The sequence below is a fragment of the Nicotiana tabacum genome, chromosome 5 (assembly GCF_000715075.1).
Source record: "Nicotiana tabacum cultivar K326 chromosome 5, ASM71507v2, whole genome shotgun sequence".
NCBI classification, from domain to species: Eukaryota; Viridiplantae; Streptophyta; class Magnoliopsida; order Solanales; family Solanaceae; genus Nicotiana; species Nicotiana tabacum.
Genome location: NC_134084.1, coordinates 140,340,526 through 140,412,614, shown reverse-complemented (window position 1 = coordinate 140,412,614; position 72,089 = coordinate 140,340,526). Strand labels below are relative to the sequence as shown.

Genomic DNA, 72,089 nt, shown 5'->3' with positions numbered 1-72,089 from the left:
AGTAGTAGTAGTAGTAGTAGTAGTAGTAGTAGTAGGTGTGTCAGGAGCCTGGACTCTGGCAGGAACTGCGGGTGGTACCCCGGCGGTAGCTCGCATAGGTGCGCTGGCTGCACCACATGCACGTCCTTGGCCTCTACCCCGTCCATGGCCTCTGATTGCTGCAGTAGGGGGTGCGGGTGCCTGATCATCTCGGGTAGCAAGTGTCCTCACCATCTGTGAGAGAATAGAAGATAGAAGTTTAGAATTGTGATGTCAAAATATCGCATGATAAGGAAATCAAATAAAGTGGAATTTTCCTAACAATTACATAGCCTATCGTAGATAAGTATAGGCGTCTCCGTACCGACCAACGAGACTCTAATAAACCGGCTTGTGATCCATGACTCTTATAAACCTAGAGCTCTGATACCAACTTATCACGACCCTGGTTTGCCCTACATGAACCATTATGATGGCACCTAGTCTCTACGACTAGGAAAGCCTAAATTGTGAAAGAAAAAACCAAAATTTGCGGAAGTAAAACGACTTTAAATAGTAATAAAGTAATAACAGTGTTTAAATGTGCCACTCGGCATACCCCATATTCAACTCTCAAAACCAAAACCTAAACCCAAGACCCCGAAACCCACGAATAACAAGCTAAGATCAATACTACATAGCTCTAACTCCGGAATGTCTAATAAGAACAGAAAAATACAAAAGGGCTAAATACTAAAGCAGGAATAGAAAGGGACTTCTCGGTCTGCGGACATGACAGATGTACCTCAAAGTCTCTAGAGCAGTCGCCTCCCTCAAGGATGGCAGGCCTGAGTAGCAGTACCTGGATCTGCACATGAAAAACATGCGTAGAAGGGGCATGAGTACACCGCAGCAGTACTCAGTAAGTGCCAAACCTAACCTCTGTTGGATAGTGACGAGGAAGTTCAGGGCCCTACTAAGGTTAAATAAAATATAAAGATCAACAGTATAGAACAGAACAGTATGAATAAATACAACAGTAAAATATCACATGATGTACAAGACAACAACAACTACATAGAAACAAGGTAAACACGGAAAGAAAATACAGCTCAAAACCAATAATAAAGATCGGGGATATCATAGGATACCGTCCTGTAGTCACATGTGTACATATCCATCCCGTCCCGTAGTCCAACTCATAGTGCGCGGGGATCTACCGGAATCCCGTTCTGTAGTCCCAAATATAAATACCCAGTACTGGGAGAATCTACCAGGTGCATTCCCGTAGTTCCATACAACTATGCAGGGGGATCTACCGGAATCCGACATCCGCAGTCCCAAAATAAACAGACAAGGGGGACCTACGGAAATCCCACATCCGTAGTCCCAAACTAAATACACAGCAACAACATGAAAATATACAGAAATGGCAAAAATTTCATATTAAGGCAACAAGTGATTCTAGCCTAGCATGCTGCACATAAGTCAAGCAAGACAGGTTGAGCAAATAAAGCAATTAAGTCACCTAGACATGTTTTCCTAAGTTAACAACAGGCTTAATAGTGCAAGTAGTAGAAACAGGAAAGAAAACATACTAGTAATTACTTTAAGAAAACCGAATTTCCAACAATTAGCACAAGTACGCACTTGTCACCTAACGTACAAGGCATCTCAATTACCAAATACACCAATCCTAAGAGGAAGGTCCCTCACACAAGCTTAGACAAGCCACTTACCTCGAACCGTCTCAAAAATCAATCTGAAACCACGCTCTTGCCACGAGTACTCGACTCCAAATGGCCCAAATCTATTCAATTCAATTTCATAATGAAAATAACACTTCAAGTAACTGATTCTACAAATAAAGTCTAAGCTAATACGCGAAATTATGTAAAATGACCAAAATGCCCCTCGGGCCCACGTCTCGGAATCGGGTAAAATTTATAGTTCCAGAATCCTCAAACTCTTACAAATCTAACCATACAAAAATTATCCAAATCCGATGTCCAATCCCCAATTAATACTCAATTTCTTGGTCTAAGAACTTTTCCCCAATTTTCGTACAAATTTCGAAATTAAAGGATGAATTCATGTTTAGATTAATGGGTTATAAGCAAAAAATAGTCTAGAGTCGTTACCCAATTGATATCTCTGAAAATCCCTCAAAATATCGCTCAAATTCGAGCTCCCAAGCTTAAGTTTTGATAAAAATGGCTAAACCCTCGATTTTGAAATCTTATATCTGCCCAGGTAATTCCTTCATCGCGAACGCGAGGCTACTATCGCAAACACGATGCAAAAAAGTCCTGCTGGCCAAATTCCTCTTTCGTGACCGCAAGGTCCACTCACGAACACGTAGCTTACACGGGCAAACTCTACGCGAATGCGAGGACCATGTTGCGAACGTGAAGACCAACGGGTCTTTACCTTCGCGAACGCGGGACATCATTGCGAACGCGAAGCAATTTCAGCTGCTTCACCCAGATGCTCTACGCGAACGCGAGACCCCCTCGCGAATGCGATGAAGGTTTTCTCTGCAACACAATAGCAGAAAATCTGCAATCTTTCCAAGTCCCAAAATGGTCTGTTGAGCCTCCAGAACACACTCGAGGCCCCTGGAACCTAAACCAAACCTGCCAACCAATCCTAAAACATCATTCAAACTTATTCTAACCTTCGGAACGCTCTAAACAACATCAAAACACCTATTTTTCATCAGATTCAAGCCTAAGAATTCAAAAACTCTTTAAACACACTTTTGATCAGAAAGTCTATCAAACCTCGTCCAAATGACCTGAAATTTTGCACACACGTCACATTAAACACTACGGAGCTACTCCAACTTCCGGAATTAATTTTTGACCCTCGGATCAAAATCTCACTATCGGACCGAAAACTTCAAAAATTCAACTTTCGGCATTTCAAGCCTAAATTAGCTACGAACCTCCAAAACACAATTCGAACACGCCCCTAAGCCCGAAATCACCCAACGGAGCTAATGGAACCATCACATTTCCATTCCGAGTCTGTCTTCATACTACTCCGGCTACGGTCAACTCTCCAAGACTTAAGCTCACATTTAGGGACTAAGTGTCCCAAAACTCTCCGAAACTCAAAACCGAACATCCTGGCAAATCAAAATATTAGAAACAAACTCGGGGAAAGCAGTTAATAGGGGATCGGAACATTAATTCTTAAGAGGACCGGTCGGGTCGTCACAAGAAATACTTGAAAGTCAAGAGAAAAACAAAGAAAGTGAGGGATTTAGCAATAGCAATAGATCAGGAGCTTCAGCACTAATTTTTAGCCCATTGTTAGATCATTTTAAGCAAGAATTATTTGAAGCATTCAAATTCTGCCTAATGATCAAGATTGAAAAGCAAATCCAAAGCTAGTTTTTACCAAAAGATGCAGGAAATTTTCTATGTATTTTCAGAGTCCAAAGCCCAGTCGTTTCCCAATTTTCAGTCTTCTAATCTCTGATCATTTCACTGAAAACCAACCTTATATAGAGGGATTTGGGATAATAGAAAATGGTTTCACCATTTATTAATTACCCCTTCCCCAATTTCAATTTGTTCAACTAACACCCTGATTTTTAACCTGTTTGTTTAAACTAACCCCAACCCCACCTTCTTGGAAGCTTCCCAGTCAGTTTTTAAAAGATTACCTCAAATTAAATTTCCCAAATACCCCTTAGTCCCCTGGTATTTACTCTCAAGAACCAAACATGGGTCAAGTTGATCCAAAAAAAAATCAAACCAAAACCCTAGGCTTACGACCCGAATGGACCCTCCCCTCTTTGGGCTTCTGACCTATGAAGCCGGTCAGAAGCCCAAAGCATTAACTCGAAAACAAAACCCACAAGAAGAACAGGCCAACGGAGTTACAAAAACTCCTGAAATCGATAATTCCAAAGAAGACAAAATAAAGGGAGACTTGAGCAAATCAGACCATAAAATCAAACGGACTAAGAACATGCTAACACGACTTAATCCTAAAATGCCAACAAAATAATTCAAAATAAAAAATAAGAAAGAGAAGGAAAGAATTAGAGGAAGACGAGGATGAGAATAAAATCAAAGATGAAAAACAAAGAATGGAAATACCTAAAATAGGCAGACGGACAAAGGGCTTGGACGGACCTCCGGTGTTCTCTGATTTAAACCAAAATGAGTGTTAATCGACTGTTCTTGTGAGAACAATTGACTAACACTCATTTCAGACCAGAATCGTCTTCAAAGATTGGGGAAAAATGAACCCAGGCTTTTACATGAGGAATTAGAGGCGAGAACGGATCTAGGATTCGTTTTAGATCTGAATTTAAGGGAAACTGGTGGGGATTTTGGGGAAATTGACATCGGCATGGTGTTTGAGGGATTATGGGGAATGTGTGGTCAAAATTTGGTGGGATTTGGAGCCTCAACACCACCGGTGGCGAAATCCGGCGGGTGGCAGGCAGTGGTGAAAGACGAAGGGTCTGAGAGGGATGAAAAACAAAATCCTAGGTTAGATCTGAACGTTTGGACAATTTTAATTAAAAGATGGGTAGTTTCAAAGCCGTTGGATGAAAGCAAATGAAGAGCCCGGATTTATTGAAAGCAAATGAAGGGCCCAGATTTGTTTAAACTAAATGAACTCAAAACGACGACATTTGAGTTGTCTTGAGACCTGAGGGGTTTGGGATCGGGTATGGCTCAAGTTTGGTCCTGAAATTCGAAGAGTTTTAGGGGAAATCTGTTTGGGCTGTGACGAATTGGCCCAAGAATCAACAGCCTTTTCTGATTTCTTTTTCTTTCCTTTCCTTTTCTTTTCAATTTCTAATTTTCCTTTTCCTTTTCAAATTAATTTAAAACCTAAATTAACTCTTAAACTAAATTAATTTACCAAATCAAGCTAATTACATCATAGTATTTACAAAAATTAATTAACTACTAAATTAAATGGACAACTACAAAATTTAAAATTAAAAGGTTAAAAATGCAAGGTGAGTCATTTTTGTGATTTTTCATTTTTAAAAAACAACTAATTTACTAATTAACCTAAAAATGTAAAAATAAATCCTAAATGCAAATGCAGAGTATTTTTGTAGTTTCATGATTTAAATAAAAATTAAACATGCACAGAAAAATGTAAATAATTAAGAAAATTTACAAAAATTCTTAAATTGGCAAATAATTAAAAGAAAAATATATTTCCTTGGGATTCTATAGGATTATTTCATATAGGGCAAAAATCACATGCTCACACTAGTGCTGAGGTTGCTTCTATTGATTTTGTACCTGTTGTTCGTGAGTTTCCTGAGGTATTTCCTTCAGACCTGTCGGGTATGCCACCCGACAGGGATATTGACTTTTGCATTGATTTGGATCTGGGCACTCAGCCCATTTTTATCCCACCGTATCGTATGGCCCCGCCTGAGTTGAAAGAATTGAAGGAGCTGTTGCAAGACTTTCTTGAGAAAGGCTTCAATAGACCTAGTGTCTCGTCTTGGGGTGCATCAGTGTTGTTTGTTAAGAAGAAGGATGGATCGATGCGAATGTATAGATTACCGATAGTTGAACAAGGTTACAATCAAGAATAAGTATCCATTGCCGAGGATTGATGATTTGTTTGACCAGCTTCAGGGTGCCAAGGTATTTTCGAAGATTGACTTGAGATCTGGCTACTATCAGTTGAGGATTAGGGCATCCGATGTCCCTAAGACAGCTTTCTGCACTCGGTACGGGCATTATGAGTTCTTGGTGATGTCATTCGGGTTGACAAATGCCCCAGCAGCTTTTATGGATTTGATGAACCGAGTGTTTAGGCCTTACTTGGATTCATTTGTGATAGTCTTCATTGATGATATTTTGATCTATTCTCGTAGCCTAGAGGAGCATGAGCAGCATCTGAGAGTAGTCCTCTAGACTTTGAGAGACAGTTAGTTGTATGCCAAGTTTTCGAAGTGTGAGTTCTGGTTAGGTTCAGTTGCATTCTTAGGTCACGTTGTATCAGCAGAGGGTATTCAGGTAGATCGGAAAAAGATAGAGGCAGTCAAGAACTGGCCTAGACCAGCATCAGCTACAGAGATCCGGAGTTTCTTGGGTTTGGCAGGCTATTATCATCGGTTTATGGAGGGGTTTTCGTACATTGCAGCCCCCGATGACCAGGTTAACCCAGAAGGGTGCCCAGTTCAGGTGGTCAGACGAGTGTGAGGCAAGCTTTCATAAGCTCAAAACATCTTTGACTATGGCGCTAGTGTTGGTTTTGCCTACAGATTCAGGGCCATATACAGTTTATTGTGATGCATCTCGTATTGGACTCGGTGCAGTGTTGATGCAGGATGGCAAGGTCATCACCTATGCTTCGTGGCAGTTGAAGATTCATAAGAAGAACTATCCAGTTCATGATTTGGAGTTAGCAGCCATTGTCCATGCGTTGAAGATTTGGAGGCAATATCTATATGGCGTGTCATGTGAGGTGTTCATGGATCACAAGAGTTTGCAATATTTGTTCAAGCAAAAAGAGTTAAATTTGAGGCAGGGAAGCTGGTTGGAGCTATTGAAGGACTATGATATCACCATCTTATATCATCCCGGGAAAGGCCAATGTGGTGGCTGATGCTTTGAGTAGAAAGTCAGCCATTATGGGCAGTCTTGCGTATATTCTGGTCGGTAAGAGACCGCTTGCTTTGGATGTTCAGGCTTTGGCCAATCAGTTCGTGAGGTTGGATATTTCTGATCCCAGCCGTATATTAGCTTGCACAGTCGCTTGTTCTTCTTTATTGGAGCGTATCCAAGCTCGACAGTATGATGATCCTCATTTGTGTGTCCTTAGAGACACAGTGTAGCACAGTAGTGCCAAGCAGGTTACATTAGGAGATAATGGAATTTTGAGGTTGCACGGTCGAGTTTGTGTCCTAATGTGGATGTGATCTGGGAGTTGATTTTAAAGGAGGCCCATAGTTCCCAGTACTCTATTCATCCGGGCGCCTCGAAGACGTATCAGGATTTGCGGCAGCATTATTGGTGGAGAAGAATGAAAAAGGACAGTGTTGCATATGTGGCTCGGTGTTTGAATTGTCAGCAAGTTAAGCACTGGCATCAGAGGCCTGGCGGTTTATTTTAGAGGATTGAGCTTCCCGAGTGGAAGTGGGAGTGTATCACTATGGACTTCATTGTTGGACTCCCACGGACTCAGAGAAAGTTCGATACAGTGTGGGTTATTGTTGATAGGCTGACGAAGTCAGCACATTTCATTCCGGTAGCAGTCACCTATTCTTCCGAAAGGTTAGCTGAGGTCTATATCTGGGAGATTGTTCATCTTCATGGTGTTCTCGTGTCTATCATTTTGGACCGAGGTACGCAGTTTACCTCACATTTCTGGAGAGCCGTTCAGCAAGAGTTGGGCACACGGGTTGAGTTGAGCACATCGTTTCATCCTAAGATGGACGGGCAGTCTGAGTGTACTATTCAAATTTTGGAGGATATGCTCTGAGCTTATGTCATTGACTTTGGAGGCTCATGGGATCAGTTTTTGCCTTTAGTAGAGTTTGCCTACAATAGCAACTACCAGTCGAGTATCCAGATGGCTCTTTATGAGGCTTTATATGGTAGGTGGTGTCGATTGCCGGTTGGATGGTTTGAGCCGGGAGAGGCTCGGTTGTTGGGTACGGATCTAGTACAGGATGCCTTGGACAAGGTCAGGATCATTCAGGATAGGCTTCATACAGCTCAGTCCAGGCAAAAGAGTTATGCCGACCGTAAGGTTCGAGATTTGGCATTCATGGTCGGTGAGCGGGTATTTCTTCGGGTGTCGCCTATGAAGGGCGTGATGAGATTCAGAAAGAAAGGCAAGCTTAGCCCTAGGTTCATTGGCCCGTGTGAGATTCTCGATCGAGTGGGAGAGGTGGCTTACAGACTTGCATTGTCGTCGAGCTTATCAGCCGTGTATCCAGTGTTTCATGTGTCCATGCTTCGGAAGTATCATGGCGATCCATCCCACGTTTTAGATTTCAGCACTGTCCAGTTGGACAAGGACTTGTCTTATAAAGAGGATCCGGTAGCTATTCTAGACCGGTAGGTTCGTCAGTTGAGATCGAAGAGTTTCCCTTCTGTCCGTGTTTAGTGGAAAGGTCAACCTACTGAGGCATCGACCTGGGGGTTTGAGTCCGATATGCGGAGCCGTTATCCCCAACTTTTCCCTGACTCGGGTACTTCCTTCTTATGTTTGTTTGAGGACGAACAATTGCTTTAGAGGTGGAGAATGTGATGACCCAAAAGGTCATCACTTATTTTAGAAATAAATTCTATGTTTCGAGGCCTTGAAAACCTCTTTCTATCTCACCTCGATTTGTGTCTGCAGTCCGGGCGCGTAGCCGGAAAGCCATTTTGTGAAAATTTATGAAAAATGATAAAAAGTTCCTTTAAAATGAATTCAAGTTGACTTCGGTCAATATTTTGAGTAAATGGATCCGGACCCGTAATTTGACGGTCCTGGAGGGCCCGTAAGAAAATATGGGACTTGGGCATATGCCCAGAATCAAATTTCGAGGTCCCAAGCCCGAGAAATGAATTTTTAAAGAAAATTATTTTTTGGATTATATATATCAGTTTTGGAAATGAAAATATTTGGAAGTTGATCGTATCGGGCCCGTATTTTAGTTTTGGAGCCCGGTATCGGTCTTATATGTGATTTAAGTCGAGCCTGTAAAATTTGGTAAGAAACGGACTTGAAATGACGTGATTCGGAACCTTAGTTGTAAAATTTGAAACTTTGAAAGTTCTTGAGATTTTTTTGGATTTAGATGTTAAATGCATAGTTTTTGATGTTATTTTGGTGATTTGATTGCACGAGCAAGTCCATATGGTGTTTTTGGATTAGTGTGCATGTTTGGTTTGGATCCCCGAAGGCTCGGGTGAGGTTTGGATAGGCCACAGGGTGTTTTGAACTTAGGAAGTTTTAGATTTTCAACTGTTGTGTGTTGCAGGTCTGTACTCTTCAAAATTGTGAAGCATGGCTAGCAATTGCGAGCTCGCATTTGCGAGCTCGCATTTGCGAGAGACCCATCGCAATTGCGATGATGGGCTGGGGCAGGAACCCTCGCATTTGCGAGGCTTATGTCGCAATTGCGACTTCAACAAGGACCGCAAATGCGAACAATTGTTCGCAATTATGAAGACGCCAGGATTGGCCTACCTTGCATTTGCGAAGCCTGGGCCGCATTTGTGAGTTCGCATTTGCGAACCTAACTTCGCAAATGCGATATCTGCACCTGTGCAAATTATAACTTAGCCGAAAATCTCTCATTTTTCAAACTCTTTCAAAACCAAATCATCTTTGGGCGATTTTTCAAAGGCAACTATTCTTCCAAAACGATTGTAAGTCAATTCTAACTCGTTTTATTCAATCTTTAACATCTTTTCACATGATTTCAACTCAAATCAAAGATTTTCATGGGGGAAATTGGGTGTTTTTTGTAGAACCTTGGTTTTTCAAATTTTGGGAATTTGGACTTCGATTTGAGGTCCGATTTCAAAATAAATTATATATTTGGGTTCGTGGGGGAATGGGTAATCAGGTTTTGGTTCGAACCTCGGGTTTTGATCATGTGGGCCCCGGGTCGATTTTTGACTTTTTGGGGAAAACATTGAAAAATTTATTTTCATGCATTAGAATGGATTCATTTAGCATTTATTAATATAATTAAGTAACTTGTGGCTAGATACGAGCGAATTGGTGGTGGAATCAAGAGATAAAGCGATAGTTGAGGCTTGAATTATGTTCGTGGCATCGAGGTAAGCGTTTGGTCTAACCTTAGCTTGAGGGATTAGGAGTTGTGTCTTATTTTCTATGTGCTAATTGTGGAGTTCAACGTATAGGCATGGTAACGAGTATCTATACATCTATGTCAAGCATGCCTATGAGCCTTGTATAGTAATTGTTGTGACTCTGTTTTGTTTTATTGTGCTTCATATGAGAATTATCATTATTGTACCCTTGCCTGGATGTTGTTGTCGTTATTGTTCACTTACCGGGATGTTATTGTGATATTATTGTTCCTTTGTCGGGATGTTATTGTCATATTATTGTTCCCTTGCCGGGATGATGTTGTGATGTTATTGTTCCCTTGCCGGGATGTTGTCATTACATTATTGTTCCCTTGCCGTGATTCTTTTATTATTGGTGTTGATAAATGAAAAGGGAGCGGGTTGCACGCCTACAACAGTAAGATGTGAAATGGGAGCGGGTTGCATGCCTGCAACGGTAATAAATAAAAAGGGAGCGGGTTTCATGCCTGCAATGGTAATATATGAAATGGGATCAGGTTGCACGCCAGCAACTGTAATATATGAAATGGGAGCGGGTTGCACGCCTACAACGGTACTATATGAAATGGGATCGGGTTGCACGCCTGCAACGGTATTACATGTGTACTTATTTCTTATTTCCTTATCTTTTGCTGGTATTTGATTTACGGCATTCTTTACATTTTTCTATTGTTATTCTATTGTTACCTATTACTCCCCGCAACATGTTTCCCCCGCCCATCTTTAGTTGCAATTATCTGCTTTTATTTCTGTTGTACTTGATTTAGCTACACAGGTTTATTTGGTAGTCCGGTTCTAACCTCGTCACTACTTCGCCGAGGTTAGGCTAGGTACTTACCAGCACATGGGGTCGATTGTGCTGATACTACACTTTGCACATGTGTGCAGATACTGGTACGGGAGCGTTTGGACCGCAGTGAAGGTGTTGTCTTCAGTCCACACGGGCGGCCCCAGGTAGTCCTGCAGGCGTCTGCGGGTCTTGGCGTCTCCTCCTATCTTTCCACTTTTAGTTTTTACTTTTTTAGAGACAGACTTATGTATTTCCATTTAGACCTTATTTGTAGTATTCTTAGATAGTCTGTGGCTTGTGACACCAAATTCTAGGTAGTATTGTACTTCAAATTATGTAGCAGTGTTTGGTTGAATATTAAGTTTCGGCTTTCGCATTTCCGATTATTTAACTTATTCTGTTGTTTAATCACTTATTACTTTAAATTGTTGAACATGTTTAATAGAAAGGATAATGATTTTATAATATTCAGCTTGCCTAGCTTCCACGAGTAGGAACCATCATGACTCCCGAGAGTGAAAAATTCGGGTCATGACAATTTCTACCCAGTTAAATACAACTACAATAACATACAACTTAAAAACAAATTTTATACAATATGTCTTTTGTATATTTTGTATCTGATTTATACATAGTAAAAATAAATTTCATACAACTAATTATATATTATACAACTTATCTACAATTTTTATACATTATTTCTACTCATTTATATACAACTACAATATCATACAACTTAAATATAATTTTTATACAATGTTGCTCAACTTTCATACAATAGTTAAATCAATAAAAAAAATATATATAAACAACAAAATACAATTTTTCTATAATTTTGCTACAATTTCTGCAGTATAATGTATGTCATGTCTTCTTCTTCTTCTTCGAGTTTCAATCTGAAATTCACCCAAAATCAAATCTAATCTTCACCAAAACCCCTCAAAATTGAGATATAAACTCCAAATCATATTCCCAATTATTTTCAATATCACCCAATCCAAACAAATAATATTTTTTGAAAACCCAAATTCGAATTCAAAGCTTCAAAGCTTTTTAATGGTTGTCAATGGTGAAATTACTGCTCTCTTTTTCTTTTCTTTACATTACTGAAATTTGGGATTGAGAGATAGAGAGAGAGTAGAGAGAATTCTCAATTCTTTGCAACAACATTCAATTCAAATAAAATAATATTTTTTGAAAATCCAAATTCGAATTCAAAGCTTCAAAACTTTTTAATGGTTGTCAATGGTAGAATTGCTACTCTCTTGTGCAAGATACGTGGGGAAGGGGGTGGGATGCGGAAAGAGAAACGTGGGGGGAGTGGAAGATATGTTAGAGTAATTTTAGGACACTAATTATTATCATTAATTCCCTTAAAAGATACATAAATGGTAATTGGGTATATAAAATGTAATTATAGTAAAACTGGAGTAGGGAGGGTAATATAATTTTATATAGTGTATAGGAATGTAAAAATTCCTTTGGCAAACAAAGGCTTCAAGCCTTAAGAAAAACAGAACCTTGGTTCTGTCATTCACACAAAAGGGCCGGAAAAGAAGGCAGTTTGTAAATATTCAAAACAACGACAAAATATAGATTTTCAAGTAGCAAGAACAAGGCAGCGTATAGGGCATTGTGAGAGCTATTCCGTAGGACCTCTTAAGGCCACGACTGAGGTAATTCTTTTTATGGAATTATAAGTTATAACATCATTATACACTAGAATGTAACACTCTAATGGGATGAATTCATAAGAAAGTTTTACAAAACCTCAAGAACACCCATCAAGTACGAGTTAAATTTTTGGTCTTACAAGATAAATTCTTCACTTCTACTGGTTGCTATAATGAGTTATGGTTGTTAGAGATAGTAAAGAATTGTTAGAACAATACCTCATCCCAAAACCTAGAAATTTAAAAGTTGAACCTAAAGTTCTTAGAGTTGAGAAAAGATTAATACTTTGGGAAAGTTGGATACTTATTGTGACTTATTGTTATAGTATTTAATCGTTGACTTGCTTACAAGAATTGGAACTTACATTGTTGCTTAAAGGAGAAATTGAGGTGAGTGGATATAACCCTTTACTAAGGTGGTTCTATTCACAAAAACATGCCCACAAAGTGTTTGATAAAATTCTTTAAAGAGTCAACATGTGCTTAATTGGAATGAATGAATACATGTTGACTAAGTATATTCTAGTTAAAGCTTATATATTTTACTTGAGAAGCATAGTCGTCTATTTTTCATATTGTTATGCTTTATTACATGATCATACATGTTAAAGTTTCAAGAGTTAGATAAAACTTTTAGAAATACTTTGAGTAATTTTATTTCATGCTTATGTTATGCATACACTCAAGAATATTATTATGAATACTGATGTATCACTTCCATACAAGAATTAGACTTGAAAAGACACAAGAAGAAGTTTTAGAAAGAAAAGATTGTTGGGAGTATCTTTTATTCTGAGAAGCGGTCATCGTCCAGGCCGAGGGTCCTGTCCCAGGGTGTTGACTTCCTGAAATTACTTGTGCCAAAGTAGGGAGCACACGAGTCGAAGGTCTCGTTGCTGAGAATTTACTTAGCCATGCTAAGGTATGATACATGAGCGCTGAGAACTATGAAGCGAGTGGCACCTCGTGGATTGGGCCTATTCGATCAGGTTGGGATCGAACCCGTGCCGATCATATGGTGACTAAGATAGAAACAGGTCAGTACATATTCGATCAGAAAAGAATTTCTTTAGAATATTCATAAACTGCTATTAAGCAATTATTTTAAAATTGTTCTTATAAGCTTTATGTTTTACATGCATTTAGAACCTTTGCGCATTATGTATATGTTATTAATGTTTCGTCCCCTGTCGTTGAGACTCACTGAGTACAATGGATGGTACTGACGTTCTCCTTTGGGAACCTATGTTGGTCTGCGATACAACGTAGGAATCGGTTTTGCAGGCGAGCAGGCTACGAGTTAGGACTTCCCTCACTTCCAGTACTATTGGTGAGCTCCGCTTTTGTTCATAGAGTATTCCTTAGAGTCATTTTCATTTAGCTATTTCTTTGTTTACTTAGAGAACTGGCCAGGAAATTTCATGTTCTGAGCAGTGCGTCACAATGTTCGGAATGAAAGTCATGAACGAATTACGAAGCTAGAGAATAGAAGTTCGACAACTTTTCAAGGAACTAAGCTTAACTACATTTCTGAGGCAATTAGCAATGTTATAGAAGAAATATAGTGTAGGGAGAATCATTAATATTTCCAAACATAAAGAGTTAGCCTCACATACCTTGACTCTGGCCTTTTTAAGTGTGTCACAATGGTCATCGCCTCTTTCAATGATAATCTATGGCAATATATATCAAGAGGAACCAATATTAGCACGAATGCCTATGTTTTAGTCACTTAAGCATTTTATCAAATACTTGGCGGACATAAAGCGTCACAACCCTTATTAATGGTGTTTCTACACCCAAAAACTCATTCTCTTGCTCCTAGATAATTCTAAAATCTTAAATTGTTATAATCAATATCATTCTTCATCGCCCACAAGATAAACAACACCCTTAATCAATAATCAACACTCGACAACCCAAACATATAATCGTTCATGCTTTTCTATCAAACCCATCAACTCATATCTCATGAACTTAGAGCCTATAATCACTAATCCAATGCTATAATCAATTAGAGGTTGAAGATATTACCTTTTTGACATTCAATCCTCTTGAATTCGAGTTCTATGATTTTTTTTCTCAACAATGATGTCTCAATCAAATATCTAGTGATTTGAAGAGTTAACCATGTTAATAAGGTGTTGTAGAATTGAAATTAACTTAGAGTCTTCATTAGAACTTACCTAGGATGGTAGAGCGATCTTGGAGGAAGTAGGTTCTTCGGAGCTTCCCTTTCTAGAGCAAATTTTTGTATTTTAGGGTGTAGGGAACAAGGTAGGGCTTTTAAAGCGACCATACAGGTGCGCGTCCATGAAGCTGAAGGCCTAGCTGCACAGCTGAATGCGCAATAATGGAAGTGGCACTGCCACAAGTGTGTTGTCGCGTACCTGAGCGCGTAGATTGCGCATTGTCCAGTAATATGTGCATAACCTTTTGTACAGAGATCCGTTCGAGCTCCACAATATATCATTGGAAAAGTATTTCAAAGGTCTACAACTTTTACGTTTTAAGTTTTCTAAAATTACTAACAAATTTTATGAAATTAGGCTGGAAGTCAGACCTTCTATAAACTTAGTCGATTTTATCGAATCTTATGTACCTCACTCTCTATCTTGATTTCAAAACAACTATTCCCACCCATACTCATCCCGATAGGACTTCACATGTCTAAAATATCTTTAGGAAATATTGGGTCTACCCATAAGGGGTGCCCTAAGGCCCAATAGGGTTATTAGTTAACCCTAATATTCCCCGTATAAGTACACTTAGGGTGTACACTAAAAACATGACTTTGAGCAGTATTTTTCCTACGCTATCTATCTCACAATCAAACTAGGGTTTAGACTGTGGAATTGGGGGTTGCTCCAACACACTGTGACAACCATCGTCGACCAGTAATTTCAGCCACGGTTCATCCGTTTTCACTTCCGCTTCACGAAGAACAAGTAAGTTCTCGTTTTACGATTTACATGTTATCTAATGTGTTTAGATTATCGCGTGTTTCTTCATTGGTCTCAGAGCCATATGCAGGATTTCTGGTCCGAAAAAAATTATAAAACTATTCTGATTTTATGTGCTAGAACTGTAATTTTTTTATCTATGTGCAATTAGGATAGCTTAATATGTTTAACTGTTGCATGGTTTTTTTTTTGACCACTTTGAAATTCGTTTTCAGATTTCTTTTTATAAAGAAAAATATAAAAAGGACGATGTATAAAAAGAAAATCAGTTTCTTTTATATCTGTAATGCGATATAAAAAATAGATTTAAAATAAGTTTGAATCAGTTCCTAAGAAACTTGATTTTCGAAATTTTTTTCATATCGTTCTTTTTTAATATAAAATTTGACCAAAGAAACAATTTCAAAGAGATAATTTCTTTTGGAGTTTTCTCGATCAATCGTCGCACCATAGCCGCCTGAATTTTAATACCGCTGAAGGTGATTAACGTCTCAGTCATGGCAGAGTCACTGTTTGAATGATAATAATAATAATAATAAAATTAATGGAACTTTGTGCTCCATTGATGGTGCGGCAGATCAATGGCAGTGGAGAAGAAGAGAAACTAATACTTCTCTTTTAATGGAAAGGGAAGGCGGCAGAACCTAAGAATAAAGGAAGATGAGAAATTAGAGTTTTACTCTTTCAAGTTTCAAAATTATTTAATAACTAGTTAATTAGTATGCCCTTCGCGCGCGGCAAAATATTTCTTTTTATAAATCTAGTTGTTTAAATTTTTCACTAACTAATTTGGTACTATTTGTATTCGAAGCTAATGTTATTCCCACTCTTTTTTATTAAACGAAAAATTAACGGATTTCAGCTTAAATTTTAGTTTACATTAATAGACAGTTTTGTGGAAAAAGCAGACATATATACTATTACGGTGGAACACTGGCATTAGCCCCTATCACCAAATCTCTATTAGGGAAGCACGACTCATATACGAATTAAAATACAATAACAATTCAAATATAAAAAACTCAAAATAAAAAACTACAATAGATATGTATAATACTGGAGTAAAAGATAACACCCTCCTCCTCAGCATAAATTCCCAACTTCTCTGTAATATTTTGCAGCTTCACTTCAGCATCAAAACTACAAAGACAATCTATAGCAGTATTCTTATTACTTCTATGGGGAATGTAGGAGAAGAAGGAAAAGTGTCATTAAAATTCGGGAAATGCATAGTGATAAGGAGAAAGGAAGGTGAGAATGGTGCTACGAGCAAAAATAATATTTAAAACTAAAATTACTTAATTAAGGAGAAAGAAGCAAAAGAAAATTGAGAAATTGCTTGATCAGAACACAATATATAGCTTCTTCTACCCCAATGACACTTCTCTTCATAATACTTAGCTTCTTCCAATTCCTAGCAAATGGCACGAAGAGAAGTTATCATATAAACACAATAATATCGTCAAACAGACGCTGACAAGAAAAAAAAACCTGCATTATTGAAATTTTTTGTAGGTGTAGAAGGAATGCCATTAGCACAATATAAAGCAATTCTCTCATCAATTCAGCAATATAATTCTGCCCAGTCTTTGATTACTAAAGTTGGCGTGGCTTTTAGTAACTAAATAACCAAGATTAAGATGTATCGTGAAAGAATTTTTTTAGTGTTATCTAATAGGTGCCCTATTTCAATCTTTATGTCAAAAACTATTTTCATGTACTACAAATTATCTCTCCTTTACAACAAAAGGAATCATTAATTACATAGACAAAAGATAATAAACTTTGAATAGAAGCTTCATTCATCTGACAAGTTATACGATTTCCTAGCATTTTTTTGAGTCAAATAAAGAAAAAGAACTAATACATTATATTTCCAAGCCTCAATTTGACAGGTCTTAGCTGTTTCTTGAATTCAAGTAAAAGCTAGTGAAAACTATTTCAAGCTTTATATTCATATTATTCTTTATTTTAACATGTGACCTTTTACCTATAACAATTTCATCGAAATTGTCTCCATCCATGTAATTCATTAAATTTTACAAAGGTAAACTGAAATCTCTAGAGTTCTTGTTCAATTCTTGAAACAATAAAAAAATTTAAGAAAAAATGATTTGTTTATGTGGATATATCTTTGACAGATTTTATAACATAATTTTTCCTTTGTGCATTAATTATAAGTATATAAGTATATTTATTTCTATTATAAGAGACTCAAATTTAATACTTTGCAATTTTGTTCTTACTTAAAGAATGTAAAAAAAAATCATATACAAAGAGATATGAAGCCATAATTGCACCAACCAAAGGTCACTCTTTTATTGAACTCAGATAAAATCGCAAAACCTGGAAAGAGAATATCCCCAAAGCCAATCAAGCCATAGCCATAATAAGGATTAGAAGATTAGATAGTTGAGAACTCTTAGAAGCTACAAAAAATTTAAAAAAAGAACTGAGTCATATTTCATCCCATACAGTTTAAAGAAAAACATATATAGTAAAACTATTTAAGAAATAAAAGCTTATCGCAAAGAACAAACAGAAGGGAACATAAACAAAATCCCAGAATATTGGATACCAATACAAGGAATACCAACCAAAAAATCTCAAAAATAAGGAAGAGATAATCAAATCACAAAATCAGAGAGAGGCGATTTACCTCTGGCAGTAATAGAAATAAGAGAAACAGAAACTGAAGGGAAAAATTAAAATACTGAAGAGCAAAGGAAGAATTTTACCTTGGGCGAGGGGAGGAAGAAGAGGAGAAGAAGAAGACCCTGTAAGGGAAGAGAAGATTTGCGATAAGGATTAAGAGAAGAGCCATTTAAGAGCAGTAAAAGAAGCAATCGTTTCTTTTATAGGGAAAATAAGCGAATGTTAAGTTTTCTTTATTGAAAAACTTTTTTTCATCAGTTTTAAAAGGAAAAATGTCAAAAAAGAATTACAATAAAGATTAATGTCAATGCTGGGCTGAGAGAGGTGTCACATCATCCTCTCTTAGACCCAACTTCATATATATATATATAGGAAAGAATAATCAGAAGATCCATAGAGATTGTACACTCATATTATTTGAAATCAAATACTATGATTGTTGAAATATTTTTCGATCTTGATTTTATTTTCTTGACGAAATCTGTTATCTACACCTATATATGATAAATATATGTTGATTATGTATAAAATATGTATATTTTTTATATTAAGTAACTATTATTTATGAGCGATTATATTGTGTAGTATTCCCAAGTAATTAATAATTAATGGATCGACAATTATTACTAAGTGCCTGATGGGCTAGCTGGAAGATATAACCCACAAACAAATTTTAGGAGTAGACCTCCCTTGTACCCTGTTCAGATTGTGGATTAGTTTAACATTAAATATATTTGTTAATTTTTTTAACATTAAATTTATATTTTAATTTATTTAACATGCTTGAAATATTAATTATTTTAACATTACTTTGGTTAATTAGTTTAACACACGCTTTATGTTAATTTATTTAGCATGAAATCAATATTAATTAGCTTAATATTAACAATACTTATTAATTTGTTTAACATGTATAATATTTTAATTAGTTTAACATTAAAGTAAAATTTATGTGAATTTGTATAGCATGTAATAAATGTTAATTAGTTTGACATTAATTTTATTTGCATGCTAGTATAAGTTATTTGTTAACTTATGATCCAAATGGGATTGTAAAATCATGATTAGATAATTATGTTGTCTTAAACATGATTAAGACGCTTATCTAGATAATTGAATAGGTTAATTTTCATAATATTTTAATTTTTGGACGATGATTGGGAACATAGTGAACTTTCGACTCCATAATTAATATATGTGTTTATTAACTTAATCAATTGATGCTTAGTGTCATAATATGTATGTATGTAGAACATCGTGCCTTGCGTTATTTTTTTTACATGATCCTCATTTTATTTTTTATTTTGTTAAAGAAAGACTACTACTTCAAAAAACATTGTTGTTGAGCTCAACAAAGGGTTGAAACTCAATGGTGACAATTATGAAACCTGGAGCTTGAAAGTCCAGTATGTGCTAGAGGAGCAAGAGGCTCTGGAGGCCATCAACAATGTCATGAATGTGAGGAAGTCAACATTGCTCAGCATAGGCGTGAGTATGAAGCCTATGACAGTTGGAAGAAAAGGAACTCAATTGCTCGCATTACATTGTTGAGCACCTTAGATGATGACATTCTAAGGGAGTTTAAGGATCACCAAAGAGCTATGGATCTTTGGAATTCTTTGAGGAAAAGGTTTGGTACCTGTTCCACTGCAAGGCTGAGATCCTTAACGTTCAAATTTGACTCATATAAGAAACGCTCAGAACATTCAATGAAAATACATCTGAAGCATTTGACCCATAATGAGCGAATCACAACTCTGGAAGATGTCCTGAGACACCTTGAGTTAGAGGAGGAACGACTTGAGGCTGCAAAGCCAATAGCTGAGTTGCACATGGCAACAACCTCCAAAAACAAGAGTAATTCAAAGAAAAGAAACTGGGGAAAGAAGAGAGGGTCATCTCAAGTTCAGCTTGCTAAAAGAGAAAAGACTGAAAAAGGCAAGAACAGACGTCCCAAACGTGTGAAAGTTGCTAAAGTGAAATGCTATAATTGTGACAAGAAGGGTCACTATGCTAGAGATTGCTCTGAGCCTCCTAGAAAGGGATTTCACAATGCTCGAATTAGTGAAATTTGTGTTTTTAGTTCTGTTTTTCTAACTAAATCTAATCTTTTGTGGATTGTAGACTAATGAGCAACAGACCACATAGCCTGGGAACATAGTGCCTTTGTTGAATTTCGGCGAGTTACACGTAGAGCAAAGTATATATATAGAGCAAAGTGTATATATGTAGGCAACAACAATAAAGTTGTTGTTGAAGGGATCGGTACATGCAATTAGTCCTGCATGGTGGTCGAGACCTAATACTACACGATGTTCTCTTTGCACCAACAATTCGTCGGAATGTTATTTCAGTTTCAGTTTTGCTTAAGTTAGGATTTGACTTGTTTTGTCATGGCAATTCTACCAAGTTGACTTTTGGTTCAACTTTATTTGGTTTTGATCATGTGACCGGAGGTTTAATTATTATGGATTTGAATTATGATTCATTTAATAATAATGCTAGTTTTTCTATGTTTGTTTCTTCACATAAATATGATAGTGATGTAAACATATGGCATGCTAGACTTGGTCATATTGACCAACAAAGAATGCAAAGGTTAGCAAAACAAGGTTTGCTTTCCAGCATTAAACATGTGGAATTGTCCACTTATGAAAATTATCTAGCTGGAAAATCTGCAAAAAAAACTTTAGGTCTGGCAACTAGAGTCGAATATCCTTTGCAATTAGTCTATTCGGACATCTTTGGGCCTATGAATGTTAGGGCTAGGCATGGAGCAAGTTATTTCATCACATTTATTGATGACTTTACCCGTTTCAGTTATGTCTGTTTGATTTCCCATAAATCAGAAGCAATAAGTTGCTTCATAAGCTATATGAGCTTAGTGGAAAATCAATTAGACAAGAAGATAATAGCTCTTCGAACTGATCGTAGTCTTGAATATTTATCAACTCAGTTTAATAATTTATGTGATGAAAAGAGAATAGTTCATCAGTTGACTATCCCAAATACTCCACAACAAAATGGTATTGCGGAGAGAAGAAACAGAACGCTCCTAGAAATGGTTAGGTCAATGATGGAACAAGCTAACATCCCAATTAGTTACTAGGATGATGCATTGCTTACTACCACCTTTGTACTTAACCAAATGCCTACAAAATCAGTTACTACCACTCCATATGAGTTATGGACTGGAAGACAACCCGACCTAAGTATATTAAGACCTTGGGGTTGTGCTGCCTATACACATGATTTCTCTCACAAATATGATAAATTGGGCCCGAGGGGAAAGAAAAGTATCTTTATAAGATACTCTGAAACCTCAAAGGGTTATGTGTCTATAGGTCAGCAAGACAGTGGGAGTGTAACTGAGTTTGAATCACGGGATGTCACATTCTTAGAGGATGAGTTCCCTAAGAAGGGGTAGGTCAAGACCTACCTTATTTGAGATAATGGATCAAGAAGTACAAGGATCACTTCATTCGAGTGGGAGAATTTTAGCAGATGATGAATTAGTTTCTCATCAAAAAACCCCTTCATCATCAAATGCGAATGAAAGTAATCCTTTTACATTTAGTGGAAGTGACCAAATGGATCTTGTTCTAAGTGGGAGCGATATGGTCATAGATATTGTTCCAAGTGGGAGCGGGATGAATGATCTTGATCCGAGTGGGAGCAACATTGATCCAAATGGGAACAGTGATGAATCACAAATAAGGTGTGGTTCTCGTAAAAGATTCCCCGCCGACGATTTGATACTAAAGGCATCGAACTATTTATGATGCTCCTACAAGAAGAAAACTATCCTAAAAATGTAAAAGAGGCTCTCTCAGGTCTTTCTAAGGATAGATGGACAAAAGCAATGGAAGATGAATTGGAGTCTATGAGAGTTAACAAAGTTTGGGAACTAGTTGACCTCCTTGAAGGACGCAAAGCAATTGGGAGCAAATGGATTCTCAAAATTAAGCTCAAGGCTAATGGCACAGTTGAGAAATATAAGGCTCGACTGGTGGCGAAAGGGTATACACAGCAAAAAGGAATAGACTACGAAGAGACTTTCTCACCTGCTGTACGATTTACCTCGGTTCGCTTGGTTTTAGCTATTGTTGCAAGCTTGGATCTTAAATTACATCAGATGGATGTAAGGACTGCCTTTCTCAATGGAGAACTAGATGAAGAAATCTATATGGAACAACCTGAGTGTTTCATTGAAAAGGGCCACGAACAAAAGGTTTGTAGACTTTTGAAGTCTATTTATGGCCTCAAACAATCTTCAAGGAAGTGGTATATACGCTTTCAAAATGTTCTTGTATCCAATTATTTTACCATGATGGATAAAGACCATTGTGTTTATACCAAGAGATCAAGAAACAAGCTTGTAATTTTAATATTGTATGTAGATGACATACTTATAGCTAGAAATGATAAGGAGTTTATAACCGAGATAAAGTCATGGTTATCATCCCAATTTAAGAAGAAAGATATGGGTAAAGTTGCATATATTCTTGGAGTTAAGATTTCAAGAGATCGTCCAAAGAAACTATTATATCTCTCACAAGAGAATTACATTAGAAAAGTTCTTGAACGATTTAATATGCAAAATAGTAGCCCAGTTGAAACTCCTATAAGTAAAGGCCATACCATGGGAAGTCAGATGTGTCCTAAGACTCATAAAGAGACAGAAAGAATGAGCCGAGTTCCTTATAGGAGCGCAGTCGGAAGTCTAATGTATGCTATGGTATGCACTAGACCTGATATCTATCAAACAGTTGGCTTGGTAAGTAGATATCAAACCGACCCAGGTTTAGCACATTGGCAAGCAGTAAAGAGGATCATGAGATATCTGAAGGGAACTATTGATTATGCCCTTTGTTATCAAGGCGGCAAGGATCTGCGATTAGTTGTATATAGTGATGCTGATCATAGAGGAGATCTATATGAGAGGAAGTCTACCTCGGGATGTGTTTTCTTACTCAGTGACGGCACCATATCATGGAGTAGTAAGAAACAATCATGTGTATCACTATCTATGATGGAAGCCAAATACGTGGCTCTCGCATCAGCAGCACAAAAAGCCGTTTGGTTGAAAAGGTTCTTGGATCACTTGTTGGATATCACTAAAAATACTGAACCAGTATTAGTATACTGTGATAGTGAGGCTGCAATATCCTCCACCAAGGATCCAAAGTTTCATTGTAAAATCAAACATATAGATATCAAGTATAAATATGCGAGAGACATGGTTAGACGCAAGGTAGTGAATGTGAAGTATGTGTCTACAAAAGATATGTTAGCATATCCATTGACCAAGCCTTTGTCTAGAGATGTATTTGTGAGACACGCTAGGTCTCAAGGCTTGCGTAGACTCTAAGATACTTTATTTTGTTATTTATTTTCTCGAGTTCACAAACTGATGTTCTTTAATTATCAATAAAGTTAATTTACATACATACATATTTTAATCGTTGAATGTTATGTGCATTCTTTATTTTTTTGATAAGTATGTCGGGTAGACAAGAGATTGGCCTTCTCACACAGGCAACCGCCTCCTTATCTTAGTGATGTGAGGAGATGAGACATGGTTTTAAGCAAAATTATCATAAGGATAATTTGAGAGATATTCGCTTAAAATTAGAATGTCGCTTAAACAATGACATAAGGTCATTAGGGTGAACGTTGTTCACCTAGTCTACTTTGTGAGCCAGATGCGAGTTAAAAATAATATTGTAGATAAAAGAATTCAAATTTAGATACTTATGGTGTCTAAATATCATTTGTACAACATTCTTTATGAGATAAAGACATATGCTCCTTGGGAAAAGGGAGAAAATGTTGTAGCACACGTTTCATACCATGTGTGCTAATGTTGACCAATTGGATTAACATAAGTCCATTCTCAACTTATTGTTGTGTGAGACCTAGAGCTTTTATGATAGCTCAAGATTTTGTACCCTTAGAGACTCCGATCAGATATTTGAGACTTAGTGTGATGTTTAGCTATCTTAGTTTATTTCCAAAAAGACCATGTACATAGATTCGGTCTAGCGGAGCATATCTAGAAAATCCATCATACTAATGTTAAGGGAATCGTGAGAAGAGGAAGATCATTGATGGAATCTTATTTATTTGTATTCACTAGTGCACCAATTATAACTTATGAATTATGATTGTGAATACAAGAAATAATGATATACGAGATTTTGAGACTATATCAAATGTGATTTACATGATCTAGGGTACTGCATATTTTATGATCTACTTGCAGGTTTGCACTCGACGAGAGGCTATATACTCCTAACAGATGTATAGCACTTAGCTCTCACAGTATGTTGGTCGCACGGTCTACTTCTCTGTATGAATGATTGAGGAGATGAGTTGAGAATATGTTTCTCAAGCTAGATGAGCACTCCCATTATGTGTGAGTGGGAGATGTAGGAAATATTGGGTCCACCCACAAGAGGTGCTCTAAGGCCCAATAGAGTTATTAGTTAACCCTAATATTCCTTATATAAGTACACTTAGTATGTACACTAAAAACATGACTCTGAGCAGTATTTTTCCTACGCTCTCTCTATCTCACAATCAAACTAGGGTTTAGACTGTGGGATTGGGGATTGCTCCAACTCACTGTGACAACCACCGCCGACCAGTAATTCCAGCCACGGTTCATCCGTTTTCGCTTCCGCTTCACGAAGAACAAGTAAGTTCTCGTTTTACGATTTACGTGTTATCTAATGTGTTTAGATTATCGCGTGTTCCTTCAATATCATATTAATATTCAGTTAACACAACCACACCTAATCTGAATTTACAGAGTGTTACAAATAAAGTAGGGGAAAAAAAGAATTAATAGCCTTCGAGTGTATTAAAGAAACTAAAGTGTGACTCGTTCTTTGATTCAATAGTTTCAATTTCCAACATACTAGTAAATTAAATGGTTACTTTGTATAACAAATATATGAGGTAATATAGGAACGTTCCACATTTTAGTTGTTGAAAACAAAAACCACTAGTTCCGTCAACAATTGGAAATCTAACTTGTACACTATATATTGAAGAGTGGTGGAATGATGAATGTTCATTCACCATTTGTTAGAGGTAGGGGTTTTCAAGAAAAATTGAAAAAATAAAAATAAACCGACTTAAAAGATTGATATATATATATATATATATATATATATATATATAGTGCATGCGCGCACTCTTTGATTTGGTTTGTCATTAGGAAAGATTGAATCAAACCGGCATATAAATATATTAATTTTTAATAATTTTTCTTTAATAATTAGTGTAGACATATTTGTGATCCTTATTTGAGATGTTGTTTAATATAACTATCACAAAGGATTTGTTTTTGTTTTTGTTTATCTAAATGCTTAATCCCAACGTGTATGGTCACTTTTCTTTTCTTTTTTTTTTTTTTTTTTTTTTACAAGTGTCTTTTAGATACTTCAATCTCTCTTCCAATTATGGTAGTATATCTTTTTTAATTTTGAGATATTATTTTATTGATAATTCCTGAAGTAGACCGATCCTATCATTGTTTAGGTTTTATATTCAGTTTTGCATTCAGCATTATAAATTATTTGGAATCATTTGCTTATTCTTTTTAATTATTAAAAATTTGGTTATGTTATAAAGTATAGTGTGATTGAAATTTATGAAAGTGGCTAATTATTATGTATCACGGAGAAATTTATCACATAAGCATATGAAACAGATCGAGATTTATCCATTCGTTCGATTCTTGCTAGACATATAATTGACTTTTAGAGAGCAACCTTTTATATATCCTTGAAGATACTTAATTACCATTTTCTGTCCTCAATGCTAGTTTAGGATCAGAAAAAGTTTATCCCTAAAAATTGTATTTCTTTAGGCACCACAACAGGCAAAATAGGCTATTAAAATCTTGGCCAAACAAGTTATTAGTCGACTCGAAAGAAGTAGAAATGGACGGTTCCGTACTTGATGTTAAACAGACCACCTTACCAGAAGCGTAGGAGGAAATTACACTGGTCGTGATATAACTGAAAAGTCATCGCATAAATGACCAAGACAAAATCCCTTTATAAATCTCGGGGCTTACGCCTTATCCTGTGTTAAAATAAAATGTCCCATCTTACGCCGCTGACTTTTAAAACATTTATACGAACAGAAGACTCGTTGCTCCCCGAAGGAAAAACTATGTTGTATAGCCGCTTCAAAAAATAATAACCGATAAAATACATATTTTTTTATATATTAATGTATAATATACATATGTTATACACAATTCTTATATATATATTTTATATTTTTTACCGATCGATTAAACGTGTAACTTGCATAAATATTGTACGGGGCGTCCTATTTGGTCGGCCCCATTTAACCTACACCTATTTTTTTTAAAATTTTAATTTGTACCCACTTTTTAAACAACTTCAGCCCCCTTTCTCCTCCTCCTTCTCCTCCTTCGTTTTCTTCTTTCTTCTTCTACAACGATGACTTCAACATTGTTCTCTTTGATTAATGAAGCTAAAGCAAATATACTGAGGACTTCCACTTGGATTATTATAATATTAAAAATCCCAAACCAAGAGACAATAAAAGTTATTTGAAATTTCAGTTCTGTATTTGTGAATTTCGATGAAACAAACTAAAGTGGCATATGTCAAGCCGGCAATATTATTAAATACATTATGTCGTCTCTTTTTACAATAAGGGTGTATTGTAGGCCGGGCCCAGCCCGGGACCGGCCTGAGACCGCGGGCCAAATGGGCCGGTCTCGAATGGGCCGGTCTTTAATGGTGCATAAGTCCGAGGCGGGCCGGTCCAACCCAAATAGCCCGTGAGCCCGGGACCGTTAAGCCCGGAATCGGCAGGAGGGCCTAGGCCGGTTCAACCGGGCCCCAACGGCTATTTTTTTAAAAATAAATTTTATTTAAAAAAAATGACCAACGGTCATATTTTAAAAATCTAGCCATTGGTCTTCAATTTCCAACCGTTTGGAAGTTTAAAAAATAGTCATTTGGCCCCCAAACTTTGTTTTAACCCCAAACTTTTTATAATTACACTTTTTTCCAATTCTCAACTATAAATACCCCCTCATTCTTTCATTTTTACTCACAAATTCATCAATCTCTCTCTAATTTTCTTTTATAATTGCTTACTTTATTATTGCAATTTCGTGAAAAATTGTGAAGTTGGTGAATTGAAGTATTCAAGTCTTCAACGATATTCAATTTTCAAGAAGTTGTTCGTCAATTCGGTAAAGTCGTTCCAACTCTTAAGTTTTAATATTATAGTTTTGTTTGTTTTATTTAGTATAATTATAACTAATATGGACTTTTCTTTGAAAAAAATATTTGGTGGTAAGGGTAAGGGAAAATCTAAAATTGGTGAATCTAGTCGCCAAGCTACTACTCTTTCCCCGGCTCCTCGACCCAACCTGTTACTCGTCCTCCTCCACCTATTATTCTTGATAGTGATAACCCTTGTTTTCAATTTTTCGATAGTCAATTTTGCTATGATGTTGCACCAGGTCAACAATTAAATGAAAAAGTTATGAATGTTCTTTATCCTAATCAAACTATCTTTGAAAATGATGAGGAAAATGATGATTTAGATGAAACGCAACCAGATTTAGATAATACACCTATTAGTCCTGTTAATAACCCAACTGATGCACCGCTTGACCCTCCTGTAGTAACCCCTACTTTTAATAGACAACCTTCTAAACGGCCCGAAACATCTCTTGTTTGGCACTTTTTTACTCAACTAAGAGAACAAAATAAGGCTAAGTGTAAAACTTGTTGGTCTTTGTTGGTTCATAAATTTACTGGAGACCGTAGCGGTACAGGTAGTTTGACTAGACACATAAAGACATACCCTAGAGATAAAGCTAGATATTTACAAATGAAAGTTGCGCAAGAGGGGACAAGTATAGATAGTACGGTTAACCCTAGTACAGGGTCAAATCTAGTTCAACCGGGAATTAACACTGTTATCGGTGACATTTTATATTATGATCCAATTAAAGATCATGAAGAATTGGCAAAAATGGTTACTGTTATGTGTTTACCCTATAGTTTTCCTTCTAACCCTCAATTTGTGCATTATATTAGAAGAGTTTTTAATCCTACTTATAAAGGATGGCCTCGCGCAACCGTAAAGAGCGATATTTATAAATATAAACATGAATATGAACAATATTTGTGCTATTTATTTACTCATATAGATTGTCGCATTGCTATTACTACTGATATTGGTAGAAGTGGTAATGACTATGATTATCTAACTGTTACAAGTCATTAGATAGATGAGGACTGGATAATGCAAAAGCGCATTATTGCTTATAGAATAATTAATTCACGCCACACAAGTAAGTTTATTGCTAACACAGTTGCAGATATTTGTAGATATTTTTGCATTAGAGATAAAATTATGTCGGTTTCAATGGATAATGCTTCTAGTAACACTAACGCTATAGGTTTGCTTACAACTACACTAAATCCTGCATTTAGTAATATTTTTCATGTTAGATATATTTGTCATAGTTACCATTTAATCGTTGGTGATGGTATGAAAGTTTTAAATGTAGAAATTGAAAAGGTTAAAATGGATCTTAATAGACTTTTTTATTCAAACTGTAGAAGTAGACTTAGAAACTATTTTAAAAAATGTGATGAATTTGGCCTTAGAGAAAGAAAGGTTCCTAAACCTTGTCCGACTAGATGGAATTACATGTATGAAAGTTTAGTTGTTGCATATGAATATAGGAACCCAATAAGCGCAATGTATAATGCTCGTGTAGGTGATGGTGATGATGATGATGATGATGAGCACCTTACAAATCAAGATTGGACTAATGTTAAAATGCTTGTAGACTTTTTAGAACAATTTCATGTTGCTACAAATGAATTATCTGGGCAATATTATCCTACTATTTCTAACTGTTTAGTTTATATTGCAGCACTTGCAGATTTGTTTACTCAATTTTCAGAGGATGAGGTAATTTATCAACTTGCTATTGATCCTAAGAAAGCTAAGTTTAAAAAATATTTTTTCCCTATCTCCCCTATTTTTGGTGTTGCTGCAGTGTTAAATCTTACAATGTAATTAGGAGGTCCTCACTTTTGGTATTCAAAAATTTATAACGCTTTATCACTTTCAGCTGAGGAATATGCTACACTTGGAGATGCAAAAACCTCAATTAAAATAAATGCTCAAACAATTTATAATGCTTATCAACTTGCCTTAGATCATGCTATACCAAATGTTCCAACTCCTACTTCGTCTAGTTCGCAATCATCTAAAAGAATTGCGGGCCTAAAAGCCCTTAGTTCTTGAACGGAGTTCAGGGGTTCTCAAGGAGATAATATTGGTGATAGTTCACAACTAAATGAGCTTCAAGTTTATTTGTCGCTGGGACTTGAATCATAAAATCTCGACGGCTCTTTCGATGTTTTGGAATGGTGGAAGGACAAACAAAAACACTATCCGGTTCTTTCAAGGATAGCTCGAGATATTTTAAGTGTTCAAGCTTTAACAGTGGCATCGGAGAGCGCTTTCAGTCAAGCGAGACTTCAAATCGGTGATCATACAGCATCTATGAGGGAGATCTTGGAAAAATCGGTACTCTTCAGAGATTGGATCCGTCCGAAAAGAAGAAATTTTGGACTTGCAGAATCACAACCGGAGATAGACAAAGCTTATGAAGAAATGCTAGCGGAACTTGTGCAGGATGCTGCTTCGCCCGGAAGTGGTAATGAACAAGCTTCTTTTATACCACCACCAACGGAAATTCCTCCGGACCTTGAAGGATTTATGAGATTTGTTAGAGATAATACATAGACTAATATGTAACTTGTATTTTGGCACATCTTCCTTAGTTTTTTTTCTTTTTAATGGTGGTAGTAGTACCTTTTTGTGCTCATTCCATTGGGGGGAGGAATACTAATAAAGATATTGCCATTTTTTGTTAATGTCGTAATAATAAAAATTATAAGACATTCCCTTGAATATTTCTTTGCAATTTATTTTGTGTTTAAATTTGATATAGTATATATTATATATCTAATACATATAAAACTATATATATATATATATATAGCTATATATGATTATATATACATATGTTTTGGGGAATATATTCTGGAGTAAAAGATAACACCCTCCTCCTCAGCATAAATTCCCAACTTCTCTGTAATATTTTGCAGCTTCACTTCAGCATCAAAACTACAAAGACAATCTATAGCAGTATTCTTATTACTTCTATGGGGAATGTAGGAGAAGAAGGAAAAGTGTCATTAAAATTCGGGAAATGCATAGTGATAAGGAGAAAGGAAGGTGAGAATGGTGCTACGAGCAAAAATAATATTTAAAACTAAAATTACTTAATTAAGGAGAAAGAAGCAAAAGAAAATTGAGAAATTGCTTGATCAGAACACAATATATAGCTTCTTCTACCCCAATGACACTTCTCTTCATAATACTTAGCTTCTTCCAATTCCTAGCAAATGGCACGAAGAGAAGTTATCATATAAACACAATAATATCGTCAAACAGACGCTGACAAGAAAAAAAAACCTGCATTATTGAAATTTTTTGTAGGTGTAGAAGGAATGCCATTAGCACAATATAAAGCAATTCTCTCATCAATTCAGCAATATAATTCTGCCCAGTCTTTGATTACTAAAGTTGGCGTGGCTTTTAGTAACTAAATAACCAAGATTAAGATGTATCGTGAAAGAATTTTTTTAGTGTTATCTAATAGGTGCCCTATTTCAATCTTTATGTCAAAAACTATTTTCATGTACTACAAATTATCTCTCCTTTACAACAAAAGGAATCATTAATTACATAGACAAAAGATAATAAACTTTGAATAGAAGCTTCATTCATCTGACAAGTTATACGATTTCCTAGCATTTTTTTGAGTCAAATAAAGAAAAAGAACTAATACATTATATTTCCAAGCCTCAATTTGACAGGTCTTAGCTGTTTCTTGAATTCAAGTAAAAGCTAGTGAAAACTATTTCAAGCTTTATATTCATATTATTCTTTATTTTAACATGTGACCTTTTACCTATAACAATTTCATCGAAATTGTCTCCATCCATGTAATTCATTAAATTTTACAAAGGTAAACTGAAATCTCTAGAGTTCTTGTTCAATTCTTGAAACAATAAAAAAATTTAAGAAAAAATGATTTGTTTATGTGGATATATCTTTGACAGATTTTATAACATAATTTTTCCTTTGTGCATTAATTATAAGTATATAAGTATATTTATTTCTATTATAAGAGACTCAAATTTAATACTTTGCAATTTTGTTCTTACTTAAAGAATGTAAAAAAAAATTATATACAAAGAGATATGAAGCCATAATTGCACCAACCAAAGGTCACTCTTTTATTGAACTCAGATAAAATCGCAAAACCTGGAAAGAGAATATCCCCAAAGCCAATCAAGCCATAGCCATAATAAGGATTAGAAGATTAGATAGTTGAGAACTCTTAGAAGCTACAAAAAATTTAAAAAAAGAACTGAGTCATATTTCATCCCATACAGTTTAAAGAAAAACATATATAGTAAAACTATTTAAGAAATAAAAGTTTATCGCAAAGAACAAACAGAAGGGAACATAAACAAAATCCCAGAATATTGGATACCAATACAAGGAATACCAACCAAAAAATCTCAAAAATAAGGAAGAGATAATCAAATCACAAAATCAGAGAGAGGCGATTTACCTCTGGCAGTAATAGAAATAAGAGAAACAGAAACTGAAGGGAAAAATTAAAATACTGAAGAGCAAAGGAAGAATTTTACCTTGGGCGAGGGGAGGAAGAAGAGGAGAAGAAGAAGACCCTGTAAGGGAAGAGAAGATTTGCGATAAGGATTAAGAGAAGAGCCATTTAAGAGCAGTAAAAGAAGCAATCGTTTCTTTTATAGGGAAAATAAGCGACTGTTAAGTTTTCTTTATTGAAAAACTTTTTTTCATCAGTTTTAAAAGGAAAAATGTCAAAAAAGAATTACAATAAAGATTAATGTCAATGCTGGGCTGAGAGAGGTGTCACATCATCCTCTCTTAGACCCAACTTCATATATATATATATAGGAAAGAATAATCAGAAGATCCATAGAGATTGTACACTCATATTATTTGAAATCAAATACTATGATTGTTGAAATATTTTTCGATCTTGATTTTATTTTCTTGACGAAATTTGTTATCTACACCTATATATGATAAATATATGTTGATTATGTATAAAATATGTATATTTTTTATATTAAGTAACTATTATTTATGAGCGATTATATTGTGTAGTATTCCCAAGTAATTAATAATTAATGGATCGACAATTATTACTAAGTGCCTGATGGGCTAGCTGGAAGATATAACCCACAAACAAATTTTAGGAGTAGACCTCCCTTGTACCCTGTTCAGATTGTGGATTAGTTTAACATTAAATATATTTGTTAATTTTTTTAACATTAAATTTATATTTTAATTTATTTAACATGCTTGAAATATTAATTATTTTAACATTACTTTGGTTAATTAGTTTAACACACGCTTTATGTTAATTTATTTAGCATGAAATCAATATTAATTAGCTTAATATTAACAATACTTATTAATTTGTTTAACATGTATAATATTTTAATTAGTTTAACATTAAAGTAAAATTTATGTGAATTTGTATAGCATGTAATAAATGTTAATTAGTTTGACATTAATTTTATTTGCATGCTAGTATAAGTTATTTGTTAACTTATGATCCAAATGGGATTGTAAAATCATGATTAGATAATTATGTTGTCTTAAACATGATTAAGACGCTTATCTAGATAATTGAATAAGTTAATTTTCATAATATTTTAATTTTTGGACGATGATTGGGAACATAGTGAACTTTCGACTCCATAATTAATATATGTGTTTATTAACTTAATCAATTGATGCTTAGTGTCATAATATGTATGTATGTAGAACATCGTGCCTTGCGTTATTTTTTTACATGATCCTCATTTTATTTTTTATTTTGTTAAAGAAAGACTACTACTTCAAAAAACATTGTTGTTGAGCTCAACAAAGGGTTGAAACTCAATGGTGACAATTATGAAACCTGGAGCTTGAAAGTCCAGTATGTGCTAGAGGAGCAAGAGGCTCTGGAGGCCATCAACAATGTCATGAATGAGCCTGAGGAAGTCAACATTGCTCAGCATAGGCGTGAGTATGAAGCCTATGACAGTTGGAAGAAAAGGAACTCAATTGCTCGCATTACATTGTTGAGCACCTTAGATGATGACATTCTAAGGGAGTTTAAGGATCACCAAAGAGCTATGGATCTTTGGAATTCTTTGAGGAAAAGGTTTGGTACCTGTTCCACTGCAAGGCTGAGATCCTTAACGTTCAAATTTGACTCATATAAGAAACGCTCAGAACATTCAATGAAAATACATCTGAAGCATTTGACCCATAATGAGCGAATCACAACTCTGGAAGATGTCCTGAGACACCTTGAGTTAGAGGAGGAACGACTTGAGGCTGCAAAGTCAATAGCTGAGTTGCACATGGCAACAACCTCCAAAAACAAGAGTAATTCAAAGAAAAGAAACTGGGGAAAGAAGAGAGGGTCATCTCAAGTTCAGCTTGCTAAAAGAGAAAAGACTGAAAAAGGCAAGAACAGACGTCCCAAACGTGTGAAAGTTGCTAAAGTGAAATGCTATAATTGTGACAAGAAGGGTCACTATGCTAGAGATTGCTCTGAGCCTCCTAGAAAGGGATTTCACGATGCTCGAATTAGTGAAATTTGTGTTTTTAGTTCTGTTTTTCTAACTAAATCTAATCTTTTGTGGATTGTAGACTAATGAGCAACAGACCACATAGCCTGGAAACATAGTGCCTTTGTTGAATTTCGGCGAGTTACACGTAGAGCAAAGTATATATATAGAGCAAAGTGTATATATGTAGGCAACAACAATAAAGTTGTTGTTGAAGGGATCGGTACATGCAATTAGTCCTGCATGGTGGTCGAGACCTAATACTACACGATGTTCTCTTTGCACCAACAATTCGTCGGAATGTTATTTCAGTTTCAGTTTTGCTTAAGTTAGGATTTGACTTGTTTTGTCATGGCAATTCTACCAAGTTGACTTTTGGTTCAACTTTATTTGGTTTTGATCATGTGACCGGAGGTTTAATTATTATGGATTTGAATTATGATTCATTTAATAATAATGCTAGTTTTTCTATGTTTGTTTCTTCACATAAATATGATAGTGATGTAAACATATGGCATGCTAGACTTGGTCATATTGACCAACAAAGAATGCAAAGGTTAGCAAAACAAGGTTTGCTTTCCAGCATTAAACATGTGGAATTGTCCACTTATGAAAATTATCTAGCTGGAAAATCTGCAAAAAAAACTTTAGGTCTGGCAACTAGAGTCGAATATCCTTTGCAATTAGTCTATTCGGACATCTTTGGGCCTATGAATGTTAGGTCTAGGCATGGAGCAAGTTATTTCATCACATTTATTGATGACTTTACCCGTTTCAGTTATGTCTGTTTGATTTCCCATAAATCAGAAGCAATAAGTTGCTTCATAAGCTATATGAGCTTAGTGGAAAATCAATTAGACAAGAAGATAAAAGCTCTTCGAACTGATCGTAGTCTTGAATATTTATCAACTCAGTTTAATAATTTATGTGATGAAAAGAGAATAGTTCATCAGTTGACTATCCCAAATACTCCACAACAAAATGGTATTGCGGAGAGAAGAAACAGAACGCTCCTAGAAATGGTTAGGTCAATGATGGAACAAGCTAACATCCCAATTAGTTACTAGGATGATGCATTGCTTACTACCACCTTTGTACTTAACCAAGTGCCTACAAAATCAGTTACTACCACTCCATATGAGTTATGGACTGGAAGACAACCCGACCTAAGTATATTAAGACCTTGGGGTTGTGCTGCCTATACACATGATTTCTCTCACAAATATGATAAATTGGGCCCGAGGGGAAAGAAAAGTATCTTTATAAGATACTCTGAAACCTCAAAGGGTTATGTGTCTATAGGTCAGCAAGACAGTGGGAGTGTAACTGAGTTTGAATCACGGGATGTCACATTCTTAGAGGATGAGTTCCCTAAGAAGGGGTAGGTCAAGACCTACCTTATTTGAGATAATGGATCAAGAAGTACAAGGATCACTTCATTCGAGTGGGAGAATTTTAGCAGATGATGAATTAGTTTCTCATCAAAAAACCCCTTTATCATCAAATGCGAATGAAAGTAATCCTTTTACATTTAGTGGAAGTGACCAAATGGAACTTGTTCTAAGTGGGAGCGATATGGTCATAGATATTGTTCCAAGTGGGAGCGGGATGAATGATCTTGATCCGAGTGGGAGCAACATTGATCCAAATGGGAACAGTGATGAATCACAAATAAGGTGTGGTTCTCGTAAAAGATTCCCCGCCGACGATTTGATACTGAAGGCATCAAACTATTTATGATGCTCCTACAAGAAGAAAACTATCCTAAAAATGTAAAAGAGGCTCTCTCAGGTCTTTCTAAGGATAGATGGACAAAAGCAATGGAAGATGAATTGGAGTCTATGAGAGTTAACAAAGTTTGGGAACTAGTTGACCTCCTTGAAGGACGCAAAGCAATTGGGAGCAAATGGATTCTCAAAATTAAGCTCAAGGCTAATGGCACAGTTGAGAAATATAAGGCTCGACTGGTGGCGAAAGGGTATACACAGCAAAAAGGAATAGACTACGAAGAGACTTTCTCACCTGCTGTACGATTTACCTCGGTTCGCTTGGTTTTAGCTATTGTTGCAAGCTTGGATCTTAAATTACATCAGATGGATGTAAGGACTGCCTTTCTCAATGGAGAACTAGATGAAGAAATCTATATGGAACAACCTGAGTGTTTCATTGAAAAGGGCCACGAACAAAAGGTTTGTAGACTTTTGAAGTCTATTTATGGCCTCAAACAATCTTCAAGGAAGTGGTATATATGCTTTCAAAATGTTCTTGTATCCAATTATTTTACCATGATGGATAAAGACCATTGTGTTTATACCAAGAGATCAAGAAACAAGCTTGTAATTTTAATATTGTATGTAGATGACATACTTATAGCTAGAAATGATAAGGAGTTTATAACCGAGATAAAGTCATGGTTATCATCCCAATTTAAGAAGAAAGATATGGGTAAAGTTGCATATATTCTTGGAGTTAAGATTTCAAGAGATCGTCCAAAGAAACTATTATATCTCTCACAAGAGAATTACATTAGAAAAGTTCTTGAACGATTTAATATGCAAAATAGTAGCCCAGTTGAAACTCCTATAAGTAAAGGCCATACCATGGGAAGTCAGATGTGTCCTAAGACTCATAAAGAGACAGAAAGAATGAGCCGAGTTCCTTATAGGAGCGCAGTCGGAAGTCTAATGTATGCTATGGTATGCACTAGACCTGATATCTATCAAACAGTTGGCTTGGTAAGTAGATATCAAACCGACCCAGGTTTAGCACATTGGCAAGCAGTAAAGAGGATCATGAGATATCTGAAGGGAACTATTGATTATGCCCTTTGTTATCAAGGCGGCAAGGATCTGCGATTAGTTGTATATAGTGATGCTGATCATAGAGGAGATCTATATGAGAGGAAGTCTACCTCGGGATGTGTTTTCTTACTCAGTGACGGCACCATATCATGGAGTAGTAAGAAACAATCATGTGTATCACTATCTATGATGGAAGCCAAATACGTGGCTCTCGCATCAGCAGCACAAGAAGCCGTTTGGTTGAAAAGGTTCTTGGATCACTTGTTGGATATCACTAAAAATACTGAACCAGTATTAGTATACTGTGATAGTGAGGCTGCAATATCCTCCACCAAGGATCCAAAGTTTCATTGTAAAATCAAACATATAGATATCAAGTATAAATATGCGAGAGACATGGTTAGACGCAAGGTAGTGAATGTGAAGTATGTGTCTACAAAAGATATGTTAGCATATCCATTGACCAAGCCTTTGTCTAGAGATGTATTTGTGAGACACGCTAGGTCTCAAGGCTTGCGTAGACTCTAAGATACTTTATTTTGTTATTTATTTTCTCGAGTTCACAAACTGATGTTCTTTAATTATCAATAAAGTTAATTTACATACATACATATTTTAATCGTTGAATGTTATGTGCATTCTTTATTTTTTTGATAAGTATGTCGGGTAGACAAGAGATTGGCCTTCTCACACAGGCAACCGCCTCCTTATCTTAGTGATGTGAGGAGATGAGACATGGTTTTAAGCAAAATTATCATAAGGATAATTTGAGAGATATTCGCTTAAAATTAGAATGTCGCTTAAACAATGACATAAGGTCATTAGGGTGAACGTTGTTCACCTAGTCTACTTTGTGAGCCAGATGCGAGTTAAAAATAATATTGTAGATAAAAGAATTCAAATTTAGATACTTATGGTGTCTAAATATCATTTGTACAACATTCTTTATGAGATAAAGACATATGCTCCTTGGGAAAAGGGAGAAAATGTTGTAGCACACGTTTCATACCATGTGTGCTAATGTTGACCAATTGGATTAACATAAGTCCATTCTCAACTTATTGTTGTGTGAGACCTAGAGCTTTTATGATAGCTCAAGATTTTGTACCCTTAGAGACTCCGATCAGATATTTGAGACTTAGTGTGATGTTTAGCTATCTTAGTTTATTTCCAAAAAGACCATGTACATAGATTCGGTCTAGCGGAGCATATCTAGAAAATCCATCATACTAATGTTAAGGGAATCGTGAGAAGAGGAAGATCATTGATGGAATCTTATTTATTTGTATTCACTAGTGCACCAATTATAACTTATGAATTATGATTGTGAATACAAGAAATAATGATATACGAGATTTTGAGACTATATCAAATGTGATTTACATGATCTAGGGTACTGCATATTTTATGATCTACTTGCAGGTTTGCACTCGACGAGAGGCTATATACTCCTAACAGATGTATAGCACTTAGCTCTCACAGTATGTTGGTCGCACGGTCTACTTCTCTGTATGAATGATTGAGGAGATGAGTTGAGAATATGTTTCTCAAGCTAGATGAGCACTCCCATTATGTGTGAGTGGGAGATGTAGGAAATATTGGGTCCACCCACAAGAGGTGCTCTAAGGCCCAATAGAGTTATTAGTTAACCCTAATATTCCTTATATAAGTACACTTAGTATGTACACTAAAAACATGACTCTGAGCAGTATTTTTCCTACGCTCTCTCTATCTCACAATCAAACTAGGGTTTAGACTGTGGGATTGGGGATTGCTCCAACTCACTGTGACAACCACCGCCGACCAGTAATTCCAGCCACGGTTCATCCGTTTTCGCTTCCGCTTCACGAAGAACAAGTAAGTTCTCGTTTTACGATTTACGTGTTATCTAATGTGTTTAGATTATCGCGTGTTCCTTCAATATCATATTAATATTCAGTTAACACAACCACACCTAATCTGAATTTACAGAGTGTTACAAATAAAGTAGGGGAAAAAAAGAATTAATAGCCTTCGAGTGTATTAAAGAAACTAAAGTGTGACTCGTTCTTTGATTCAATAGTTTCAATTTCCAACATACTAGTAAATTAAATGGTTACTTTGTATAACAAATATATGAGGTAATATAGGAACGTTCCACATTTTAGTTGTTGAAAACAAAAACCACTAGTTCCGTCAACAATTGGAAATCTAACTTGTACACTATATATTGAAGAGTGGTGGAATGATGAATGTTCATTCACCATTTGTTAGAGGTAGGGGTTTTCAAGAAAAATTGAAAAAATAAAAATAAACCGACTTAAAAGATTGATATATATATATATATATATATATATATATATATATATATATGTGCATGCGCGCACTCTTTGATTTGGTTTGTCATTAGGAAAGATTGAATCAAACCGGCATATAAATATATTAATTTTTAATAATTTTTCTTTAATAATTAGTGTAGACATATTTGTGATCCTTATTTGAGATGTTGTTTAATATAACTATCACAAAGGATTTGTTTTTGTTTTTGTTTATCTAAATGCTTAATCCCAACGTGTATGGTCACTTTTCTTTTCTTTTTTTTTTTTTTTTTTTTTTACAAGTGTCTTTTAGATACTTCAATCTCTCTTCCAATTATGGTAGTATATCTTTTTTAATTTTGAGATATTATTTTATTGATAATTCCTGAAGTAGACCGATCCTATCATTGTTTAGGTTTTATATTCAGTTTTGCATTCAGCATTATAAATTATTTGGAATCATTTGCTTATTCTTTTTAATTATTAAAAATTTGGTTATGTTATAAAGTATAGTGTGATTGAAATTTATGAAAGTGGCTAATTATTATGTATCACGGAGAAATTTATCACATAAGCATATGAAACAGATCGAGATTTATCCATTCGTTCGATTCTTGCTAGACATATAATTGACTTTTAGAGAGCAACCTTTTATATATCCTTGAAGATACTTAATTACCATTTTCTGTCCTCAATGCTAGTTTAGGATCAGAAAAAGTTTATCCCTAAAAATTGTATTTCTTTAGGCACCACAACAGGCAAAATAGGCTATTAAAATCTTGGCCAAACAAGTTATTAGTCGACTCGAAAGAAGTAGAAATGGACGGTTCCGTACTTGATGTTAAACAGACCACCTTACCAGAAGCGTAGGAGGAAATTACACTGGTCGTGATATAACTGAAAAGTCATCGCATAAATGACCAAGACAAAATCCCTTTATAAATCTCGGGGCTTACGCCTTATCCTGTGTTAAAATAAAATGTCCCATCTTACGCCGCTGACTTTTAAAACATTTATACGAACAGAAGACTCGTTGCTCCCCGAAGGAAAAACTATGTTGTATAGCCGCTTCAAAAAATAATAACCGATAAAATACATATTTTTTTATATATTAATGTATAATATACATATGTTATACACAATTCTTATATATATATTTTATATTTTTTACCGATCGATTAAACGTGTAACTTGCATAAATATTGTACGGGGCGTCCTATTTGGTCGGCCCCATTTAACCTACACCTATTTTTTTTAAAATTTTAATTTGTACCCACTTTTTAAACAACTTCAGCCCCCTTTCTCCTCCTCCTTCTCCTCCTTCGTTTTCTTCTTTCTTCTTCTACAACGATGACTTCAACATTGTTCTCTTTGATTAATGAAGCTAAAGCAAATATACTGAGGACTTCCACTTGGATTATTATAATATTAAAAATCCCAAACCAAGAGACAATAAAAGTTATTTGAAATTTCAGTTCTGTATTTGTGAATTTCGATGAAACAAACTAAAGTGGCATATGTCAAGCCGGCAATATTATTAAATACATTATGTCGTCTCTTTTTACAATAAGGGTGTATTGTAGGCCGGGCCCAGCCCGGGACCGGCCTGAGACCGCGGGCCAAATGGGCCGGTCTCGAATGGGCCGGTCTTTAATGGTGCATAAGTCCGAGGCGGGCCGGTCCAACCCAAATAGCCCGTGAGCCCGGGACCGTTAAGCCCGGAATCGGCAGGAGGGCCTAGGCCGGTTCAACCGGGCCCCAACGGCTATTTTTTTAAAAATAAATTTTATTTAAAAAAAATGACCAACGGTCATATTTTAAAAATCTAGCCATTGGTCTTCAATTTCCAACCGTTTGGAAGTTTAAAAAATAGTCATTTGGCCCCCAAACTTTGTTTTAACCCCAAACTTTTTATAATTACACTTTTTTCCAATTCTCAACTATAAATACCCCCTCATTCTTTCATTTTTACTCACAAATTCATCAATCTCTCTCTAATTTTCTTTTATAATTGCTTACTTTATTATTGCAATTTCGTGAAAAATTGTGAAGTTGGTGAATTGAAGTATTCAAGTCTTCAACGATATTCAATTTTCAAGAAGTTGTTCGTCAATTCGGTAAAGTCGTTCCAACTCTTAAGTTTTAATATTATAGTTTTGTTTGTTTTATTTAGTATAATTATAACTAATATGGACTTTTCTTTGAAAAAAATATTTGGTGGTAAGGGTAAGGGAAAATCTAAAATTGGTGAATCTAGTCGCCAAGCTACTACTCTTTCCCCGGCTCCTCGACCCAACCTGTTACTCGTCCTCCTCCACCTATTATTCTTGATAGTGATAACCCTTGTTTTCAATTTTTCGATAGTCAATTTTGCTATGATGTTGCACCAGGTCAACAATTAAATGAAAAAGTTATGAATGTTCTTTATCCTAATCAAACTATCTTTGAAAATGATGAGGAAAATGATGATTTAGATGAAACGCAACCAGATTTAGATAATACACCTATTAGTCCTGTTAATAACCCAACTGATGCACCGCTTGACCCTCCTGTAGTAACCCCTACTTTTAATAGACAACCTTCTAAACGGCCCGAAACATCTCTTGTTTGGCACTTTTTTACTCAACTAAGAGAACAAAATAAGGCTAAGTGTAAAACTTGTTGGTCTTTGTTGGTTCATAAATTTACTGGAGACCGTAGCGGTACAGGTAGTTTGACTAGACACATAAAGACATACCCTAGAGATAAAGCTAGATATTTACAAATGAAAGTTGCGCAAGAGGGGACAAGTATAGATAGTACGGTTAACCCTAGTACAGGGTCAAATCTAGTTCAACCGGGAATTAACACTGTTATCGGTGACATTTTATATTATGATCCAATTAAAGATCATGAAGAATTGGCAAAAATGGTTACTGTTATGTGTTTACCCTATAGTTTTCCTTCTAACCCTCAATTTGTGCATTATATTAGAAGAGTTTTTAATCCTACTTATAAAGGATGGCCTCGCGCAACCGTAAAGAGCGATATTTATAAATATAAACATGAATATGAACAATATTTGTGCTATTTATTTACTCATATAGATTGTCGCATTGCTATTACTACTGATATTGGTAGAAGTGGTAATGACTATGATTATCTAACTGTTACAAGTCATTAGATAGATGAGGACTGGATAATGCAAAAGCGCATTATTGCTTATAGAATAATTAATTCACGCCACACAAGTAAGTTTATTGCTAACACAGTTGCAGATATTTGTAGATATTTTTGCATTAGAGATAAAATTATGTCGGTTTCAATGGATAATGCTTCTAGTAACACTAACGCTATAGGTTTGCTTACAACTACACTAAATCCTGCATTTAGTAATATTTTTCATGTTAGATATATTTGTCATAGTTACCATTTAATCGTTGGTGATGGTATGAAAGTTTTAAATGTAGAAATTGAAAAGGTTAAAATGGATCTTAATAGACTTTTTTATTCAAACTGTAGAAGTAGACTTAGAAACTATTTTAAAAAATGTGATGAATTTGGCCTTAGAGAAAGAAAGGTTCCTAAACCTTGTCCGACTAGATGGAATTACATGTATGAAAGTTTAGTTGTTGCATATGAATATAGGAACCCAATAAGCGCAATGTATAATGCTCGTGTAGGTGATGGTGATGATGATGATGATGATGAGCACCTTACAAATCAAGATTGGACTAATGTTAAAATGCTTGTAGACTTTTTAGAACAATTTCATGTTGCTACAAATGAATTATCTGGGCAATATTATCCTACTATTTCTAACTGTTTAGTTTATATTGCAGCACTTGCAGATTTGTTTACTCAATTTTCAGAGGATGAGGTAATTTATCAACTTGCTATTGATCCTAAGAAAGCTAAGTTTAAAAAATATTTTTTCCCTATCTCCCCTATTTTTGGTGTTGCTGCAGTGTTAAATCTTACAATGTAATTAGGAGGTCCTCACTTTTGGTATTCAAAAATTTATAACGCTTTATCACTTTCAGCTGAGGAATATGCTACACTTGGAGATGCAAAAACCTCAATTAAAATAAATGCTCAAACAATTTATAATGCTTATCAACTTGCCTTAGATCATGCTATACCAAATGTTCCAACTCCTACTTCGTCTAGTTCGCAATCATCTAAAAGAATTGCGGGCCTAAAAGCCCTTAGTTCTTGAACGGAGTTCAGGGGTTCTCAAGGAGATAATATTGGTGATAGTTCACAACTAAATGAGCTTCAAGTTTATTTGTCGCTGGGACTTGAATCATAAAATCTCGACGGCTCTTTCGATGTTTTGGAATGGTGGAAGGACAAACAAAAACACTATCCGGTTCTTTCAAGGATAGCTCGAGATATTTTAAGTGTTCAAGCTTTAACAGTGGCATCGGAGAGCGCTTTCAGTCAAGCGAGACTTCAAATCGGTGATCATACAGCATCTATGAGGGAGATCTTGGAAAAATCGGTACTCTTCAGAGATTGGATCCGTCCGAAAAGAAGAAATTTTGGACTTGCAGAATCACAACCGGAGATAGACAAAGCTTATGAAGAAATGCTAGCGGAACTTGTGCAGGATGCTGCTTCGCCCGGAAGTGGTAATGAACAAGCTTCTTTTATACCACCACCAACGGAAATTCCTCCGGACCTTGAAGGATTTATGAGATTTGTTAGAGATAATACATAGACTAATATGTAACTTGTATTTTGGCACATCTTCCTTAGTTTTTTTTCTTTTTAATGGTGGTAGTAGTACCTTTTTGTGCTCATTCCATTGGGGGGAGGAATACTAATAAAGATATTGCCATTTTTTGTTAATGTCGTAATAATAAAAATTATAAGACATTCCCTTGAATATTTCTTTGCAATTTATTTTGTGTTTAAATTTGATATAGTATATATATTATATATCTAATACATATAAAACTATATATATATATATATATAGCTATATATGATTATATATACATATGTTTTGGGGAATATATTCTGGAGTAAAAGATAACACCCTCCTCCTCAGCATAAATTCCCAACTTCTCTGTAATATTTTGCAGCTTCACTTCAGCATCAAAACTACAAAGACAATCTATAGCAGTATTCTTATTACTTCTATGGGGAATGTAGGAGAAGAAGGAAAAGTGTCATTAAAATTCGGGAAATGCATAGTGATAAGGAGAAAGGAAGGTGAGAATGGTGCTACGAGCAAAAATAATATTTAAAACTAAAATTACTTAATTAAGGAGAAAGAAGCAAAAGAAAATTGAGAAATTGCTTGATCAGAACACAATATATAGCTTCTTCTACCCCAATGACACTTCTCTTCATAATACTTAGCTTCTTCCAATTCCTAGCAAATGGCACGAAGAGAAGTTATCATATAAACACAATAATATCGTCAAACAGACGCTGACAAGAAAAAAAAACCTGCATTATTGAAATTTTTTGTAGGTGTAGAAGGAATGCCATTAGCACAATATAAAGCAATTCTCTCATCAATTCAGCAATATAATTCTGCCCAGTCTTTGATTACTAAAGTTGGCGTGGCTTTTAGTAACTAAATAACCAAGATTAAGATGTATCGTGAAAGAATTTTTTTAGTGTTATCTAATAGGTGCCCTATTTCAATCTTTATGTCAAAAACTATTTTCATGTACTACAAATTATCTCTCCTTTACAACAAAAGGAATCATTAATTACATAGACAAAAGATAATAAACTTTGAATAGAAGCTTCATTCATCTGACAAGTTATACGATTTCCTAGCATTTTTTTGAGTCAAATAAAGAAAAAGAACTAATACATTATATTTCCAAGCCTCAATTTGACAGGTCTTAGCTGTTTCTTGAATTCAAGTAAAAGCTAGTGAAAACTATTTCAAGCTTTATATTCATATTATTCTTTATTTTAACATGTGACCTTTTACCTATAACAATTTCATCGAAATTGTCTCCATCCATGTAATTCATTAAATTTTACAAAGGTAAACTGAAATCTCTAGAGTTCTTGTTCAATTCTTGAAACAATAAAAAAATTTAAGAAAAAATGATTTGTTTATGTGGATATATCTTTGACAGATTTTATAACATAATTTTTCCTTTGTGCATTAATTATAAGTATATAAGTATATTTATTTCTATTATAAGAGACTCAAATTTAATACTTTGCAATTTTGTTCTTACTTAAAGAATGTAAAAAAAAATTATATACAAAGAGATATGAAGCCATAATTGCACCAACCAAAGGTCACTCTTTTATTGAACTCAGATAAAATCGCAAAACCTGGAAAGAGAATATCCCCAAAGCCAATCAAGCCATAGCCATAATAAGGATTAGAAGATTAGATAGTTGAGAACTCTTAGAAGCTACAAAAAATTTAAAAAAAGAACTGAGTCATATTTCATCCCATACAGTTTAAAGAAAAACATATATAGTAAAACTATTTAAGAAATAAAAGTTTATCGCAAAGAACAAACAGAAGGGAACATAAACAAAATCCCAGAATATTGGATACCAATACAAGGAATACCAACCAAAAAATCTCAAAAATAAGGAAGAGATAATCAAATCACAAAATCAGAGAGAGGCGATTTACCTCTGGCAGTAATAGAAATAAGAGAAACAGAAACTGAAGGGAAAAATTAAAATACTGAAGAGCAAAGGAAGAATTTTACCTTGGGCGAGGGGAGGAAGAAGAGGAGAAGAAGAAGACCCTGTAAGGGAAGAGAAGATTTGCGATAAGGATTAAGAGAAGAGCCATTTAAGAGCAGTAAAAGAAGCAATCGTTTCTTTTATAGGGAAAATAAGCGACTGTTAAGTTTTCTTTATTGAAAAACTTTTTTTCATCAGTTTTAAAAGGAAAAATGTCAAAAAAGAATTACAATAAAGATTAATGTCAATGCTGGGCTGAGAGAGGTGTCACATCATCCTCTCTTAGACCCAACTTCATATATATATATATATAGGAAAGAATAATCAGAAGATCCATAGAGATTGTACACTCATATTATTTGAAATCAAATACTATGATTGTTGAAATATTTTTCGATCTTGATTTTATTTTCTTGACGAAATTTGTTATCTACACCTATATATGATAAATATATGTTGATTATGTATAAAATATGTATATTTTTTATATTAAGTAACTATTATTTATGAGCGATTATATTGTGTAGTATTCCCAAGTAATTAATAATTAATGGATCGACAATTATTACTAAGTGCCTGATGGGCTAGCTGGAAGATATAACCCACAAACAAATTTTAGGAGTAGACCTCCCTTGTACCCTGTTCAGATTGTGGATTAGTTTAACATTAAATATATTTGTTAATTTTTTTAACATTAAATTTATATTTTAATTTATTTAACATGCTTGAAATATTAATTATTTTAACATTACTTTGGTTAATTAGTTTAACACACGCTTTATGTTAATTTATTTAGCATGAAATCAATATTAATTAGCTTAATATTAACAATACTTATTAATTTGTTTAACATGTATAATATTTTAATTAGTTTAACATTAAAGTAAAATTTATGTGAATTTGTATAGCATGTAATAAATGTTAATTAGTTTGACATTAATTTTATTTGCATGCTAGTATAAGTTATTTGTTAACTTATGATCCAAATGGGATTGTAAAATCATGATTAGATAATTATGTTGTCTTAAACATGATTAAGACGCTTATCTAGATAATTGAATAAGTTAATTTTCATAATATTTTAATTTTTGGACGATGATTGGGAACATAGTGAACTTTCGACTCCATAATTAATATATGTGTTTATTAACTTAATCAATTGATGCTTAGTGTCATAATATGTATGTATGTAGAACATCGTGCCTTGCGTTATTTTTTTACATGATCCTCATTTTATTTTTTATTTTGTTAAAGAAAGACTACTACTTCAAAAAACATTGTTGTTGAGCTCAACAAAGGGTTGAAACTCAATGGTGACAATTATGAAACCTGGAGCTTGAAAGTCCAGTATGTGCTAGAGGAGCAAGAGGCTCTGGAGGCCATCAACAATGTCATGAATGAGCCTGAGGAAGTCAACATTGCTCAGCATAGGCGTGAGTATGAAGCCTATGACAGTTGGAAGAAAAGGAACTCAATTGCTCGCATTACATTGTTGAGCACCTTAGATGATGACATTCTAAGGGAGTTTAAGGATCACCAAAGAGCTATGGATCTTTGGAATTCTTTGAGGAAAAGGTTTGGTACCTGTTCCACTGCAAGGCTGAGATCCTTAACGTTCAAATTTGACTCATATAAGAAACGCTCAGAACATTCAATGAAAATACATCTGAAGCATTTGACCCATAATGAGCGAATCACAACTCTGGAAGATGTCCTGAGACACCTTGAGTTAGAGGAGGAACGACTTGAGGCTGCAAAGTCAATAGCTGAGTTGCACATGGCAACAACCTCCAAAAACAAGAGTAATTCAAAGAAAAGAAACTGGGGAAAGAAGAGAGGGTCATCTCAAGTTCAGCTTGCTAAAAGAGAAAAGACTGAAAAAGGCAAGAACAGACGTCCCAAACGTGTGAAAGTTGCTAAAGTGAAATGCTATAATTGTGACAAGAAGGGTCACTATGCTAGAGATTGCTCTGAGCCTCCTAGAAAGGGATTTCACGATGCTCGAATTAGTGAAATTTGTGTTTTTAGTTCTGTTTTTCTAACTAAATCTAATCTTTTGTGGATTGTAGACTAATGAGCAACAGACCACATAGCCTGGAAACATAGTGCCTTTGTTGAATTTCGGCGAGTTACACGTAGAGCAAAGTATATATATAGAGCAAAGTGTATATATGTAGGCAACAACAATAAAGTTGTTGTTGAAGGGATCGGTACATGCAATTAGTCCTGCATGGTGGTCGAGACCTAATACTACACGATGTTCTCTTTGCACCAACAATTCGTCGGAATGTTATTTCAGTTTCAGTTTTGCTTAAGTTAGGATTTGACTTGTTTTGTCATGGCAATTCTACCAAGTTGACTTTTGGTTCAACTTTATTTGGTTTTGATCATGTGACCGGAGGTTTAATTATTATGGATTTGAATTATGATTCATTTAATAATAATGCTAGTTTTTCTATGTTTGTTTCTTCACATAAATATGATAGTGATGTAAACATATGGCATGCTAGACTTGGTCATATTGACCAACAAAGAATGCAAAGGTTAGCAAAACAAGGTTTGCTTTCCAGCATTAAACATGTGGAATTGTCCACTTATGAAAATTATCTAGCTGGAAAATCTGCAAAAAAAACTTTAGGTCTGGCAACTAGAGTCGAATATCCTTTGCAATTAGTCTATTCGGACATCTTTGGGCCTATGAATGTTAGGTCTAGGCATGGAGCAAGTTATTTCATCACATTTATTGATGACTTTACCCGTTTCAGTTATGTCTGTTTGATTTCCCATAAATCAGAAGCAATAAGTTGCTTCATAAGCTATATGAGCTTAGTGGAAAATCAATTAGACAAGAAGATAAAAGCTCTTCGAACTGATCGTAGTCTTGAATATTTATCAACTCAGTTTAATAATTTATGTGATGAAAAGAGAATAGTTCATCAGTTGACTATCCCAAATACTCCACAACAAAATGGTATTGCGGAGAGAAGAAACAGAACGCTCCTAGAAATGGTTAGGTCAATGATGGAACAAGCTAACATCCCAATTAGTTACTAGGATGATGCATTGCTTACTACCACCTTTGTACTTAACCAAGTGCCTACAAAATCAGTTACTACCACTCCATATGAGTTATGGACTGGAAGACAACCCGACCTAAGTATATTAAGACCTTGGGGTTGTGCTGCCTATACACATGATTTCTCTCACAAATATGATAAATTGGGCCCGAGGGGAAAGAAAAGTATCTTTATAAGATACTCTGAAACCTCAAAGGGTTATGTGTCTATAGGTCAGCAAGACAGTGGGAGTGTAACTGAGTTTGAATCACGGGATGTCACATTCTTAGAGGATGAGTTCCCTAAGAAGGGGTAGGTCAAGACCTACCTTATTTGAGATAATGGATCAAGAAGTACAAGGATCACTTCATTCGAGTGGGAGAATTTTAGCAGATGATGAATTAGTTTCTCATCAAAAAACCCCTTTATCATCAAATGCGAATGAAAGTAATCCTTTTACATTTAGTGGAAGTGACCAAATGGAACTTGTTCTAAGTGGGAGCGATATGGTCATAGATATTGTTCCAAGTGGGAGCGGGATGAATGATCTTGATCCGAGTGGGAGCAACATTGATCCAAATGGGAACAGTGATGAATCACAAATAAGGTGTGGTTCTCGTAAAAGATTCCCCGCCGACGATTTGATACTGAAGGCATCAAACTATTTATGATGCTCCTACAAGAAGAAAACTATCCTAAAAATGTAAAAGAGGCTCTCTCAGGTCTTTCTAAGGATAGATGGACAAAAGCAATGGAAGATGAATTGGAGTCTATGAGAGTTAACAAAGTTTGGGAACTAGTTGACCTCCTTGAAGGACGCAAAGCAATTGGGAGCAAATGGATTCTCAAAATTAAGCTCAAGGCTAATGGCACAGTTGAGAAATATAAGGCTCGACTGGTGGCGAAAGGGTATACACAGCAAAAAGGAATAGACTACGAAGAGACTTTCTCACCTGCTGTACGATTTACCTCGGTTCGCTTGGTTTTAGCTATTGTTGCAAGCTTGGATCTTAAATTACATCAGATGGATGTAAGGACTGCCTTTCTCAATGGAGAACTAGATGAAGAAATCTATATGGAACAACCTGAGTGTTTCATTGAAAAGGGCCACGAACAAAAGGTTTGTAGACTTTTGAAGTCTATTTATGGCCTCAAACAATCTTCAAGGAAGTGGTATATACGCTTTCAAAATGTTCTTGTATCCAATTATTTTACCATGATGGATAAAGACCATTGTGTTTATACCAAGAGATCAAGAAACAAGCTTGTAATTTTAATATTGTATGTAGATGACATACTTATAGCTAGAAATGATAAGGAGTTTATAACCGAGATAAAGTCATGGTTATCATCCCAATTTAAGAAGAAAGATATGGGTAAAGTTGCATATATTCTTGGAGTTAAGATTTCAAGAGATCGTCCAAAGAAACTATTATATCTCTCACAAGAGAATTACATTAGAAAAGTTCTTGAACGATTTAATATGCAAAATAGTAGCCCAGTTGAAACTCCTATAAGTAAAGGCCATACCATGGGAAGTCAGATGTGTCCTAAGACTCATAAAGAGACAGAAAGAATGAGCCGAGTTCCTTATAGGAGCGCAGTCGGAAGTCTAATGTATGCTATGGTATGCACTAGACCTGATATCTATCAAACAGTTGGCTTGGTAAGTAGATATCAAACCGACCCAGGTTTAGCACATTGGCAAGCAGTAAAGAGGATCATGAGATATCTGAAGGGAACTATTGATTATGCCCTTTGTTATCAAGGCGGCAAGGATCTGCGATTAGTTGTATATAGTGATGCTGATCATAGAGGAGATCTATATGAGAGGAAGTCTACCTCGGGATGTGTTTTCTTACTCAGTGACGGCACCATATCATGGAGTAGTAAGAAACAATCATGTGTATCACTATCTATGATGGAAGCCAAATACGTGGCTCTCGCATCAGCAGCACAAGAAGCCGTTTGGTTGAAAAGGTTCTTGGATCACTTGTTGGATATCACTAAAAATACTGAACCAGTATTAGTATACTGTGATAGTGAGGCTGCAATATCCTCCACCAAGGATCCAAAGTTTCATTGTAAAATCAAACATATAGATATCAAGTATAAATATGCGAGAGACATGGTTAGACGCAAGGTAGTGAATGTGAAGTATGTGTCTACAAAAGATATGTTAGCATATCCATTGACCAAGCCTTTGTCTAGAGATGTATTTGTGAGACACGCTAGGTCTCAAGGCTTGCGTAGACTCTAAGATACTTTATTTTGTTATTTATTTTCTCGAGTTCACAAACTGATGTTCTTTAATTATCAATAAAGTTAATTTACATACATACATATTTTAATCGTTGAATGTTATGTGCATTCTTTATTTTTTTGATAAGTATGTCGGGTAGACAAGAGATTGGCCTTCTCACACAGGCAACCGCCTCCTTATCTTAGTGATGTGAGGAGATGAGACATGGTTTTAAGCAAAATTATCATAAGGATAATTTGAGAGATATTCGCTTAAAATTAGAATGTCGCTTAAACAATGACATAAGGTCATTAGGGTGAACGTTGTTCACCTAGTCTACTTTGTGAGCCAGATGCGAGTTAAAAATAATATTGTAGATAAAAGAATTCAAATTTAGATACTTATGGTGTCTAAATATCATTTGTACAACATTCTTTATGAGATAAAGACATATGCTCCTTGGGAAAAGGGAGAAAATGTTGTAGCACACGTTTCATACCATGTGTGCTAATGTTGACCAATTGGATTAACATAAGTCCATTCTCAACTTATTGTTGTGTGAGACCTAGAGCTTTTATGATAGCTCAAGATTTTGTACCCTTAGAGACTCCGATCAGATATTTGAGACTTAGTGTGATGTTTAGCTATCTTAGTTTATTTCCAAAAAGACCATGTACATAGATTCGGTCTAGCGGAGCATATCTAGAAAATCCATCATACTAATGTTAAGGGAATCGTGAGAAGAGGAAGATCATTGATGGAATCTTATTTATTTGTATTCACTAGTGCACCAATTATAACTTATGAATTATGATTGTGAATACAAGAAATAATGATATACGAGATTTTGAGACTATATCAAATGTGATTTACATGATCTAGGGTACTGCATATTTTATGATCTACTTGCAGGTTTGCACTCGACGAGAGGCTATATACTCCTAACAGATGTATAGCACTTAGCTCTCACAGTATGTTGGTCGCACGGTCTACTTCTCTGTATGAATGATTGAGGAGATGAGTTGAGAATATGTTTCTCAAGCTAGATGAGCACTCCCATTATGTGTGAGTGGGAGATGTAGGAAATATTGGGTCCACCCACAAGAGGTGCTCTAAGGCCCAATAGAGTTATTAGTTAACCCTAATATTCCTTATATAAGTACACTTAGTATGTACACTAAAAACATGACTCTGAGCAGTATTTTTCCTACGCTCTCTCTATCTCACAATCAAACTAGGGTTTAGACTGTGGGATTGGGGATTGCTCCAACTCACTGTGACAACCACCGCCGACCAGTAATTCCAGCCACGGTTCATCCGTTTTCGCTTCCGCTTCACGAAGAACAAGTAAGTTCTCGTTTTACGATTTACGTGTTATCTAATGTGTTTAGATTATCGCGTGTTCCTTCAATATCATATTAATATTCAGTTAACACAACCACACCTAATCTGAATTTACAGAGTGTTACAAATAAAGTAGGGGAAAAAAAGAATTAATAGCCTTCGAGTGTATTAAAGAAACTAAAGTGTGACTCGTTCTTTGATTCAATAGTTTCAATTTCCAACATACTAGTAAATTAAATGGTTACTTTGTATAACAAATATATGAGGTAATATAGGAACGTTCCACATTTTAGTTGTTGAAAACAAAAACCACTAGTTCCGTCAACAATTGGAAATCTAACTTGTACACTATATATTGAAGAGTGGTGGAATGATGAATGTTCATTCACCATTTGTTAGAGGTAGGGGTTTTCAAGAAAAATTGAAAAAATAAAAATAAACCGACTTAAAAGATTGATATATATATATATATATATATATATATATATATATATATATATATATATATATATATATATATATATATATATATGTGCATGCGCGCACTCTTTGATTTGGTTTGTCATTAGGAAAGATTGAATCAAACCGGCATATAAATATATTAATTTTTAATAATTTTTCTTTAATAATTAGTGTAGACATATTTGTGATCCTTATTTGAGATGTTGTTTAATATAACTATCACAAAGGATTTGTTTTTGTTTTTGTTTATCTAAATGCTTAATCCCAACGTGTATGGTCACTTTTCTTTTCTTTTTTTTTTTTTTTTTTTTTTACAAGTGTCTTTTAGATACTTCAATCTCTCTTCCAATTATGGTAGTATATCTTTTTTAATTTTGAGATATTATTTTATTGATAATTCCTGAAGTAGACCGATCCTATCATTGTTTAGGTTTTATATTCAGTTTTGCATTCAGCATTATAAATTATTTGGAATCATTTGCTTATTCTTTTTAATTATTAAAAATTTGGTTATGTTATAAAGTATAGTGTGATTGAAATTTATGAAAGTGGCTAATTATTATGTATCACGGAGAAATTTATCACATAAGCATATGAAACAGATCGAGATTTATCCATTCGTTCGATTCTTGCTAGACATATAATTGACTTTTAGAGAGCAACCTTTTATATATCCTTGAAGATACTTAATTACCATTTTCTGTCCTCAATGCTAGTTTAGGATCAGAAAAAGTTTATCCCTAAAAATTGTATTTCTTTAGGCACCACAACAGGCAAAATAGGCTATTAAAATCTTGGCCAAACAAGTTATTAGTCGACTCGAAAGAAGTAGAAATGGACGGTTCCGTACTTGATGTTAAACAGACCACCTTACCAGAAGCGTAGGAGGAAATTACACTGGTCGTGATATAACTGAAAAGTCATCGCATAAATGACCAAGACAAAATCCCTTTATAAATCTCGGGGCTTACGCCTTATCCTGTGTTAAAATAAAATGTCCCATCTTACGCCGCTGACTTTTAAAACATTTATACGAACAGAAGACTCGTTGCTCCCCGAAGGAAAAACTATGTTGTATAGCCGCTTCAAAAAATAATAACCGATAAAATACATATTTTTTTATATATTAATGTATAATATACATATGTTATACACAATTCTTATATATATATTTTATATTTTTTACCGATCGATTAAACGTGTAACTTGCATAAATATTGTACGGGGCGTCCTATTTGGTCGGCCCCATTTAACCTACACCTATTTTTTTTAAAATTTTAATTTGTACCCACTTTTTAAACAACTTCAGCCCCCTTTCTCCTCCTCCTTCTCCTCCTTCGTTTTCTTCTTTCTTCTTCTACAACGATGACTTCAACATTGTTCTCTTTGATTAATGAAGCTAAAGCAAATATACTGAGGACTTCCACTTGGATTATTATAATATTAAAAATCCCAAACCAAGAGACAATAAAAGTTATTTGAAATTTCAGTTCTGTATTTGTGAATTTCGATGAAACAAACTAAAGTGGCATATGTCAAGCCGGCAATATTATTAAATACATTATGTCGTCTCTTTTTACAATAAGGGTGTATTGTAGGCCGGGCCCAGCCCGGGACCGGCCTGAGACCGCGGGCCAAATGGGCCGGTCTCGAATGGGCCGGTCTTTAATGGTGCATAAGTCCGAGGCGGGCCGGTCCAACCCAAATAGCCCGTGAGCCCGGGACCGTTAAGCCCGGAATCGGCAGGAGGGCCTAGGCCGGTTCAACCGGGCCCCAACGGCTATTTTTTAAAAAATAAATTTTATTTAAAAAAATGACCAACGGTCATATTTTAAAAATCTAGCCATTGGTCTTCAATTTCCAACCGTTTGGAAGTTTAAAAAATAGTCATTTGGCCCCCAAACTTTGTTTTAACCCCAAACTTTTTATAATTACACTTTTTTCCAATTCTCAACTATAAATACCCCCTCATTCTTTCATTTTTACTCACAAATTCATCAATCTCTCTCTAATTTTCTTTTATAATTGCTTACTTTATTATTGCAATTTCGTGAAAAATTGTGAAGTTGGTGAATTGAAGTATTCAAGTCTTCAACGATATTCAATTTTCAAGAAGTTGTTCGTCAATTCGGTAAAGTCGTTCCAACTCTTAAGTTTTAATATTATAGTTTTGTTTGTTTTATTTAGTATAATTATAACTAATATGGACTTTTCTTTGAAAAAAATATTTGGTGGTAAGGGTAAGGGAAAATCTAAAATTGGTGAATCTAGTCGCCAAGCTACTACTCTTTCCCCGGCTCCTCGACCCAACCTGTTACTCGTCCTCCTCCACCTATTATTCTTGATAGTGATAACCCTTGTTTTCAATTTTTCGATAGTCAATTTTGCTATGATGTTGCACCAGGTCAACAATTAAATGAAAAAGTTATGAATGTTCTTTATCCTAATCAAACTATCTTTGAAAATGATGAGGAAAATGATGATTTAGATGAAACGCAACCAGATTTAGATAATACACCTATTAGTCCTGTTAATAACCCAACTGATGCACCGCTTGACCCTCCTGTAGTAACCCCTACTTTTAATAGACAACCTTCTAAACGGCCCGAAACATCTCTTGTTTGGCACTTTTTTACTCAACTAAGAGAACAAAATAAGGCTAAGTGTAAAACTTGTTGGTCTTTGTTGGTTCATAAATTTACTGGAGACCGTAGCGGTACAGGTAGTTTGACTAGACACATAAAGACATACCCTAGAGATAAAGCTAGATATTTACAAATGAAAGTTGCGCAAGAGGGGACAAGTATAGATAGTACGGTTAACCCTAGTACAGGGTCAAATCTAGTTCAACCGGGAATTAACACTGTTATCGGTGACATTTTATATTATGATCCAATTAAAGATCATGAAGAATTGGCAAAAATGGTTACTGTTATGTGTTTACCCTATAGTTTTCCTTCTAACCCTCAATTTGTGCATTATATTAGAAGAGTTTTTAATCCTACTTATAAAGGATGGCCTCGCGCAACCGTAAAGAGCGATATTTATAAATATAAACATGAATATGAACAATATTTGTGCTATTTATTTACTCATATAGATTGTCGCATTGCTATTACTACTGATATTGGTAGAAGTGGTAATGACTATGATTATCTAACTGTTACAAGTCATTAGATAGATGAGGACTGGATAATGCAAAAGCGCATTATTGCTTATAGAATAATTAATTCACGCCACACAAGTAAGTTTATTGCTAACACAGTTGCAGATATTTGTAGATATTTTTGCATTAGAGATAAAATTATGTCGGTTTCAATGGATAATGCTTCTAGTAACACTAACGCTATAGGTTTGCTTACAACTACACTAAATCCTGCATTTAGTAATATTTTTCATGTTAGATATATTTGTCATAGTTACCATTTAATCGTTGGTGATGGTATGAAAGTTTTAAATGTAGAAATTGAAAAGGTTAAAATGGATCTTAATAGACTTTTTTATTCAAACTGTAGAAGTAGACTTAGAAACTATTTTAAAAAATGTGATGAATTTGGCCTTAGAGAAAGAAAGGTTCCTAAACCTTGTCCGACTAGATGGAATTACATGTATGAAAGTTTAGTTGTTGCATATGAATATAGGAACCCAATAAGCGCAATGTATAATGCTCGTGTAGGTGATGGTGATGATGATGATGATGATGAGCACCTTACAAATCAAGATTGGACTAATGTTAAAATGCTTGTAGACTTTTTAGAACAATTTCATGTTGCTACAAATGAATTATCTGGGCAATATTATCCTACTATTTCTAACTGTTTAGTTTATATTGCAGCACTTGCAGATTTGTTTACTCAATTTTCAGAGGATGAGGTAATTTATCAACTTGCTATTGATCCTAAGAAAGCTAAGTTTAAAAAATATTTTTTCCCTATCTCCCCTATTTTTGGTGTTGCTGCAGTGTTAAATCTTACAATGTAATTAGGAGGTCCTCACTTTTGGTATTCAAAAATTTATAACGCTTTATCACTTTCAGCTGAGGAATATGCTACACTTGGAGATGCAAAAACCTCAATTAAAATAAATGCTCAAACAATTTATAATGCTTATCAACTTGCCTTAGATCATGCTATACCAAATGTTCCAACTCCTACTTCGTCTAGTTCGCAATCATCTAAAAGAATTGCGGGCCTAAAAGCCCTTAGTTCTTGAACGGAGTTCAGGGGTTCTCAAGGAGATAATATTGGTGATAGTTCACAACTAAATGAGCTTCAAGTTTATTTGTCGCTGGGACTTGAATCATAAAATCTCGACGGCTCTTTCGATGTTTTGGAATGGTGGAAGGACAAACAAAAACACTATCCGGTTCTTTCAAGGATAGCTCGAGATATTTTAAGTGTTCAAGCTTTAACAGTGGCATCGGAGAGCGCTTTCAGTCAAGCGAGACTTCAAATCGGTGATCATACAGCATCTATGAGGGAGATCTTGGAAAAATCGGTACTCTTCAGAGATTGGATCCGTCCGAAAAGAAGAAATTTTGGACTTGCAGAATCACAACCGGAGATAGACAAAGCTTATGAAGAAATGCTAGCGGAACTTGTGCAGGATGCTGCTTCGCCCGGAAGTGGTAATGAACAAGCTTCTTTTATACCACCACCAACGGAAATTCCTCCGGACCTTGAAGGATTTATGAGATTTGTTAGAGATAATACATAGACTAATATGTAACTTGTATTTTGGCACATCTTCCTTAGTTTTTTTTCTTTTTAATGGTGGTAGTAGTACCTTTTTGTGCTCATTCCATTGGGGGGAGGAATACTAATAAAGATATTGCCATTTTTTGTTAATGTCGTAATAATAAAAATTATAAGACATTCCCTTGAATATTTCTTTGCAATTTATTTTGTGTTTAAATTTGATATAGTATATATTATATATCTAATACATATAAAACTATATATATATATATATATAGCTATATATGATTATATATACATATGTTTTGGGGAATATATTCTGGAGTAAAAGATAACACCCTCCTCCTCAGCATAAATTCCCAACTTCTCTGTAATATTTTGCAGCTTCACTTCAGCATCAAAACTACAAAGACAATCTATAGCAGTATTCTTATTACTTCTATGGGGAATGTAGGAGAAGAAGGAAAAGTGTCATTAAAATTCGGGAAATGCATAGTGATAAGGAGAAAGGAAGGTGAGAATGGTGCTACGAGCAAAAATAATATTTAAAACTAAAATTACTTAATTAAGGAGAAAGAAGCAAAAGAAAATTGAGAAATTGCTTGATCAGAACACAATATATAGCTTCTTCTACCCCAATGACACTTCTCTTCATAATACTTAGCTTCTTCCAATTCCTAGCAAATGGCACGAAGAGAAGTTATCATATAAACACAATAATATCGTCAAACAGACGCTGACAAGAAAAAAAAACCTGCATTATTGAAATTTTTTGTAGGTGTAGAAGGAATGCCATTAGCACAATATAAAGCAATTCTCTCATCAATTCAGCAATATAATTCTGCCCAGTCTTTGATTACTAAAGTTGGCGTGGCTTTTAGTAACTAAATAACCAAGATTAAGATGTATCGTGAAAGAATTTTTTTAGTGTTATCTAATAGGTGCCCTATTTCAATCTTTATGTCAAAAACTATTTTCATGTACTACAAATTATCTCTCCTTTACAACAAAAGGAATCATTAATTACATAGACAAAAGATAATAAACTTTGAATAGAAGCTTCATTCATCTGACAAGTTATACGATTTCCTAGCATTTTTTTGAGTCAAATAAAGAAAAAGAACTAATACATTATATTTCCAAGCCTCAATTTGACAGGTCTTAGCTGTTTCTTGAATTCAAGTAAAAGCTAGTGAAAACTATTTCAAGCTTTATATTCATATTATTCTTTATTTTAACATGTGACCTTTTACCTATAACAATTTCATCGAAATTGTCTCCATCCATGTAATTCATTAAATTTTACAAAGGTAAACTGAAATCTCTAGAGTTCTTGTTCAATTCTTGAAACAATAAAAAAATTTAAGAAAAAATGATTTGTTTATGTGGATATATCTTTGACAGATTTTATAACATAATTTTTCCTTTGTGCATTAATTATAAGTATATAAGTATATTTATTTCTATTATAAGAGACTCAAATTTAATACTTTGCAATTTTGTTCTTACTTAAAGAATGTAAAAAAAAATTATATACAAAGAGATATGAAGCCATAATTGCACCAACCAAAGGTCACTCTTTTATTGAACTCAGATAAAATCGCAAAACCTGGAAAGAGAATATCCCCAAAGCCAATCAAGCCATAGCCATAATAAGGATTAGAAGATTAGATAGTTGAGAACTCTTAGAAGCTACAAAAAATTTAAAAAAAGAACTGAGTCATATTTCATCCCATACAGTTTAAAGAAAAACATATATAGTAAAACTATTTAAGAAATAAAAGTTTATCGCAAAGAACAAACAGAAGGGAACATAAACAAAATCCCAGAATATTGGATACCAATACAAGGAATACCAACCAAAAAATCTCAAAAATAAGGAAGAGATAATCAAATCACAAAATCAGAGAGAGGCGATTTACCTCTGGCAGTAATAGAAATAAGAGAAACAGAAACTGAAGGGAAAAATTAAAATACTGAAGAGCAAAGGAAGAATTTTACCTTGGGCGAGGGGAGGAAGAAGAGGAGAAGAAGAAGACCCTGTAAGGGAAGAGAAGATTTGCGATAAGGATTAAGAGAAGAGCCATTTAAGAGCAGTAAAAGAAGCAATCGTTTCTTTTATAGGGAAAATAAGCGACTGTTAAGTTTTCTTTATTGAAAAACTTTTTTTCATCAGTTTTAAAAGGAAAAATGTCAAAAAAGAATTACAATAAAGATTAATGTCAATGCTGGGCTGAGAGAGGTGTCACATCATCCTCTCTTAGACCCAACTTCATATATATATATATATATATAGGAAAGAATAATCAGAAGATCCATAGAGATTGTACACTCATATTATTTGAAATCAAATACTATGATTGTTGAAATATTTTTCGATCTTGATTTTATTTTCTTGACGAAATTTGTTATCTACACCTATATATGATAAATATATGTTGATTATGTATAAAATATGTATATTTTTTATATTAAGTAACTATTATTTATGAGCGATTATATTGTGTAGTATTCCCAAGTAATTAATAATTAATGGATCGACAATTATTACTAAGTGCCTGATGGGCTAGCTGGAAGATATAACCCACAAACAAATTTTAGGAGTAGACCTCCCTTGTACCCTGTTCAGATTGTGGATTAGTTTAACATTAAATATATTTGTTAATTTTTTTAACATTAAATTTATATTTTAATTTATTTAACATGCTTGAAATATTAATTATTTTAACATTACTTTGGTTAATTAGTTTAACACACGCTTTATGTTAATTTATTTAGCATGAAATCAATATTAATTAGCTTAATATTAACAATACTTATTAATTTGTTTAACATGTATAATATTTTAATTAGTTTAACATTAAAGTAAAATTTATGTGAATTTGTATAGCATGTAATAAATGTTAATTAGTTTGACATTAATTTTATTTGCATGCTAGTATAAGTTATTTGTTAACTTATGATCCAAATGGGATTGTAAAATCATGATTAGATAATTATGTTGTCTTAAACATGATTAAGACGCTTATCTAGATAATTGAATAAGTTAATTTTCATAATATTTTAATTTTTGGACGATGATTGGGAACATAGTGAACTTTCGACTCCATAATTAATATATGTGTTTATTAACTTAATCAATTGATGCTTAGTGTCATAATATGTATGTATGTAGAACATCGTGCCTTGCGTTATTTTTTTACATGATCCTCATTTTATTTTTTATTTTGTTAAAGAAAGACTACTACTTCAAAAAACATTGTTGTTGAGCTCAACAAAGGGTTGAAACTCAATGGTGACAATTATGAAACCTGGAGCTTGAAAGTCCAGTATGTGCTAGAGGAGCAAGAGGCTCTGGAGGCCATCAACAATGTCATGAATGAGCCTGAGGAAGTCAACATTGCTCAGCATAGGCGTGAGTATGAAGCCTATGACAGTTGGAAGAAAAGGAACTCAATTGCTCGCATTACATTGTTGAGCACCTTAGATGATGACATTCTAAGGGAGTTTAAGGATCACCAAAGAGCTATGGATCTTTGGAATTCTTTGAGGAAAAGGTTTGGTACCTGTTCCACTGCAAGGCTGAGATCCTTAACGTTCAAATTTGACTCATATAAGAAACGCTCAGAACATTCAATGAAAATACATCTGAAGCATTTGACCCATAATGAGCGAATCACAACTCTGGAAGATGTCCTGAGACACCTTGAGTTAGAGGAGGAACGACTTGAGGCTGCAAAGTCAATAGCTGAGTTGCACATGGCAACAACCTCCAAAAACAAGAGTAATTCAAAGAAAAGAAACTGGGGAAAGAAGAGAGGGTCATCTCAAGTTCAGCTTGCTAAAAGAGAAAAGACTGAAAAAGGCAAGAACAGACGTCCCAAACGTGTGAAAGTTGCTAAAGTGAAATGCTATAATTGTGACAAGAAGGGTCACTATGCTAGAGATTGCTCTGAGCCTCCTAGAAAGGGATTTCACGATGCTCGAATTAGTGAAATTTGTGTTTTTAGTTCTGTTTTTCTAACTAAATCTAATCTTTTGTGGATTGTAGACTAATGAGCAACAGACCACATAGCCTGGAAACATAGTGCCTTTGTTGAATTTCGGCGAGTTACACGTAGAGCAAAGTATATATATAGAGCAAAGTGTATATATGTAGGCAACAACAATAAAGTTGTTGTTGAAGGGATCGGTACATGCAATTAGTCCTGCATGGTGGTCGAGACCTAATACTACACGATGTTCTCTTTGCACCAACAATTCGTCGGAATGTTATTTCAGTTTCAGTTTTGCTTAAGTTAGGATTTGACTTGTTTTGTCATGGCAATTCTACCAAGTTGACTTTTGGTTCAACTTTATTTGGTTTTGATCATGTGACCGGAGGTTTAATTATTATGGATTTGAATTATGATTCATTTAATAATAATGCTAGTTTTTCTATGTTTGTTTCTTCACATAAATATGATAGTGATGTAAACATATGGCATGCTAGACTTGGTCATATTGACCAACAAAGAATGCAAAGGTTAGCAAAACAAGGTTTGCTTTCCAGCATTAAACATGTGGAATTGTCCACTTATGAAAATTATCTAGCTGGAAAATCTGCAAAAAAAACTTTAGGTCTGGCAACTAGAGTCGAATATCCTTTGCAATTAGTCTATTCGGACATCTTTGGGCCTATGAATGTTAGGTCTAGGCATGGAGCAAGTTATTTCATCACATTTATTGATGACTTTACCCGTTTCAGTTATGTCTGTTTGATTTCCCATAAATCAGAAGCAATAAGTTGCTTCATAAGCTATATGAGCTTAGTGGAAAATCAATTAGACAAGAAGATAAAAGCTCTTCGAACTGATCGTAGTCTTGAATATTTATCAACTCAGTTTAATAATTTATGTGATGAAAAGAGAATAGTTCATCAGTTGACTATCCCAAATACTCCACAACAAAATGGTATTGCGGAGAGAAGAAACAGAACGCTCCTAGAAATGGTTAGGTCAATGATGGAACAAGCTAACATCCCAATTAGTTACTAGGATGATGCATTGCTTACTACCACCTTTGTACTTAACCAAGTGCCTACAAAATCAGTTACTACCACTCCATATGAGTTATGGACTGGAAGACAACCCGACCTAAGTATATTAAGACCTTGGGGTTGTGCTGCCTATACACATGATTTCTCTCACAAATATGATAAATTGGGCCCGAGGGGAAAGAAAAGTATCTTTATAAGATACTCTGAAACCTCAAAGGGTTATGTGTCTATAGGTCAGCAAGACAGTGGGAGTGTAACTGAGTTTGAATCACGGGATGTCACATTCTTAGAGGATGAGTTCCCTAAGAAGGGGTAGGTCAAGACCTACCTTATTTGAGATAATGGATCAAGAAGTACAAGGATCACTTCATTCGAGTGGGAGAATTTTAGCAGATGATGAATTAGTTTCTCATCAAAAAACCCATTTATCATCAAATGCGAATGAAAGTAATCCTTTTACATTTAGTGGAAGTGACCAAATGGAACTTGTTCTAAGTGGGAGCGATATGGTCATAGATATTGTTCCAAGTGGGAGCGGGATGAATGATCTTGATCCGAGTGGGAGCAACATTGATCCAAATGGGAACAGTGATGAATCACAAATAAGGTGTGGTTCTCGTAAAAGATTCCCCGCCGACGATTTGATACTGAAGGCATCAAACTATTTATGATGCTCCTACAAGAAGAAAACTATCCTAAAAATGTAAAAGAGGCTCTCTCAGGTCTTTCTAAGGATAGATGGACAAAAGCAATGGAAGATGAATTGGAGTCTATGAGAGTTAACAAAGTTTGGGAACTAGTTGACCTCCTTGAAGGACGCAAAGCAATTGGGAGCAAATGGATTCTCAAAATTAAGCTCAAGGCTAATGGCACAGTTGAGAAATATAAGGCTCGACTGGTGGCAAAAGGGTATACACAGCAAAAAGGAATAGACTACGAAGAGACTTTCTCACCTGATGTACGATTTACCTCGGTTCGCTTGGTTTTAGCTATTGTTGCAAGCTTGGATCTTAAATTACATCAGATGGATGTAAGGACTGCCTTTCTCAATGGAGAACTAGATGAAGAAATCTATATGGAACAACCTGAGTGTTTCATTGAAAAGGGCCACGAACAAAAGGTTTGTAGACTTTTGAAGTCTATTTATGGCCTCAAACAATCTTCAAGGAAGTGGTATATACGCTTTCAAAATGTTCTTGTATCCAATTATTTTACCATGATGGATAAAGACCATTGTGTTTATACCAAGAGATCAAGAAACAAGCTTGTAATTTTAATATTGTATGTAGATGACATACTTATAGCTAGAAATGATAAGGAGTTTATAACCGAGATAAAGTCATGGTTATCATCCCAATTTAAGAAGAAAGATATGGGTAAAGTTGCATATATTCTTGGAGTTAAGATTTCAAGAGATCGTCCAAAGAAACTATTATATCTCTCACAAGAGAATTACATTAGAAAAGTTCTTGAACGATTTAATATGCAAAATAGTAGCCCAGTTGAAACTCCTATAAGTAAAGGCCATACCATGGGAAGTCAGATGTGTCCTAAGACTCATAAAGAGACAGAAAGAATGAGCCGAGTTCCTTATAGGAGCGCAGTCGGAAGTCTAATGTATGCTATGGTATGCACTAGACCTGATATCTATCAAACAGTTGGCTTGGTAAGTAGATATCAAACCGACCCAGGTTTAGCACATTGGCAAGCAGTAAAGAGGATCATGAGATATCTGAAGGGAACTATTGATTATGCCCTTTGTTATCAAGGCGGCAAGGATCTGCGATTAGTTGTATATAGTGATGCTGATCATAGAGGAGATCTATATGAGAGGAAGTCTACCTCGGGATGTGTTTTCTTACTCAGTGACGGCACCATATCATGGAGTAGTAAGAAACAATCATGTGTATCACTATCTATGATGGAAGCCAAATACGTGGCTCTCGCATCAGCAGCACAAGAAGCCGTTTGGTTGAAAAGGTTCTTGGATCACTTGTTGGATATCACTAAAAATACTGAACCAGTATTAGTATACTGTGATAGTGAGGCTGCAATATCCTCCACCAAGGATCCAAAGTTTCATTGTAAAATCAAACATATAGATATCAAGTATAAATATGCGAGAGACATGGTTAGACGCAAGGTAGTGAATGTGAAGTATGTGTCTACAAAAGATATGTTAGCATATCCATTGACCAAGCCTTTGTCTAGAGATGTATTTGTGAGACACGCTAGGTCTCAAGGCTTGCGTAGACTCTAAGATACTTTATTTTGTTATTTATTTTCTCGAGTTCACAAACTGATGTTCTTTAATTATCAATAAAGTTAATTTACATACATACATATTTTAATCGTTGAATGTTATGTGCATTCTTTATTTTTTTGATAAGTATGTCGGGTAGACAAGAGATTGGCCTTCTCACACAGGCAACCGCCTCCTTATCTTAGTGATGTGAGGAGATGAGACATGGTTTTAAGCAAAATTATCATAAGGATAATTTGAGAGATATTCGCTTAAAATTAGAATGTCGCTTAAACAATGACATAAGGTCATTAGGGTGAACGTTGTTCACCTAGTCTACTTTGTGAGCCAGATGCGAGTTAAAAATAATATTGTAGATAAAAGAATTCAAATTTAGATACTTATGGTGTCTAAATATCATTTGTACAACATTCTTTATGAGATAAAGACATATGCTCCTTGGGAAAAGGGAGAAAATGTTGTAGCACACGTTTCATACCATGTGTGCTAATGTTGACCAATTGGATTAACATAAGTCCATTCTCAACTTATTGTTGTGTGAGACCTAGAGCTTTTATGATAGCTCAAGATTTTGTACCCTTAGAGACTCCGATCAGATATTTGAGACTTAGTGTGATGTTTAGCTATCTTAGTTTATTTCCAAAAAGACCATGTACATAGATTCGGTCTAGCGGAGCATATCTAGAAAATCCATCATACTAATGTTAAGGGAATCGTGAGAAGAGGAAGATCATTGATGGAATCTTATTTATTTGTATTCACTAGTGCACCAATTATAACTTATGAATTATGATTGTGAATACAAGAAATAATGATATACGAGATTTTGAGACTATATCAAATGTGATTTACATGATCTAGGGTACTGCATATTTTATGATCTACTTGCAGGTTTGCACTCGACGAGAGGCTATATACTCCTAACAGATGTATAGCACTTAGCTCTCACAGTATGTTGGTCGCACGGTCTACTTCTCTGTATGAATGATTGAGGAGATGAGTTGAGAATATGTTTCTCAAGCTAGATGAGCACTCCCATTATGTGTGAGTGGGAGATGTAGGAAATATTGGGTCCACCCACAAGAGGTGCTCTAAGGCCCAATAGAGTTATTAGTTAACCCTAATATTCCTTATATAAGTACACTTAGTATGTACACTAAAAACATGACTCTGAGCAGTATTTTTCCTACGCTCTCTCTATCTCACAATCAAACTAGGGTTTAGACTGTGGGATTGGGGATTGCTCCAACTCACTGTGACAACCACCGCCGACCAGTAATTCCAGCCACGGTTCATCCGTTTTCGCTTCCGCTTCACGAAGAACAAGTAAGTTCTCGTTTTACGATTTACGTGTTATCTAATGTGTTTAGATTATCGCGTGTTCCTTCAATATCATATTAATATTCAGTTAACACAACCACACCTAATCTGAATTTACAGAGTGTTACAAATAAAGTAGGGGAAAAAAAGAATTAATAGCCTTCGAGTGTATTAAAGAAACTAAAGTGTGACTCGTTCTTTGATTCAATAGTTTCAATTTCCAACATACTAGTAAATTAAATGGTTACTTTGTATAACAAATATATGAGGTAATATAGGAACGTTCCACATTTTAGTTGTTGAAAACAAAAACCACTAGTTCCGTCAACAATTGGAAATCTAACTTGTACACTATATATTGAAGAGTGGTGGAATGATGAATGTTCATTCACCATTTGTTAGAGGTAGGGGTTTTCAAGAAAAATTGAAAAAATAAAAATAAACCGACTTAAAAGATTGATATATATATATATATATATATATATATATATATATATATATATATGCATGCCGCACTCTTTGATTTGGTTTGTCATTAGGAAAGATTGAATCAAACCGGCATATAAATATATTAATTTTTAATAATTTTTCTTTAATAATTAGTGTAGACATATTTGTGATCCTTATTTGAGATGTTGTTTAATATAACTATCACAAAGGATTTGTTTTTGTTTTTGTTTATCTAAATGCTTAATCCCAACGTGTATGGTCACTTTTCTTTTCTTTTTTTTTTTTTTTTTTTTTTACAAGTGTCTTTTAGATACTTCAATCTCTCTTCCAATTATGGTAGTATATCTTTTTTAATTTTGAGATATTATTTTATTGATAATTCCTGAAGTAGACCGATCCTATCATTGTTTAGGTTTTATATTCAGTTTTGCATTCAGCATTATAAATTATTTGGAATCATTTGCTTATTCTTTTTAATTATTAAAAATTTGGTTATGTTATAAAGTATAGTGTGATTGAAATTTATGAAAGTGGCTAATTATTATGTATCACGGAGAAATTTATCACATAAGCATATGAAACAGATCGAGATTTATCCATTCGTTCGATTCTTGCTAGACATATAATTGACTTTTAGAGAGCAACCTTTTATATATCCTTGAAGATACTTAATTACCATTTTCTGTCCTCAATGCTAGTTTAGGATCAGAAAAAGTTTATCCCTAAAAATTGTATTTCTTTAGGCACCACAACAGGCAAAATAGGCTATTAAAATCTTGGCCAAACAAGTTATTAGTCGACTCGAAAGAAGTAGAAATGGACGGTTCCGTACTTGATGTTAAACAGACCACCTTACCAGAAGCGTAGGAGGAAATTACACTGGTCGTGATATAACTGAAAAGTCATCGCATAAATGACCAAGACAAAATCCCTTTATAAATCTCGGGGCTTACGCCTTATCCTGTGTTAAAATAAAATGTCCCATCTTACGCCGCTGACTTTTAAAACATTTATACGAACAGAAGACTCGTTGCTCCCCGAAGGAAAAACTATGTTGTATAGCCGCTTCAAAAAATAATAACCGATAAAATACATATTTTTTTATATATTAATGTATAATATACATATGTTATACACAATTCTTATATATATATTTTATATTTTTTACCGATCGATTAAACGTGTAACTTGCATAAATATTGCACGGGGCGTCCTATTTGGTCGGCCCCATTTAACCTACACTTATTTTTTTTAAAATTTTAATTTGTACCCACTTTTTAAACAACTTCAGCCCATTTTCTCCTCATCCTTCTCCTCCTTCGTTTTCTTCTTTCTTCTTCTACAACGATGACTTCAACATTGTTCTCTTTGATTAATGAAGCTAAAGCAAATATACTGAGGACTTCCACTTGGATTATTATAATATTAAAAATCCCAAACCAAGAGACAATAAAAGTTCTTTGAAATTTCAGTTCTGTATTTGTGAATTTCGATGAAACAAACTAAAGTGGCATATGTCAAGCCGACAATATTATTAAATACATTATGTCATCTCTTTTTACAATAAGGGTGTATTGTAGGCCGGGCCCAGCCCGGGACCGGCCTGAGACCGCGGGCCAAACGGGTCGGTCTCAAATGGGCCGGTCTTTAATGGTGCATAAGTCCGAAGCGGGCCGGTCCAACCCAAATAGCCTGTGAGCCCGGGACCGTTAAGCCTGGAATTGGCAGGAGGGCCTGGGCCGGTTCAACCGGGCCCCAACGGCTATTTTTTTAAAAATAATTTTTTTTTTAAAAAATGACCAACGGTCATATTTTAAAAATCTAGCCATTGGTCTTCAATTTCCAACCGTTTGGAAGTTTAAAAAATAGTCATTTGGCCCCCAAACTTTGTTTTAATCCCAAACTTTTTATAATTACATTTTTTTCCAATTCTCAACTATAAATATCCTCTCATTCTTTCATTTTTACTCACAAATTCATCAATCTCTCTCTATTTTTCTTCTATAATTGCTTACTTTATTATTGCAATTTCGTGAAAAATTGTGAAGTTGGTGAATTGAAGTATTCAAGTCTTCAACGATATTCAATTTTCAAGAAGTTGTTCGTCAATTCGGTAAAGTCGTTCCAACTCTTAAGTTTTAATATTATAGCTTTGTTTGTTTTATTTAGTATAATTATAACTAATATGGACTTTTCTTTGAAAAAAATATTTGGTGGTAAGGGTAAGGGAAAATCTAAAATTGGTGAATCTAGTCGCCAAGCTACTACTCTTTCCCCGGCTCCTCGACCCAACCTGTTACTCGTCCTCCTCCACCTATTATTCTTGATAGTGATAACCCTTGTTTTCAATTTTTCGATAGTCAATTTTGCTATGATGTTGCACCAGGTCAACAATTAAATGAAAAAGTTATGAATGTTCTTTATCCTAATCAAACTATCTTTGAAAATGATGAGGAAAATGATGATTTAGATGAAACGCAACCAGATTTAGATAATACACCTACTAGTCCTGTTAATAACCCAACTGATGCACCGCTTGACCCTCCTGTAGTAACCCCTACTTTTAATAGACAACCTTCTAAACGGCCCGAAACATCTCTTGTTTGGCACTTTTTTACTCAACTAAGAGAACAAAATAAGGCTAAGTGTAAAACTTGTTGGTCTTTGTTGGTTCATAAATTTACTGGAGACCGTAGCGGTACAGGTAGTTTGACTAGACACATAAAGACATACCCTAGAGATAAAGCTAGATATTTACAAATGAAAGTTGCGCAAGAGGGGACAAGTATAGATAGTACGGTTAACCCTAGTACAGGGTCAAATCTAGTTCAACCGGGAATTAACACTGTTATCGGTGACATTTTATATTATGATCCAATTAAAGATCATGAAGAATTGGCAAAAATGGTTACTGTTATGTGTTTACCCTATAGTTTTCCTTCTAACCCTCAATTTGTGCATTATATTAGAAGAGTTTTTAATCCTACTTATAAAGGATGGCCTCGCGCAACCGTAAAGAGCGATATTTATAAATATAAACATGAATATGAACAATATTTGTGCTATTTATTTACTCATATAGATTGTCGCATTGCTATTACTACTGATATTGGTAGAAGTGGTAATGACTATGATTATCTAACTGTTACAAGTCATTAGATAGATGAGGACTGGATAATGCAAAAGCGCATTATTGCTTATAGAATAATTAATTCACGCCACACAAGTAAGTTTATTGCTAACACAGTTGCAGATATTTGTAGATATTTTTGCATTAGAGATAAAATTATGTCGGTTTCAATGGATAATGCTTCTAGTAACACTAACGCTATAGGTTTGCTTACAACTACACTAAATCCTGCATTTAGTAATATTTTTCATGTTAGATATATTTGTCATAGTTACCATTTAATCGTTGGTGATAGTATGAAAGTTTTAAATGTAGAAATTGAAAAGGTTAAAATGGCTCTTAATAGACTTTTTTATTCAAACTGTAGAAGTAGACTTAGAAACTATTTTAAAAGATGTGATGAATTTGGCCTTAGAGAAAGAAAGGTTCCTAAACCTTGTCCGACTAGATGGAATTACATGTATGAAAGTTTAGTTGTTGCATATGAATATAGGAACCCAATAAGCGCAACGTATAATGCTCGTGTAGGTGATGGTGATGATGATGATGATGATGAGCACCTTACAAATCAAGATTGGACTAATGTTAAAATGCTTGTAGACTTTTTAGAACAATTTCATGTTGCTACAAATGAATTATCTGGGCAATATTATCCTACTATTTCTAACTGTTTAGTTTATATTGCAGCACTTGCAGATTTGTTTACTCAATTTTCAGAGGATGAGGTAATTTATCAACTTGCTATTGATCCTAAGGAAGCTAAGTTTAAAAAATATTTTTTCCCTATCTCCCCTATTTTTGGTGTTGCTGCAGTGTTAAATCTTACAATGAAATTAGGAGGTCCTCACTTTTGGTATTCAAAAATTTATAACGCTTTATCACTTTCAGCTGAGGAATATGCTACACTTGGAGATGCAAAAACCTCAATTAAAATAAATGCTCAAACAATTTATAATGCTTATCAACTTGCCTTAGATCATGCTATACCAAATGTTCCAACTCCTACTTCGTCTAGTTCGCAATCATCTAAAAGAATTGCGGGCCTAAAAGCCCTTAGTTCTTGGACGGGGTTCAGGGGTTCTCAAGGAGATAATATTGGTGATAGTTCACAACTAAATGAGCTTCAAGTTTATTTGTCGCAGGGACTTGAATCATAAATCCCGACGGCTCTTTCGATGTTTTGGAATGGTGGAAGGACAAACAAAAACACTATCCGGTTCTTTCAAGGATAGCTCGAGATATTTTAAGTGTTCAAGTTTTAACAGTGGCATCGGAGAGCGCTTTCAGTCAAGCGAGACTTCAAATCGGTGATCATACATCGTCTATGAGGGAGAGCTTGGAAAAATCGGTACTCTTCAGAGATTGGATCCATCCGGAAAGAAGAAATTTTGGACTTGCAGAATCACAACCGGAGATAGACAAAGCTTATGAAGAAATGCTAGCGGAACTTGTGCAGGATGCTGCTTCGCCCGGAAGTGGTGATGAACAAGCTTCTTTTATACCACCACCAACGGAAATTCCTCCGGACCTTGAAGGATTTATGAGATTTGTTAGAGATAATACATAGACTAATATGTAACTTGTATTTTGGCACATCTTCCTTAGTTTTTTTTCTTTTTAATGGTGGTAGTAGTACCTTGTTGTGCTCATTCCATTGGGGGGAGGAATACTAAGAAAGATATTGCCATTTTTTGTTAATATCGTAATAATAAAAATTATAAGACATTCCCTTGAATATTTCTTTGCAATTTATTGTGTGTTTAAATTTGATATAGTATATATTATATATCTAATACTTATAAAACTATATATATATAAGGCAATATATATATATCTAATACATATAAACTACATATATATATAGCTATATATAAGCAATTTATATTAGTATATACATATATAGTTTACAAGATATTGCCTTAGATAGAAAAATTTTAAACAAAAAATAGCCTAGAACGAAAAAGCCCGTTTAGGCCTGTGGGCCCGGCCCATTTAGCCTGGGACCATGTGGGCTTAGGACCACAGTAGGCCGGTTTCACCCATTGGGACCGTTAGGCCCGGGACCGCCAAAGCTCGGGACCGTTAGGCCCGGTCCATTTGTCCCGTTTAGGCCCTGGCCCGGACCACAATACATCCTTATTTTACAATGATTCAGAACAGTACAAAGGAGATGGAGGTGATGGTACTGGACATTGGGTTTATGATAAGGTACTGTCACACCTCCTTTTTGCGCGCCCGGCCCCGAAGGGTAAGATGCGCGGGTGGAGTTTTTCCAATTTAAGTGACAATATTCGAAATGGGATTATTTATTTAATTCAGAGTCGCCACTTGGTAAAGGTTTGGTTTTTGGTGTCCCAAGTCACCGGTTTATCTTGAATCCCAAATCGAGGAAATTTTCGACTTTTCCAAATGAAGTCTGCGAACCAGAAATTCTAAGTAAGGAATTCTGTTGACCCGAGGGAAGGTGTTAGGCATCCTCGAATCCCGTGGTTCTAGCACGGTCGCTTAAATTGTTATAATGGCTAAGTATCTGATTTAAATACAGGTTGTGACTTATGTGCTTTTATTAAGTTTAAACCGCTTTTATTATTATCATTTATTTTATAGAATTGCAACGTCGTGAAAATGCATCTCGAACCACGTCACAATCAATGCACCCGTAGTTGTTAATACATTTTGACTCCGTTGAGACT

The 72,089-nt window shown here is 34.9% G+C and overlaps 4 long non-coding RNA genes across 4 annotated transcripts; all 4 read right to left on the bottom strand.

Annotated features, from left to right (window-relative positions):
• Positions 1–16,282: 16,282 nt before the first annotated feature.
• On the bottom strand, positions 16,283–18,096 carry LOC142181254 (uncharacterized). The gene is made up of 3 exons (XR_012709855.1): positions 17,938–18,096; positions 17,504–17,628; positions 16,283–16,613 (listed from the first exon to the last, which is right to left on the bottom strand). It is a non-coding gene; the product is annotated as an uncharacterized LOC142181254 (long non-coding RNA).
• Positions 18,097–30,016: 11,920 nt separating this feature from the next.
• On the bottom strand, positions 30,017–31,828 carry LOC142181253 (uncharacterized). Its single transcript, XR_012709854.1, has 3 exons — positions 31,672–31,828; positions 31,238–31,362; positions 30,017–30,347 (listed from the first exon to the last, which is right to left on the bottom strand). It is a non-coding gene; the product is annotated as an uncharacterized LOC142181253 (long non-coding RNA).
• An 11,934-nt stretch (positions 31,829–43,762) lies between these two features.
• On the bottom strand, positions 43,763–45,574 carry LOC142181252 (uncharacterized). Its single transcript, XR_012709852.1, has 3 exons — positions 45,418–45,574; positions 44,984–45,108; positions 43,763–44,093 (listed from the first exon to the last, which is right to left on the bottom strand). It is a non-coding gene; the product is annotated as an uncharacterized LOC142181252 (long non-coding RNA).
• An 11,967-nt stretch (positions 45,575–57,541) lies between these two features.
• LOC142181251 (uncharacterized) lies at positions 57,542–59,353 on the bottom strand. The gene is made up of 3 exons (XR_012709851.1): positions 59,197–59,353; positions 58,763–58,887; positions 57,542–57,872 (listed from the first exon to the last, which is right to left on the bottom strand). It is a non-coding gene; the product is annotated as an uncharacterized LOC142181251 (long non-coding RNA).
• Positions 59,354–72,089: the final 12,736 nt, after the last annotated feature.